This window comes from Diabrotica undecimpunctata, chromosome 7 (genome assembly GCF_040954645.1).
Source record: "Diabrotica undecimpunctata isolate CICGRU chromosome 7, icDiaUnde3, whole genome shotgun sequence".
NCBI classification, from domain to species: Eukaryota; Metazoa; Arthropoda; class Insecta; order Coleoptera; family Chrysomelidae; genus Diabrotica; species Diabrotica undecimpunctata.
The window spans coordinates 154,578,219-154,630,588 of NC_092809.1; the positions used below are offsets into that span (position 1 = coordinate 154,578,219).

The 52,370-nt window shown below is 33.0% G+C and overlaps 3 protein-coding genes across 3 annotated transcripts; 2 read left to right on the forward strand and 1 right to left on the reverse strand.

Moving 5' to 3' along the window:
• The first annotated feature begins 18,067 nt into the window (after nt 1-18,067).
• On the forward strand, nt 18,068-21,418 carry Hsc20 (iron-sulfur cluster co-chaperone protein HscB-like protein, mitochondrial). The gene is made up of 3 exons (XM_072539632.1): nt 18,068-18,512; nt 18,826-19,009; nt 21,054-21,418. The coding sequence occupies exons 1-3, from the start codon at nt 18,178-18,180 to the stop codon at nt 21,261-21,263; spliced, it is 729 nt and encodes a 242-aa protein (XP_072395733.1). The 5' UTR covers nt 18,068-18,177; the 3' UTR covers nt 21,264-21,418.
• Nucleotides 21,419-27,806: 6,388 nt separating this feature from the next.
• LOC140446050 (chromobox protein homolog 1-like) lies at nt 27,807-36,173 on the reverse strand. The gene is made up of 4 exons (XM_072538564.1): nt 36,029-36,173; nt 35,512-35,710; nt 33,233-33,438; nt 27,807-31,576 (listed from the first exon to the last, which is right to left on the reverse strand). The coding sequence occupies exons 2-4, from the start codon at nt 35,634-35,636 to the stop codon at nt 31,422-31,424; spliced, it is 486 nt and encodes a 161-aa protein (XP_072394665.1). The 5' UTR covers nt 35,637-35,710; nt 36,029-36,173; the 3' UTR covers nt 27,807-31,421.
• A 1,955-nt stretch (nt 36,174-38,128) lies between these two features.
• Nucleotides 38,129-51,451, forward strand: LOC140446051 (chromobox protein homolog 3-like). The gene is made up of 3 exons (XM_072538565.1): nt 38,129-38,287; nt 43,418-43,784; nt 51,150-51,451. Exons 2-3 carry the CDS (start codon nt 43,424-43,426, stop codon nt 51,305-51,307), a joined length of 519 nt encoding a protein of 172 aa, XP_072394666.1. The 5' UTR covers nt 38,129-38,287; nt 43,418-43,423; the 3' UTR covers nt 51,308-51,451.
• The last annotated feature ends 919 nt before the right edge of the window (nt 51,452-52,370 follow it).

Genomic DNA, 52,370 nt, shown 5'->3' on the forward strand with positions numbered 1-52,370 from the left:
TTAATCAAAATAATATAAGAAAAATATACATTACATACATACAAAGTTGATTATCTAATATTTTAAAGAATTAATATTGATATATTTCTAAACATTTTTATTGATACATTTTTTTATCGATACATTTTACTAATATAAACTCATGGACAAAAATATCAAATATTTTGAAATTTTTCAATTCTTTTTCTGTAGTCACTATTATTTCAAAATAATTTTAGATTACTGATTTTACTCATATAGTAGGCTGATATACTCAATTGGTTTAAACTATTTTGACGTTTATTCAGCGTTTAGTGACATTCGTGCATTTTATTATAAAAAACCTTCACGTAAAGGAAAAAAAGGTAAAAAATCATAGTAATTCGGTTATTTTTAGTGTAATCTATTAAGTTTCATTAAATATTGTTTTGATTCAAGTAAATTTAAAACAAATATGCCACCAATTCGAAACTGCGATGAAGCCCAAGCAGCACAGATTGTAATTTTGTACGAAGAAGGATATACACAAAAAATAATCGCACTGCTTGTCAGAAGAAGTCAATCTACAGTTTCGAATATTTTAAAAAAGTACCATGAGACAGGCAATTTTGTACGAAGGCCTGGTCAAGGACGTCCAAGGTGCACAACCGCACTTGATGACCATTTTTTGGTTCTTAATTCTACAAGAAATCGCTTATTGACATCGATGAACCTCAGAAATGAGCTACTAAATGTCAGAAAAGTTAATGTGAGCTCAAAAACAGTTAGACCACGATTAAAAGAAGCAGACTTAAAGCCTAGACGTCCTGCAAAAGTTCCACGTCTTTTCCAAAATCATAAAGCTCGTCGTTTGGAATTTGCAAGAAGACATATTCATTCGAATATCGACAACTGGAAAAATGTTCTTTTCACTGATGAGACCAGAATCCTATTATATAAGCCAGATGATCGAAACCACGTCTACCATTCTAGTTGGAGAACGATTCGCCACCTGCAATCTTACCCAGACCGTTAGTTTTGGAGGTGGTGGCATAATGCTTTGGGGAGGTATTAGTTGGGAGAGACGAATGACTGATGAGACTTACGTTCAAAATATTCTGCAAGATCATGTTTTGCCATATGTTGGTTACATTGGATATGACAGATTCATGTTAATGCACGATAATGCTCGACCACATGCTGCTGCCATAGTAAGTAAATATTTTGATGAGATCCAAATTCAAAGATTGGATTGGCCACCATTTAGTCCGGATTTAAATCCAATAGAGCATATATGGGATCAGCTAAAACGCCGCATCCGACAAAGAAATCCAGTTCCAAATACGATAGAGCAGCTTCGGCTTGCTGCACAGGATAAATGGAATGCTATTTCCCAAGGGTATGCCCAAAATTTACTTGCAAGCATGCCTAGAAGGATGCAAGCAGTAATAAAAGCTAGAGGCGGGAATACTCGTTACTGAACATGCACTTGTTTCAATAAAAAAGACTTGTTTAAGCAAGCAAAAGTTAGCATTTAAGTTTAGAGTAAAAAAATCTTATTTACCTAGCATTAAGCATTATTGTTTTTTCGCAATTTTCTCCGCATAAAAATTTAAAATTGTTCATTAAACATTCTTAAAATAAACTCTTTTCCACAATAAACGACTTGATTGACCAGAATTTATTTCAAAAAAAAAATTGAAAAAATATTCGATATTTTTGTCCATGAGTGTATTTATTTTGATATATTTTATTGGTAAAATTTTTATCTTGGTATATACTAATTTATTATCTTATCTACTGATTTATTATCCATACATTTTTTTTATATCTCTCTATATTTCTATTCCATCTCATTCTTATTTAAAAATCCCCCACAAAATGCCCGAGACACGTTCACAAACTCAACAAGATATCGAACCTTATAAGCTTTCAGAAATATTTTCACTTAACCCTGAATTTGAAGGAGATCCAATTTCTCTTTCTACATTCTTAGATGCATGCTACTGTGCTATTATAATGGCCACAGGCGTTCTATTAACGATTCAAATAAAAAATAAACTTAGAGATAAAGCAGCTTAACTTATAAATTTTAGAAAACCCTATTCTCATCCAGAAATAAAACAATTATTAAATCTTCATTTCGGAGACAGTAGAGACCTGACCTCCTTAATACAACACTTACAACGACTAAAAAAATTATCTAACGAATCACCTCTAACATTCTTTAACCGATTACAAGTTTTGAATGCAAAAATGCATGCCTCCATCCAAAAATCAAGTTTGTCGCAAGATCAAAAAGCTGCCCAATGTGAATTAATTAACACCATGGCTCTAAACACACTGTTAACCGGTTTAGAATCTCGTTTAGGACAGGGCCAGCAACCCTCCTGATCTCATTGAAGCCAGCAATAGTATTCGACACGAACTTCAATTATCGTATTTCGAAACACAGAAATCAAATATTAAACCAATCATCTCCAAACCCTCTCAACTAATGAGAAGGCCCTCGTCCCAATTTTTAAAATGTACAAATTATGCTCGCATTGGTCATTTAAATACCGAATGCCGCTCTTCACGTTTCGAACAAACAAACCAAACCTTTTCTAGACCACCCGGTTATCAAAACCAATATAATGGTGGACCAAGAAACTATCAAAACAATCAAAACTATAATAGGAATCAATATTCCATCAATTAACCGAATTTATACCCACAAAGAAATGCTTTTTCATCCCAAAATCAAAATCGTCCATCTGTTATTTAAAGAAATCCAAATTTTCAAAGGGCACATGTTTTAAATGAATCATCATCATCATCCAGCCCCATTTTCACATCCATTGTTGGATATAGGCCTCCTCCAAACGTCTCCAGTTCTCTCTATCTCTAGCTGCTGCAATCCAGTTTGTTTCTATTCTGCTTAGGTCGTCGGTCCATCGGGTGGGTGGTCTGCCTCGACTTCGCTTGTCGGCTCTTGGTCTCCACTCCAATAATCTCTTCGTCCATCTTCCGTCTTCCATTCTAGCAACATGTCCAGCCCACCTCCACTTTTGTTTATTGATTCGCAGTATAATATCGTCTACGCCAGTTCGTCGGCGTATCTCCTCATTTCTCACGCGATCTTTCAAGGTCAGGCCCAGCATTGATCTCTCCATTCGCCTTTGTGTTACCCTCAGTTTTTCGGCAGTAGCTTTCGTTAAAGTTAGGGTCTCTGCTCCGTAGGTCAAGACTGGTAAGATGCATTGGTTAAATGCCTTCCTTTTCAGGTGAATTGGGGTATTTGTTTTAAAAATGTCTCTCATCCTTCCATATGCCGCCCATCCCAACGTGATTCGTCTATTTAGCTCGCAGGTTTGGTTGTCTCTGGTTATTCTGATTTCATGACCCAAGTATGTGTATTTATCGATTCATTCTACCTTGTTGTTATTGATCTGTATCTCTTCGCTGGGAACCATATTGGTCATCATTTTGGTTTTCTCGAAATTTATCTCCTTTAAATGAATACCCTGACGAAACACAGGAAAATTATTATACAGACCACAATTACTATACAAACAGATGATTACACAGATAATTATGATACAGATTATTATACAGAAAATAATCTGCAGACCCATTTTTATAATAACCATGCCAATAATACACCCAATACACAAAATGATCAGGATTTTCTTTCACTTTGCAATCAAAACCATCCTCCGAATTCAACGGATATTACAGAAATACAAGAACAAATCCAAACACTTAACGTGGACAACTTCCACCCAAATCTCAATTTTCCCGAACAGACATTCCTGTAAGCCCCTTTCATACAGTGGCTTTTAAAAATTTATATTACATTAATGATGCTACTAATTCTTTTAAACTTCTAATTGACACGAGTGCTGGAATTACTGTTTTTAAAGAAAATACAGCACGAAACTATCATAATAGATTTCACGAGAAAGTTACTATTCAATGCATAACCGACGAAAAATTATTAATTACAGAATCTGTCCTTATTCCCTTTACTAAAGATAATCCTCACAAAGTTGTCATTTTTAATCTAGACATTGATTTCGATTGCATAGACTTCCTGGATCATTATGAATGTGTAATAGATCTAAAATCCCGACACTTACGTATAAATTTTAAAACCCTTACCCTTCACAAAGTAGGACAAGAGACAAATACACCCGTGAAAGACAAATCACACTCCTTACTGAAACAATACAAGTAGAACCTGAAAATAAAATTAAGTTAGATCCCACAACCAAACCAAATATAAAAGCCCAAAAAACCATGAGTAGGGAATGTACCACCTTCCAAAAAACCCAAGACCAAGACAAAAATCTGGAAAGGCCGGAGAGAAAACAAATAAAAGGAAAAACAAACAGAATAACGATTGATAGCCGGACCGAACAAATATGCAGACTAAAATGCAACTTATCAAATACAGATGCCATATTATCAGCGGAAGAAATAGAAAACGTAACATAAATGTAGCCAAAAAACAAAGTTGTACTAGTGAGGCCAGGATATCTAAAGAACTCGAAAAAAAGGAACATGTCAAAATTCATTCCAAAACAGGAAACAAACAAAACTTTAATATAAAAGACTTAATATAGGTAAGCGGAAAGTAGTCACAAAAAAGAAATGGCCAAAAATGAAGTGTGAATGCCAAGATAATCTTATTGAAGGCACAAAGAAGCTTGGACAATCGTATAAACTATGATAACAACTTTATAGTAAATATGATATCAAATTAAACATAGATTGATGATTTCGAGGATCTCTTCAAAAATTAAAAGGAAAAGTTGCTATAAAGTAGAAGTCCAAGTCCATCCATCCAATGGCACTACAGCCCAAATCGGGTCTTGGCCTCCTTCAACAGGCTTCTCCAATCATTTCAATTTACCGCTGTTCTTTTCCATGAACGCATTCCCAGGCAGTTCCTGGTATCCTCATCGACTTCGTCTTCCTATCTCTTTTTAGGTCTTTTTCCCTGCATTCTTGCATTTAGTAATTTTCTGGGGATTCTATTCTGATGCATGCGGACCACGTGTCCTGCCCACCGTAATCTCTGCAGTTTAGTGTATTGTGCTAGAGTTGGTTCGCTATATTGCTCGTATATTTCTCTATTATACCTAATTCGCCAGTTGTTGTTTTTACTTATTGGGCCCAGTATCCTACGTAATATTTTTCTTTCAAACACATCTAATGCATTGGCAGATTTCTGTGTCACCACCCATGTTTCACAACCATAACTTACTATGGGCCTGATTATTGTTTTATAGACCCGGAGTTTTGTTTTCCGGTGTACGTCTCGCGATTTTAATATGTGGCCCGTCGCGAAATAGGCTTTATTTGCCAGCATAAGCCTTTTATTTATTTCCGGTTCTTCTTGAACTTTTGAATTGCTTGCGACCAGATCCATTCCTAGGTATGTGAATCTATTCGCATGTTCTATATCGTCAATAAAGTGTTGTTGCGCCGGTCTATTTGATCTGGTTTGTATGAGTAGTTTTGTTTTAGTGTAAGTCCAAGTGGGCGAAGAAATTAATGGATTTAAATTAATGTTTCTGTAAATAAAAATGACAGCCTACTGTCACACCTGTTTAAAATACTCACCAAAGTCATAACTACTCGACTAACAAGGAAATTAGACGAATACCAACCATATGAACAGGCAGGTTTTAGAAAAGGCTATTCAACTTCCGATCACCTGTTAACCACAAAAATATTAATAGAAAAATGTAACGAATACAAGTCTCCAGTTTTCCTAGCATTTGTAGACTACGAAAAAGCTTTCGATACCATAGAACACACGGCCGTAATAAACGCAATGCAAAATTGTAGAATAGACAGCAGATATATTAACTTAATAAAAGAAACTATGATCAAAGCTACAGCTACATACTACCTAAATGAAAATGAACACACGAACCCTGTACCATTAAACAGGGGAGTCAAACAGGGAGACACTTTATCACCCAAACTGTTCACCTTAGTTTTGGAGGACGTTTTTAAAAACCTATATTGGAAATATAAGGGAATAAACATCAATGGCCGCTACCTCAGTAATCTACGATTTGCAGATGACATAATCCTGATAGCTACTGACCTACAAGAAATGCAAACCATGCTTTTAGAACTACATACCGAATCTTCTAAAATAGGACTGAAAATGAATTTAAACAAAACAAAAGTCATGCACTCCGAAGACACCGTGACAATAATAAACGATAAAGTTATAGAAAAAGTTGAAGAATATATATACTTAGGACAAAAAATAATACTAAATAGGGAAATTCAAACTGAAGAAATAAAAAGAAGAAGAAAGTTAGCTTGGGCAGCATTCGGTAAACTGAACTATATACTCAGAAATCAACAAATTCAATTACATCTTAGATCTAAAGTTTTTGATGCATGCATTATTCCGATATTAACTTATGCGGCACAAACATGGACAATCACAAAAAAGAATATGAATATACTTAGAGTCACTCAACACGCGATGGAAAGAGCAATGCTAGGTATATCACTTAAGGACAAGAAAACAAACACATGGATAAGACAGAAAACCAAAGTCACCGATGTGGTGCAAAAATCATTAAAGTTGAAATGGGAATACGCTGGACATGTAGCTAGGAGCGATCTAAACAAATGGCACAGATCAATTTTAACCTGGAGACCATACCAACACAAAATACCCAGAGGCAGACCTCCTATGAGATGGACAGATGATCTGAAAAGGACTGCCAGGAAAAATTGGCTACAAGTAGCGTACAATAAAAAACAATGGAAAGGAAGACTTGAAGAGGCTTATGTTCAGATGTGGACGTGAATGGCTAGATGAAGAAGAAGAAGAAATAAAAATATTTACAGAAACTGCTTGAAATGCTTTAAGGCTATACTTAAAACGGCGAAGAAATTTCAGAAAAATGGAAACTCGTTGTCTCTATTACCTATATACTATCACTAGTTACAGTGAGAAACTATTGCAATTATGAACTAAAATAAAATATATAAAAACAGTAATATATCTCGACTTGCTATATTTCGTTTTATGCAAATATTTAGTTACACGATTCATTTTTTTTAAACCTCTCGATTGTTTGTCTACTTCGCCCACACGATACACGGTTTACGTCAGAGTTTGACGTGTTTATAACTGAATTGTTTTATCTACCCAAGTTTGATTCATGGAATTCAAGTTATCTAAATTTAATTGATTAGTTTGTGCTAAAAAAAATAAACACATTTTTAGAATGTTAACTTAAAATTATAAAAAACTAAGGAAAACTAAAGATTTGTAAGTTACAAAGAAGTTAGATTTATTGGAATCAACAGTAAAAGCTGTTACATAATATAAACCCGCGTTGACATGGGTAGTGAATCACGAACAAGAGCCACACTCGTGGTGACATGAATTGTAATAATTTCACGACTGTGGTTATGCCTTATTCGTGCAGATAGCTTACACGATAAATATTTGCTTCAGAGTCGAATATACAGTGCTTGGTGGCACAAGCATGTCAAGTTATGTGTGGTGTGATAGCAGACAGGATTTCACAAAATTTAGCAAGAAAAGGAAGAGAAGACGATAGTTTACATTTGCTTAGAATGTCGGAACATCATTTTCAATATACATTGGAACTTACTAGCCCCAAAATTTAAAAAAAAAATCTACTAATATGAGAGAAGGTCTATCGGCCAAACTGAAATTGCAAAGAACATTTCGATATTTTGCTTATGGAGCCGCTTTAAAAGTTTAGAATATATTATTTAGAGTCTCCAAATCATCCAATTTTGATTGGGTTTCTCTTATTTTTACGTGCGATTTGAGAAAACCGTCCATTATTTTGAACCATCCAACTTTAGGGGGATAAACAAAATCAGAAAAACACCCGGACTTCATGCTCTGCCATATGACATGACATCGTCTGTAAATATAATGCAACGAAGTCTTAAAAATGAAACAATATTTAATTCCTAAAAAAATATTTTACACAACAAAAATGTCCCATGATTCACCATCTCACACATACTACTGTGGATTAGTTGGTGAGTAATATATGGGTTAGATAGTGAACTAAAAATATGGACGGCATTGTATTTTCTTAGTTTAAATAAGAATTTTCCACACATATCACAATTCTTTCCGTAACTCGTACAGTCTTCGTGTAACCAACGCTGTCACCGAGCACACTTTATCCAGTCAACAACTTTTTTAGTACATTTATATTATTGACCACATCCAATACAGTAGTCATTATTGTCTTCTTTAACTCATCATTCTTTAACATGAACATCGTCATCCATCCAGTTCTGGTTCACTTTCCCCATATGGGCCCATATTCTTGAATTTCAGGGAGTAGAAATTGCAAGAGAAAGTGACGTAAAAGTAAGCATGCCTCCCTAAAACCGAAAATGCTGTATTCTTGAAAAAATTCTCTTAATATGTGAGAGAAATGTCACTCCCCAAGAGAGTAACAATTTCTACTGATAGTAGGTAAGAAAAAATTGGAAATAGGAGCGAAATTAACAATACATAACCTTTCAAAAACCGAGGGAAGTGTTTTGTTTTTTAAAAAGCGAAAGTTTATATACGATGGTTATCAATAATATGCTCTACTCGAATTATATTATGTTCAATAATGTTTTGGAGGCAGTTGAAGATCTTCAAATTGGCCGGGATATCCTCCAACCAACGGACCCATTTCTTTTGTCAGATCGAAAATTTTTACAAATTTTTAGGCTGCACAAGGGTATTGTAAATGATGTTGAGGAGTTGTTATCACCATTTATGTTGCCACAATCCAGAGCATCTGACTTTCTATAACCACAAAGGTAAGTAAATAAGCAGTTAGTAGCTATGGCTGGAATCCATTAATTTATCAGAAATTTATAATCTTTCTACAATAACACTATCTTTCTCTTTATTGGTTTCGAAAGAGAGATAATCATGTTGTTAAACCATATGCAACAAGTGACTATTTTTAATTCCTTTATCTTTTAGGTTTTAGCTGCATTAAGATTGTATGCCAGTAAAAACCATTAGGAAATAACTGGCACTAACCACTACATTTCAATAACTCAGGCATAAATAAGTAGAGCTATAGTAGAAGTGACCAATGCTTTAAACAGGCCTGAGATTTTAAAATAGAAAGAGAAATTTCCCAGAACACAACAAAAAAGAGAAGCTCTTCGTACAAGGTGATTAACGATTATTTTTCCTATGAAATCTCGACAAGCCCTCTAAACAGTTTTCGATTTTAATTGTTTTGATTTTATAGCTTCTTTGACCTGTATGGTTTTCCTGGAATTTTGGCAATTATTGATGGTACACATGTGGCAATAGTGGCCCCAAAGGATCCAAACCATCCAGAACACATACATATATATTAATAGGAAAAACTACCACTCCTTAAATGTGCAACTGGTAAATTTATCATTAATTATATAAAGTAATTAGTGTGTAAATTTATGAAATACTAAAAACCATGACTATAAATTAGGCATCCTCTCCTAAATACAGGATATCTATAAATATTCTGAAGCATATTTAATATATTTCAGGTTTGTGATCATGACTTAAGAATTCTGAATGTCAATTCAAGATTTCCTGGATCATCCCATGATAAATTCATATGGGTACAATCTCCTGTGTCAACATGTATGGAGCAGTGTTATCGCAAATTCCCGCTAATGTATTTTTTTTTGTTCAGGTAAGGAATAATAAGTATGATACAAGAATGACATACTATTAGCGATAATCTACAAACCCTTTGTGAGTCTTGGTCTGCTTAACAATGTTTTTCCATTCTGCCCTGTCGGATACTTTCCTTCGCCACTGCCTGATGTTCATGGATTTAAGATCCATCTCTACGTCGTCTATCCATCTTTTACGGGGCCATCCTCTTGTTCTGTTTTCTTGGAACTTCCATCTCGGGACTACTTTTACAGCTCGATTATATGGCATTCTTTCTAGGTGACCAAGCCAGTTTAATATTTGTGACTTAACAAATCTAACAATATCTGCGCTCTGCATTAGTTCATCCAGCTCGTGGTTCATTTTAATTCTCCACGAACCATCGCTGCATTGGGCTGATCCAAATATCTCCCTTAGTATTTTGCGCTTAAATATTCTCAGTTAATCTTCATCAGAGGTTGAGAGGGTCCACGTTTCACATCCATATGTGACCACTGGTCTAATTACTGTTTTGTAGATTCTAAACTTAGACTCACGATTCAGTAACTTACTTTTCATTAAGTCTTTGTATGCATAAAAGCACTTATTACCGCTAAGAATCCGTGCTTGTATTTCTTGACTGATGTTGTTGTTGTCATTTATTATTAAGCCTAGATATGGAAAAGTGGAGACATATTCGTAGGTACGGTTATCTACCTTCAGATTCTCATGTTGATTCGATTTTATGCACTCCATATATTTTATTTTGCTTTCATTTATATATAGACCAAACGTAGCAGCTTCTCGTTTCAGTTCTATAACTTTTTCGCTGAATACCCTTTTGTTGCGGCTTATTATGGCAACATCATCCGCATATGCGCATATTTGCATTGATCTTATATTAATACAGCCGTTTATATCCAGTTTTCTAACAACAGCTTCTAAAGTTAGATTAAAAACTGTTGTTGATAAGGCATCACCTTATCTAACTCCATTTTCAATATCAAAGGCCTGCATCATATCTCCATCTATTCTCATCTTAGCTTTGGAACCCTCCAGAGTCATTCGTATAAGTTTAACCAACTTATTGGGTATCCCTAACATAGATAGTTGCTTTAACATCTTTTGTCGATCTTCTCCATCAAACGCCTGTTTGAAATCGATATACAAGTTGTAAATAGGTATGTTATATTCAACACATTTTTCATGTATACCTCTTAACATATGTATTTGGTATATAGTTGACCTCTTTGGTCTGAAACCACATTGGTATTCGCCAATCATCTCCTCCGAAAACAATTCCAGGCGTTTGTCTCCCTCTTTGTACATAGGAAGTATGATTCCTACTTTCCAATCTTCTGGGATGGCTTCTAGTGTCCATATGCGGCCGATTAGTGTATGGATACGCCTCCATACCGCATGTCCACCATTCTTTATCAGTTCTGCAGTTATTCCATCTGTGCCAGGTGCTTTGTTATTTTTTAGATGTTTTATGACGTTTATCGTTTCTTCCAATGTTGCTTGCTCAACTATTTGTATTAGAAACTAAGATATGATTTTTTGAAATTGCCAACTTTTGGCTTGATTTCGCCTTTAAATTGCTCGTAACTGCAAGAGGTTGCAAAAAATGATTATTTTTGTTAAATTTACCTATAAAAAGTGTTTGCAATACCTATTTTCAACTCGTTTTTTATTTTGCAATAAATTGTTAATAAATGCCATTCGTCCAAAAGAAGATATTTAATTTTTTTGTTTTAAATGATATAAAGAATCATTACACTTACTTGGTTTGTATCAGTAGTCTTTTATTGGGGGGTTATTTGTCTTTTTTATGCATCTAAATTGGAGGGGAGGCGCTCGCCTAATATAATTTTTTATATTTTACTGAATTTTATTTGATTTTATTTCCTTTTACTAGTAATTCAAAAATTTCATCAATTATCCAAGTTTGTTTTGCTTTTAGATCAGCATCTTTTTGCCAACATTTTTGATAACATGTCCATGCTCCATATATTGTCATAATAAAATGCTAATTATAGACTATTGACCAATTTTTCTACTATACTTTCAATCTCGTAAGGGTTGAAATTCTTAGTTTTATTCTTGGGTATTAAATTCTCCAGTTTTCTCGAAATTTTAGTCTTAGAAGGTTCTACGAGATACCTTTGTCAACCCTTTTCCATCCACTCCTGAATGTAGGTCTCTCCCAATTGCTTCAATCTTTCTCTATCTTGCGCCAATCTAATCCACTGTTTGCCTGCCATTGCTCTTATGTCATCTACCCATCTTTTTTGAGGTCTTCCCATGCTTCTTGTTGTCATCCTTGGTCCCCATTCTAGAATTCTCCGTGTCCACCTGTTGTCATTATATCGGGCTAAGTGACCTGCCCAGTGCCATTTCACTTTTGTAATTTCTTCCACAATATCTCTAATCTTCGTTCTACGCATTATCTCGGTGTTTCTAATCTTGTCTCTCAGTGATATTCCAAGCATGATTCGTTCCATTGCTCTGTGCGTTGTTTCTAATTTTTTAGCAGATTTTTTTGGTAAGGGCTACTGTCTCCAAGCCGTAGGTACAAACTGGTAGTTTACAGGAATGGAGGTGTTTTTCAAGATATATGCTAGTTTACCGAAAGCGCCCAATGCCAGTTGTGTTCTTTTAATTCCAGCATCTTGATTTGGTTTTCTTAGTTTGATGACATGACCTAGATATACATACTGTTCAACATTTTCTATGGTATGCCGCTATATACCGCTCCTGAAACTGCATTTAATTGTTGTAATATATAATTTAGTTATTAGATATTATCGGCTATTAAAACTATGTCATCTGCAAATCTCAAGTGTATTAATATCTAGAGAATTACTAAGAATAATCAAAGAGAGGAAAATGCAATACTTGGGTCACGTGTTGAGAGGCGAAAGATATTAATTATTTCAAGTTATACTGGAAGGAAAAGTACAGGGCAAAACATCAGTAGTAAGACGCCAGAACTCGTGGCTGAAAGACCTGAGGAGATGGTTCTACCGCTCATCCGCAGAAATATTTCGCGCAGCAGTTTCCAAGACTACAATTGCCATTTGGATCGCCAACCTTCGAAAGGAGACGGCGCAATGAGAAGAAGATTAATATCTAGTTTTTGTTAAAGTTTACTTGGCTACAATTAATCTTAAAAGAATAATATTTAGTGAGGCTTTTTCCATGATTTTCTTCATACCATAAAACTACTCCAGTTATATTTATGAATTCCTAATAATTAAATAGCTCATAATTATTTTCTTGGTGTTAAATTTTGGTACTGGTAGTAACTAACCGGTACCATTTACAAGGCTTATAACTGTATGCTCCCTAAATGAGCAATTTTTGATTTAGCACTCACAGCTTAATCCACTTGAACTCAACTTTTTTTGAGAGATACTTCTCGTTCTTCTTTTTCGTTTGGGAGATAAAGTTTCTGGCAAAAGAACAGTTGCAGCAGAGTTACCTATGCATGTTTTGATTGACTAGCTATAAAATTCGATCACACACGGTGTAATGAAAAATAAAATTATAAAAAATAATTGCATGAAAGTTTTAATACTTCTACCTACATGTTGAAATGAATAATACGAAAACTGGATTTCAGTACTGGTGATAGTGTTGTACCTATTACACGAGTCGTAGGTGCTAAAGGAAATTTTTCTCATGAATTATAATCTGGAAGAATTAGGACAACGACTTGTTGAATTATGGAACGAATTCAATCAATAAGATAAAAAAACTTATCTCAAAAATCTATTACCTATTATGGAAATAACTAGATATTACCTAGAAAATTGAGAAAATTGTAGGTACTTATTAGATAATATATCTACATACTTAAAAATTAAAAAAAATAAAATATCTTGCCTTATATACAATATACCTATAGCACATTCCACCTTTGCGCTTGCTTAAATCCTTCAAACATTTCTAGTGGATAGAAGTTACCTCACAATCTTGCGCAGTAAAGACCTTTTAATAATACCTTTCACGTCTTATTATTTAATCGATATTGAACTACCAAAAAACATATGATTATAGGGTATTGTAGAATGAAAGCCTATTTATTTCTTAGTCTACATTAATATTAATACCCTCTGCATTATTATTTAATCCAATATGTACCTAGTAGGTATATTTGTATCTACCAATCTATTACAATAATTTATAATTATTAAGTATCGTCAGATATTTAAAATAGCGATGTCCCCACTATATATTTATCTATATTCCTAAATAAAGTACCTACATTACAAATCAGAGGCACAAAGGACTTATCAACTCAGTAAAAAATCTCATTTTTGTTTATTGATTCACTAGCTTTTAAATATAAAGTAATAATATAGGATAATAAATGCAAGTCTATAATATAAAATACAAAGTATATATAGATTTTTAAACAAAAAATTAATAATATAATTTTATGGATTTTCATCTTTCATTATATTATCGTCTTTCTGTTATTTTGTGATTCTGACCTACAAAAATTTTTAATATATTCCAATCTGCGCCATCTCTTATCTGATGGTTGAACTTCAATAGACGCGAATGTTTATTTCACGTTTTACCGCGAGATGTAAGCACTAGTGATGTAACGAATATCTGCTTAGTTTTGCATAATATTCGCATTCGCGATATTTGTGGGAATGTTTTGCGAATATAAATATGTATAAGAAAAAAAACTAATTTGAAGATTAGGTTAATAAAATAAAAATCCATTCTCTTCTCAGTTTTTTTATTAAGAAAACTCACTTTATTTTACAAACTTAGAAAACTATAAAATTAGAAAACAAAAAATAAATGATGCAGTGTAAACAAACAAAAACAAATTATTCTCTGAAACCATGGACGTATAAACACAGATCGTCCATGTCTGAAACTTTTATTATTAAAGTTTTTAATTTTAGACAATCATCTTGAAAAAGTCTAAGAATTATTAAACTATAAATTAAAAATAGTCTATGTCTTTTTATGTAAAGAGTTTAAACAAACAAACATTATAACATTATAGGTGAAACAAATAAGGGGGCAAAAAAATGTAAACAATGTTTGAAATTTCACTTGTTTCCCAAGATATTTACACGGAATTTTGTGAAAAAGGTTTTTTTAAAGTTTAAAGTAAGATAATCTCCTGACCGATTACTTATACTTATACGCGTGTATTTTAAAATCATAATTAGATAAGACATAGTTTTTCTAATAAGTAGATAGGTATATGTATATTGGTTAATCTCTAGGTTTAGAGGAGAAGGAGGTACCTAATATGGAACCCCATTTTGATTTTCCTACGCAATTTTTTTAGTTTTTTGTGGATGGACAAAAATTAAACATCAATTCGTTGTGTGATGATTAATTGATTACATTTATTATTGAAATTAACATCCTGAAAACAGTTTCAAAATGAAATACAACATTCGGAAAAAGTGATGATAATATGGACCTCCTGAAAGTTGATCCACATTATCATCTAAAACATACAGATTCATATTAAGGTCAAAAATTAAAGGTATAGGGTTCTAAAACTAATAATACATATAACTATCCACAAAAATCACGAACGTAATTGTCTTTTTCGCAGTCTGCACAATCACAATGGACCCACATTTCGCACTGAACCCATAGTTCACCTTTTATGTCCTCCAAAAAATTTTCCTTCGCAGAAAATACAAATTTCATCATCTTTTGCATTGGGTACTCTTCCCAAACAATTGTCTGGACCACCACATGAGTTAAAAACAACGCTGTCGCACCCTTCTTCAGACGATTCTGATTCTTCTTTTGCTTTTGATTTTATCTTTTTTGTTAAAAGAAGTGCTAGATGTAGGAATTTGCTTTTGGTGAAGATGAGAATTTAATGAAGAATGAATTTAATAAGAACACTTTTTAAATAAAAATGTGGATATAACTGAGCGGCAGCAAGAAAAAAGTGGTGCAATTGGTGGACCTCACTTGCCTCCACATTCTTTCCACGTTGTTCGTGTGGGTACCCGTTTCAGGATCGACAAATTGCTTAGAATAGTTCACGGTTTGGTTTTAAAATCCTTCATAAGACAAACAGTTATAAGCTTTCCAGCAATCACTATATGTATATAGTTGTCTCGGAAGAATCCATTCCTGAATTATTCTCAACAAAGTGTCAGTATCTCTGGTTTCTACGGGCACTAAGAAACATTTTTTTAGTTCCGTTCGAATCCATCAAAAACCCACTGGCCAGGATACAAGGTACCTCTGTTTTATTTTCCCTTGTAAAACTTTGCTTGGTCCACTTCGACAATATTTCCTTTGTCGCCCAGTTACTCTGAGTTTTTTATAGCAAAACCTAGAGAAACTTCTCGGCAGAAGGAATACCAGTCAATCACAATCCTAGATGAAATTTTCTACTCACACCGAATGAAGTCTTGACTAGGAGGAACCATATTGATAATCATAACTACGAAAAGAAATATCTTTTCTATAGGTAATGGAGTCTCTTCGAAAAATGTTCAGTTGTTTTATCTTGCTAATTATTTTGTAGCATCTAAAGGTTCCTTGCACATCCACTTTAAGTTCTGCTTCACATCGGCCCACAGTTTTTTTCTTCATCATGCCGTGATTGTACATAAATATAGATTGTATATAGAGAATAAATATACATAAAAGTATAGACTGCAAAGTGAATAAAAAGTAAAATATAATCTACTGTTCAAATTTTAGACTAATGCAACTAGCCTTACTATTGTAAGTAAGAACCGTAAAATGCATTAAAACAATAAACAAATTAATAGTTTAAATTAAATTAAAGATAAAAAAATTAATTACTACATTAAGCTAAACTAAATATTGTTCTGAAACACAAATTAAGAACTCCACAAATTGGTCCTTATGTTTCATATGCTCCCTCTATATGACTTCGTGGAGGTATGATGGAAACAAACCTGTGGAAGGTTCACATTGTCAACGGAGCTTCTTCTTGGCACGCATGCAAACACTTTCTATGGCTTGTGTATGACTGTATGAGCTCTGTTATCATCTAGATTTACGAAGTGATTCTGATGAATAACGGTTCAGTGCTCATACACTTCTCCACCCAGGAGACCAATGTTCCTAGATGCTCCCCATTCATTAGTAACAATTATTGTACCTGGTAGAAATGTTCTAAAAAGAATATTATTGTATTCTATGACTAAATATTTGTAATATTAACATACCTTGATATAATGGGCAACAAAGTCTCTTTATTTCGTACTGGAACCTGTGTAAGGAACATTTTTTTAGTATTCCATTCTATTGTCCCAAAAATCCATTGCCCTTTCTTGTAAACACCTCTATGGTACTTGTGGAACTAGGGTGAGTGGTTCACCATTCTCATTAAAGCCTCCTAGTGCCACAGGATGCTGCTCCAAATATCTGCCACAAACTTCATGGCAGAAATTACACTAGTCAGCAACAGTAACACTGGTGGTACCTAATAGGGCTTCCCTGCGGATAAGTTTCTGTGGGAAGTCATTTGCAAATCCATATATCATAATTATCAGTTTCGAAAGGGCCAGATGACTTCCCGCAAAGAATGATCCATCACGTAAGGATTTTGATGGTAAGCATTCCTTCACCCTGCAGCCACTGCGTTTTACAAATGTTTTGGTTATATTGCATGTTTTCAATGTGTTGCACACTATACTATTTTTAATTAAATAATGTTGAAATGAGCACCACACTAGTGCTATAACATCATATATATTATTAAATGCAGTAAGAAGTCCAATGGTCCAATATTCCATAACTCCTCCTCATCTGATTCTGATTAATAGTTAATTGGCTCCCCGGCCACCCCGGCAGAACAATAAAAGTAGCCATGACAATTATTTTGTTATCACAGACTTCCGCTGCACTTAGAAAGCACTAACCCAACATATATCTTTATGTATTCTTTTGATATGACGATTTCGTAGATTCCATAATTTTTTGCTAAAACAAAGTCTTGGGTAATTGAATATGGTGTTTTAACTAACAGATTTTTTATGTGTCCTTAGGCTTGGTGCTGGAATAAACCCGCCAAACCATAGACATTATGTTTATGATATCTATGCTTTAAACAAACAAACCAAAACAAACAAATACATAACCTCAAAATGTTCTCTGTCAAAATCAGATGAAGATGACAACCAATTACAACAAATGTATGATGTATTTTTTAGTGTACTCTATTATTAGCCCCGGTTTTAACATCCTATCTAGATATAATAATTATGTTGTGTTGTGACTCGGTATTGTTACTATATAACACGGCATTTTGGCTACACACACACACTACACATTTTATTCAGGATGAGCTATTCGGCTCTGGCGTCTGGCGTCGCCCGATTATAATGTAGGTTAAACATCACGGTTACAAATGAGAAGAAGAATTTATAAAACACAAAACATCAAGTTTTATTTCTATATTATTTATCTATGTGTTTGGTTATGTAAAATTTTAAACAATATTTTTATAAATACCTAAAATACTTAAGTGAATTAGTATTTACAAGTAGATAAAAATAAGTAAAATGAAGCGAACGCCATTGATAATTTCACATATGCAACGATTCTTTTATAACACATCAACTCATTCAATTGTAACAAAAAATCAAAATGTTAATGTTTCATTTTTAGGAACCTCTAGCTCACAGATATCTTTAAATTATTGCTGGAAATGTGGAGCAGAGCGAAAGGGGTCTAACATATTTTGTGAAAAATGTAACGTTATACAAGTACCAAAAGAGAAGAGTAATTATTTTAAGGTGCTGGAAATTCAAGAGACCTTTAATGTTGATCAAAAGCTTTTAAAGGAGAAATTTAGGAGTTTTCAAAGTTATATACATCCAGATAAGTTTAGTAATAGGTAATTATAACTTTTTGTTTATGCTGAAAAGCTTATAGTAATGTCTTATGACTTTGACTGTAAGATTCTCGAACAACATTTTAATTAAGTAGTTCTATTCATTTATTTTAGTTTGTATTATATTTACTATTTTCTGCAAATGCAGTGGGCTTCTCTAATTTCATAAGTGTATCTTTTGGCTCATGTCAATATTATTCACCTTTATAGACTGATTATTTATTTTATTAGACTAGGCAGTTTTTCAATGATATCACGGTTTCTATTAACTTTTTACTTTTTCTGCAATATAATATAATTTTTTTATATTTTATAGTACTAGTGAAGAGCAACACATTTCAGAAGAATATTCCTCTTTGATCAACAAGGCCTTTAGTAATCTTCTATCACCTTTAAAAAGAGCTGAACACTTATTACATTTGAGAGGAGAAAGCATTGCAGAGGGCCAAACTATTGATGAACCTGAATTCTTAATGAAAATAATGGAATTAAATGAAGAGGTAACATTGATCTTAATTTATAAATACCAGTATACTCGCGCCATCAGTGCAAAACTGTTGAAGTAAATTTTTAGGCAAAGCCTCAAAACTTACTCATAAAATTTTGACCAAGGTTGAAAAAGTAATGTGGTTAAATATTTATATAAAAGTAGAGGGAATAGTGCACATCATTATTGCACTCCTCTGCTTATAGGTATCTCTTTAGATTTTTGTTTTTCTACTGATATTATGTCATTCTCATATTGATATAAATTTGTAATGATTCTCACATCCTGTTCATCTATTTCTGTGTTCCGTAATATTTTTGCCAGTCTTTTGTCTTGTATTTTGACAAAGGCTTTCTCAAAGTCATCTAGACATATAAATATGTCACAGTTGACATCTCGAAACCATTCTATGAGTATTTGTATAGTAAATAATACCTCCCTAGTGTCCAAGCCTTTTCTAAATTCCAGTTGGTTTCTTGTTATTCTATCGTCTAGTTTTTTGTAGACACGTTCATGTATCACTCGCAAGAAAACTTTTAAAACATGGTTCATCAAGCTGATCATTCTATATTCTTCACATTAGCCATTCTTTTGAAGTTTCCCCGGTATAGTAAATTTCATTGAATAATTCTACTAGTATATCCATGTAGTTATTTGTTAGTGCCCTCAATATTTCTGTAGGTATTTTATCCGCTCCCACGGCTTTATCATGTTTTATATGTTTTAGTCCCTTTGGTAGTTGTAGGCCCCTAGCTCTTGGTTCTATTGTCTCCATTATTTCGTCTTCAATATTTCGCCTCAAATAGCTCTTTTATATATTCTACTACTACTACTAGTCGGTTTATAACGTTTTCCGACTTCCAATAGCCACTAGTACGGTTGTTCCATAGGTCTTCTTCAATGGCCCTCTCTCTCAGTTCTTTATTTATTCCTTCTCTCCAACTTTTTCTTGTTGCCTCGTTTTCTCTTTCCTTCTGGTTGCCATTTTAATATTTCTTTTGGTATTCGTTGTTTATCCATTCTTTGTATGTGTCTGAACCAGATTGTTTTGTTGTTAAGGCATACGTGACTGTTCGTTTGATTCCCATTATTTCTCTAATGCATTCGTTGGTAATCCTTTCTCTTCTAGATCTTCCTGCAGCTCTTCTCCAAAAATCCATTTCTGTTGCTTTCAGCGTTGCCAGTGTTCTTTCTTTCAGTGGCCATACCTCACAGCTGTACAAAGTGATACTTTTTACTATAGTCTCATATATCCTCTTTTTATTTTATTTGCTGATGGATTGGTCCCATAAAATGCTGTTTAACATTGTGATGGCTTTTCTCCCTGACATATTTTTCTCTCTTATGGCTTTGTCTAATGTTCCATCTTGTGAAATAGTGATACCTAGATGTTTGTAGTCACAGCAGTGCTTTATTGTGGTGTTATAATCTAATATGAGATCTTTTTGTTCTACTCCAATGCACAGGTATTCAGTTTTCTTTTTTATATATTCTCTTTTATATATTCTTCCTATCTATTTATTTTCTCTGCACTTTCAATTATTATTTTGTTATTTTTGTCCATTATGTTTTCAATATCTATTTTTTTTGTATATGCCAGCTGTTTCTTTCATGTTCCTGTGCACGCTAAAGTTGTCATGTTGTTTTCCTAAACTTTTTATTTCTGCACATTTTTCTGATAGCCGCAATTCCTTTGTTCCTTTGATTTTTTGTTTGATTGTTTTCTTTAAGTTTTTGTATTGTTGTCCTTTTTTATTCTTGTATTTCCTCCTTTCCGATATGACTTTATTTCTTGTGTTATACATTGTTTGCTTTTAGGGGATCTATCGCCCTCCAGCTGTTGTATGATGTTCTCTAAGATGATGGGTAGTCCTTCTCTTTCTACATCTGTTGGCAGAGATCATCTTCTCTTATTCTTCTTAGATTAATTCTAGGTGTTTTTGTGGCTGTTTTTAATATCTTTAGTTTTCAGATAAATACTTTTATTTATCTGAAATTTTGTTTATAGGACATTTTATTTTATTCATTTATTTTTTAAACTTATATAATTGTTTTAGATTGAAGAAGCTGAACACAATGTAGACAAATTGAAACAACTAGATGTACAAAATAAAAAACAACTGGATAAATTAATTAAAGACATTGATGAACACTTTAAAAATGGAAACTTAGAAGAAGCAAAGAAAACTATTATTAAATTTAAGTATTTTTCTAGTATTAATAGCAGAATTAATTCAATATTTAGAGAAGCTGGAGTGGTTGATTGATATTAGACAAAATTATTTGTTTTTAAATTAATTATAGGTGATATTAAAGTTTTATTGTGGATTATTTGCCGAAAGCAATGGAGAATTTATAAATTTTTCACAGAGTGTACTATTTACTGTTAACAATAAAAAATAAACTTGAAGAAAGTTGATTAGTTGATTATTGACAAAATTAAAATAGAAACTAGACCCCAATAATATCTCTTCCACAAAGGAGATAGGTAAACAACTATCTCAGGCAGCAACTATCTCATCTCATGTCCAATTTCTTTATTTTACAGTGGAATCTTAATGGGTTTTATACCCATTTAGAGCAATTGCAACTTTTGTCGTTTCTGTCACAATGAAAAAGAAACGGCAGAACATATACTATGCAACTGCGTAGCACTGTTCTTCAAACGACTAAAATTCATAGGAGAGGTCAGTCTGGCGTCCTCTGACATAGGAAACAAGTCACCTAGGAAGCTAATCAACTTCATCAGAAGTATTGGCATTCTAGAGTTTAACTAGATTAAGGTATGCACAAAAGATCTCTATAGGTTGAAGTGCGGTGAGGCCGCATGGCCTTAATGACCTCACATAATCTAATCTAACCCTGCGCGGTTGATGTGCTTTTGTGTTAAAAAAAAACTTGAAGAAAGCTAGGTTGCTTTATTAGACTAAAACTTTATTGACTGCTTTTTGTATTTTAACAAGTATTTGTGATATGAAAGGTTGAAAGTTATTATCTTAATAGTAGACATATTCAGAAAAACAGTGTTTGTACCAATATGAGCAAATTAGCATTGTATTTAATTATAATTCTTTAATTTAAAATGTTACCTATACTTAAAAATTTTGGTTAAGTAATTATAACTATGAACGGAATCAAAACCATAATAGCTGTAAACATTTTCTAAGCTATTTTAGTCTCCCGAGTGACCATGGATTAACTAACTCATGAGTAGCAACACCATCAACTCTTCACATTAGCAGAGTTCGTCACTGATATTATCCGGCATTCAAGATACCCTTGACAGAGTGAGGAGGTTTAAACTCCCGGCAGTGCTAACCGGCAAACTGGGCAAGACATCATCTAAAGCTTTATTGCACACCTATAAAACATTCATTAGACCCATCATCAAATACAATTCATGCATCACGCCTCTCTGAAGACCTACGAAATCAATGCCATCATGGCTACCGAAAGAAAAATCCTCAGATTCTGCATGAGGCGGAGCAGGCTATACCCATCAGCACACATACATAAAGAAAAGTTCCGTTTTCTCCAGCTAAACTTCTCCACAACACTGGACATGAACTCCCTGATGAGTATTTTGAAATTTTAGAATCAACCCCCATCAAAGGTTTTCTCTGTCGAACCCACTAATCATCAGTTGCCTAATATTACTTCGTCACGAGTTCCTTCTTCGCTTGAAAATATAATCATTACTCCTGAAAAAGTTAAACATCATCTTCAAAGCCTAAAAAATAATTCGTCTCCTGGTCTCGACTTAATATCTTCTTTATTTTTAAAGAAATGTTCTGAAGCTTTAGCTTACCCACTATATGTGATTAGGTCCTTAACATTCACCACACATATTTTGCCTCCTATATGGAAAACCGCATCTGTAATATCGATTTTTAAAAAAGGGAACATATTGAATCCTAATAACTATCGTCCTATCAGCTTCTTCTTCTTCTTCTCAAAGTGCCTATCCGTTCCGGATGTTGGCGATCATCACGGCTATCTTTACTTTATTTATTGCAGCGCGGAACAGTTCAGTGGTAGTCGTGTTATACCACTTTCGTAAATTTTAAAGCCAGGAAATGCGTCTTCTTCCCGGTCCTCTCTTATCATTTACTTTCCCTTGGAGAATCAGCTGGAGAAGGCCGTAACGTTCTTGATTTCTCATTACATGTCCTAGATATTCCAACTTTTTAGTTTTGACGGTCATGAGAATTTCACATTCTTTCCCCATTCTACGCAGGACCTCCACATTAGTAACTCTGTCAACCCAGGATATACGTAAGATGCGCCTATAACACCACATTTCGAAAGCTTCGAGCCGATTCATAGATGCAACAGTCAGTGTCCATGCTTCCATTCCGTAGAGCAGAACTGTGAATATGTAGCAGTTCAATAGACGGCATTTTGTTTTTAATGATATGTCTCGACTGTTGAAAATGGTTCTCATTCTAACGAATGCTGCTTTTGCTTTTATTATTCGCTGTTTAATTTCTGTTGAGTGGTCCCATTGGCTATTTAAATTGGTGCCTAGAGACTCTTTCGATATTCTGTTGGTTGATTGTAAGTTGAGCGTTTAGTATGGATTTTTTACTAATTGTCATAAATTTGGTTTTCTTTATGTTAAGCTATGCCTATTAGCTTAACACCTGTAATATCTAATGGAATCTATTATTGCCGAGACAATTTCTGATTTTCTGCAAAATGAACTGGTTATACCAGAACAGCAGCATGGTTTTGTCAAAGGACGTTCTACAATGACAAATCTTCTCTGGTGTGTCAATGAATGGTCAAGAGCATTAGACAGAAAAGCCCCGGTAGATATTATTTACCTCATTTTTTGCTTTGCTAAAGCTTTTGATCGAGTTCCAAAGCGAAGACTATTACATAAATTGGAACACATTGGTATCCGTGAGATGGATCGACGCGAATTTAACAGATAGAAAGTTTTGTGTTAAGAGCTGGGGACTCTTTCTCAGTTGAGAGAACGGTTTTAAGTGGGGTATCGCAAGGATCAGTTTTGGGCCCACTTCTATTCATACCATACTCAAGTGATCTACAATTTCACATTAAATGCAGCAAAGCTTTCTATGCAGATGACACGAAGCTATTTTCCGATCCCCCCTTGATAGCATCTCAGAATGGTGCTCTACTTGGATGCTGCCTCTTAATGTGGACAAATGTGTAGTTCTTCACATGGGTAAAAATAATCCGTGTCTTCCTTACTCTATTAATGGGCGCGCGTTAAAAACAGTGAAATCACATAATGATCTAGGTGTTATAATTAATAACAATCTAAGTTGGTCGGAACATATTTTGCATATTTCTAAAAAAGCTAACAGTAAATTATATCTAGTAAATAAAACGTTTGCGAAGGTGTCATTTATGAGCTCAGTTCATCTGTATAAACTGTACATTCGTCCAGTTCTGGAATATTGCGGAACCGTTTGGTGTCCGGTATTAGTGCGCGATCGTAATATTCTCGAAAACGTACAGCGGCAGTGCACTAGGATGTCTTTTGGTCGCTCAAGACCTACGTATACAGAAAGACTGAATGGCCAAGCTCACTACATTTGAACAACGTCGACTTCGAGGCGATTTAATTGTTACGTTTCGGATAGTAAAATACGACTTTGGAAATGTGGGGGATATGTTTATACTAGATAATGACAATCGTCTTCGTGGCCACAAACTTAAGTTTAAAAAGGAAACTTTTTTAACAACAACTACACAATTTTTTCTCTGTAATCAAGTGTTCTCGATATGGAATAGCCTTCCGGCTGAGATCATAGATGCTCCATCTGTCAATATTTTCAAAAATAAACTGGATGACCATCTGCTCCATAGTTGAACGTTTAATTTGTACTAAACACTTGCCTTTAGTTTTTTTTTTTGAACCTATTCTCTATCCTTGGATTGTTGGATGTAGGTCTCCCCCAGTTCTCTCCATCTTTCCTTATCTTGAGCTGTTCTCTGCCATGTGGGACCTCCTTGTTTCCTGATGTCATCTTTCCACCTCATCTGTGGTCTGCCTCTTGATCTCTTTGCATTTTATGGACGCCACTTTCCGATGCCATTTTCCATCGTCCGTCTTGGAGACGTTCATTGTATCCAGCCCATTTCCATTTCAGTTTTGCTGCTTGTTCTATCGCGTCTACTGTCTTCGTTCTGGTTCTGATCCACTGGTTACGTTTTCTATCTTTAAGTGATATACCCAACATTTGTCTCTCCATCGCTCTTTGTGTCTTCCTTATCCTATCCAAATTGGCCTGTGTAAATGTCCATGTCTGTGCTCCGTAGGTGAGCACCGGTGTTATACAGGACTTGCTTCGTAAGTGTAGAGGGGTTGTTTGATTTTTTAGAACGTAAGAAAGTTTGCCGAACGCTGCCCATCCCATTCTTACTCGTCTCGATATTTCGGCTGTTTGATTTTCTCTGTTAGCTCTGATTGATTGTCCTAGATAGATACTCATTTACCTGTTCTATTTTTTCTGTTTGTATTTTTATTGCCTCTTGGTCTTCCGTGTTTGTCATTACTTTTGTTTTGTTGAAGTTAATTTTTAGGCCTTTTTGCAGTGATTTTTCATGAAGTTCATTCAGCATTAATTCTAGTTCTTGTCGTTCCGAGGAGATCAGGAGTATATCATCCGCATATCTAAGGTGATTTAGGTACTTTCCGTTAATACATATTCCTCTGTTTTCCCAATCTGTTGATTTTATTATATCTTCGAGGGTCAAGGTAAACAGTTTAGGTGAAATTATATCGCCTTGTCGGACTCCTCGTTTAACTTTTATATTATCCGTTATTAATTTGTCGTCCAGAATTACGGTCATGATTGCGTTTTGGTAAATATCATGTATCAATTGTCGGTATCTTGAATCTATGCTACTATTGACCAGAGCTTCTTCCACCGCCCAGTGTTCAATGCTGTCGAAAGCCTTTTCATAGTCTACGAATGCTAAGTACAGCGGAAGGTTGTATTCATTGGTTTTCTCAATTAAGATTTTAAGCGCATGTAGACGGTCGATTTCTTTAGTTAGTGAGTGCTTAATATGTAACTATTGTAATGTAACCATTTAATTGCACATAATATAACATTGTATTCACATGGGCATATGAATTATGAAACATTTGTCTTAGTTTTGTTTATAAGCAGTTATATAAACCAGAGAGTAAGAAGGGACATGTTTGTAAGGGAAAACGATGGGGACAGCTGAAGAAAGGTAAATAAATATAAATACGTATTATTTGTTATGAACATTTATTAACAGAATTCTGTATCAAATACGATTCGATTAAACATTAGAGAAATATGGTGCGTATTCTTATACACTACCAATTTCATTAGAACATTTTACAAAAATTATTTTGAATTTTATACAAAAGTGTGTATACTTATTATTAAATATACAAAGTATCAGATATTTTTCTGTACAAAATCTGAGCAATAGGTCTTAAACGTAAAAAATATAATAGATTTAATTATTGCAATTTTATGACGTACTTAAAAGTGATTAACCATGAATAATAAAATATAATTATCGAACTTAAATTTAGATGTTATGGCTGTTAGGTAATGTTAGAATGTATAATATAGAAAGATACAACATAAAAATTCATACCGACGTAATATTTTATTATTAATAACTCAACTAAACTTACTGCCGCAGACTTCTTTCATAGAAAAAAGAAAAATATTTATGAATGTTAGTGTATATTTATTTTCATTCAAAACTTTCCATTTATAAATACTAATCTATAAACAACTATAAAATTTCAGAAATAAACATTTGTTTTAATTAATGCAATTTTATTTGGTTAATAAACTGCATGTGAATAAATGTTTGTTTACAAAATTAATATTAGCTATAAGTACATAAAATTAGGTATTACATGCCATATTTTATGATCCTTTTAGAATAATTACAAAATGATGCCCATCCACCATTTTGAATTATGATCTTGAGCCGTCATAAAAACTATCAACAAGTACCATAATGCAGATATCTAGAAAGGACCCCGCCACTTTTCTTATGTGAAAGTGGTTTCAGTTAAATTGGCTGAAACTTTGCAGAGAGGAAACTTTGGTCATGCCGATCAAAACTTCTCATAAATGTCAATACTATTTACTATTTGTATTGTTTAATTTATTTTTCAAGTTATAATAAATATATCCTTCATTAGTTTCTTTCACTTCAATACATATACACATAAACGATAATAGCCAATATGTTTGTTTATGTACTCGCTTATTTGAAACTACTGTTAAACAATCAACTAGTTGAATAATTGAACTAGTTTTTCAACTAGTTACTTGTTTAGGAAAAACGGTTGTTTCGTTAACGATAAAAACGTCAACGAACAACCTCTAATGTATTCTCGTTACCACGTATTAAAATTAAAGTGTCCTTTCTTTGACGACGCGACGTTGCCAAATAATTTTGTATGAAGCTTTTTTATTGTGGCGTCGTAATGTAGTTTATTATTTTTATTGGTAATAAGGCACAATGTGACTTTAAAATAAGCTTATTTTGATGTTTAGATTTCCAGTTCAGAAATCGTACTTAAAATACGATACATTAATAAATTTTATTTATATAAAACGATTTCCGAAGTGGAAATCAAAATGTTAAATTACATTTATTGTAAAGTAAAATTGTGGCATATTCCTAATAAAAAACAGTAAGCTGACATTTAAATCAATTCGCCCAAATTTGATTATCTTAGAACATTGTTCAAATGCTAAAAAGACGACAGGTCAAATAAAACCAATAAGTTTGGCAACGTTGAACTTTCCCTCTTTTACTGTTTCCACTAATGCATTTTCGACGATATAAAGGCTGGACCTAATATACCTCTCTCTTTTTAAACAGGTGTTTCTCACTCCATCTCACGTAAGGTCCATACCGACCATAAACTTTTACCTACACAGTATAATAAATAAGAAACAAAAAAATGTTGAAAATGCTTTACTTTTTAGCATTCTGTAGACGGTAATAGTATCTTAATTCTTCTTTATTACAGCAGCCACATATTAACATTTTACCATACATTCTATCATCACCTTGGAGCAGGAAACATCTAAATTTAAGCTATTTACGAGAATATTCTTTTCATTCATAGTTAATAACCTATACATGATAATTGTCACCCTAAACATATAAAACTATTCTATTCCGTCCAGCAGGAATCGCTGCCCAGTTTATAAAATATAAAAATAAACAAAAGATTGATTATGTGAAACGGTAAAAATGCTTTTAAAACATTTACATATACAGTAAAAACATTTTTTTCTCTATACCATTTATATAACACTTGGTCTTAAAAGATGGTTTATACAATAGTGAATTTGTGGTTGAACTGTGGTGAAAGTGAACCGCTCAAATCTATGGATATACCACAGAACATAAATGTCGCACAACCTTCGCCGATGATTCGATTATATCGTGACGTAGTCGTAACTGACAGTAGTTCATACGAACCAAAACTGTCTCCTACTCTGTTGACAGACGGCAATGGTAAATACACTAAAAAAAAAACAAATTCAAAAGCAAATAAACAAAACTTGGTGTGATGGCTCAGTTACGGAAATAGGTTTGAAGATTGATGCTGAAATTGATAAAGTCTCACTAGACGAGCATGACAGCTACACTGAGGTTGTGAAGAGAAAGACAAAACTATAGAAATCTAGACGAAATATTGGCACCGCAGAAATAGCTCATGATGATAGTGGTAGTGGTTTTAAGGGAGAGGAAAGTAAAGTTTGGTTATACATATACAGTATTAGGAGGACATCGACAGAAGAAGATATTCGTACATTTTTACGAGACAAACGCGGAATGGAAGAGAAATCTATTATGGTTAAAGAGCTACCCAGCCAAGAAAACATGCTAAAGCGATTTGTGGTATCGGCTCCCCTCAACAAGAAGGATATGATAAATCGGATTTCTGGCCCGTTGGAGTTTGTGTAAAAAAATTCCATATGAATCGATATCAAGAATATTTAGGCAATGGAGGTGGAAATTTTTGATGAAGATATAACAGAAATCTCTTAAATCTAAATTTGCCAAGTGAGTAACACATGTGCAACTATTTGATGACCTGTTATGAAGTATGTATAAACTGTGTGATAGTTTTTGGACAATATTTAAATGCTAAATGTTTCTATTGGTTATGGTTTTTAATTGATTGTTACAGAACATGCAAAAAAATATATTGTATATATTTTTCTCTCTCTTGCTTAAGATGAGGTACTGATTTCTTGAAATCAGCACCAACTGATCTTCAGCATTTTTTCTTTCTTATTGTATTTTATGCATATATAAATTATATATTTTGTGTATTGTATGAATTTGAAGGAAAAATAAAGACCTTTATTATTATTAAAATGTAAACGTTTAAAATCAAATGGTACGTTCGTTGGAATAGTCGGTATACGCGGGATCATGACATTCTCTCTTTTATATTTTTCCTTGATGGTTGCCTCAATGACATGATTCATTAGTCTTTTCACAGTCAGTATCGTTCCATTGCACAGACAGGGTTGATTAATGTTACGCAGTATAATGACAACTAATCCTATTTTTAATTGTAAATTGTTAGGTATGAGTCCAGGCAATTCCAATGACTTCAAAAACTGTGTAGGATAGTTAACTAACTCATCCTGATTGATGACTGTGTCATAATTTGAACGGAAACAACTTTCCTGGAAGAAAACTCAGAATGGTCGTATTCAGATCATGGACATCTGTATTTTTTGACACCAATATTGTTCGTCAAATTATAGTTTTTGAACTCGTGAGCTATGTCCGAAAACACGCTGAATCACCTCCACCCAGCAAATTAATTTAAATAATAAATTTACTTGAAAATTACACTGGGAAGGTAAAATGATAATTGGAAACAATAATAATGGTCGAATACTGTGTAGAGTTTTCGGAGTGAGAGAGACAGGAGACCGGCTTCGTTCTCATCCCTACTTCGTGCTGTTTACTGGGTGAGAAGTGACACTGGTGGATGCCTGGCGGGAATAATTGATCAATTATCGACCAGGCTTAAAATGATTAAGTTAATAATGTGGCTATTAAAACATAGGGGTTAGTGATAGAAGGGTGAAAAATAAGACTTGTATTGTTTAATGCCACATCATAAAAAAATAAAAATAAAACATTGTGTCCAAAAAATAAAAAAAAAATTACTTAGATTATGATTCTCAGACTTCCCGAAAATACATATGCAACTTCATAAAAATAGGTTAAGCCGTTTCGTGACTCGAAACTCTGTGACTGAAACATGTGTTTAAGCAGAGTACAGCTAGTTGGCTTTACGTTTACCACCATATCATTCCGGAACCTAACTCTATTGAAAATATATGGGCCATTTTAAAATATAAAATGGTGACATAGAAAAAAGAAACACTACTTTTAAATTAGCACGTTATGTTCAAAAGATAACAAACACCAGGTAATTGAAATCACGCCTCACGCCAGAGATATGGGCAAATACTTGCAGTCATATTATTAAAGTTGAAGAAGAGTATTTCAGCAAAGAATTCATTATGGATGAAGCACATAAATTTAGAAGATGATAGTGACTCTGAAACATACTGTCTAATAGCGACGACGACGACAACAACGACCTATAAACGCAAATCTATTTTGCAGTTTCAGTTGAGTTACATCAGTAGGTTGTGGGTAAGCGAAGTATGTGGACGTTTCAACCATGCACAGTGAAGAAATTCCAAGCGCAGCATTGTACGAATTTTGAATTCAAATTTTTCTATCATACATTGATTTGTTATTTATTTTCAATCTAAGATATTTTTCAGTACTTTAAACACTTATTTATAATCAAAATCTGTGCAATGTAAAATTCAGTATGAAATTAAAATGGTCAGTGTTTTTGATTCATTTTTTTCGAGCATGCGTATTTCCAAGGTTCATGAAGTTTTGCAACAAGTCTCACAAAGATTTTTGTTTAAGGAATTAACAATGCATATTAATGTACTGCTTACAAAACATAATTTGTATAAAAGCTGAAATAGTTTTGGTGTTCCCGAAAAACGAATAAAATAAAAAAGCGAAAATATATCCGATGGCAGTGGAATTTGTTTATTGTAAATTTTAGAGTGAACAATACCTGTTTATTTGCTTATGCCATTTGATTAGAAACATGGCGCCCCGATGACTAACTAATCATAGATGACTAAAGTAAGTGTAATTTGTGTTCTTGTAAATTTTATGGTCCCAATATAATAAAAAACTTTCATAATCCGAGAGTTTATGTATATTATAAATATAATAATATTTTCTGTTCAATAATCCCACCTTAAGATTAAGTTTCATCTTATCAAAAATATAAGACCAATTAAACAAGTAGAAAACTGAGAAACGACTAAGTTACTATGCCTAAAATTAAGAATAAACATTTTTTAATTTCGGTAATCTTCTGATGGTGGGGCAGACCAAGTTAGTCTCTCTTCATAAAACTTAATTACTACCTGGGGACATTTCACGTTGGCTTGCTTCGCTGGTACGAGATCGGCCTCGTCAGTACCGACCCATTTCATCAAAAACATCAGTGAACCTAAACAAAAATAGGCATTAATAAAGAGGTAATTAGAAAAATGATTAAAACAGTATAGATTTACATCCAAAAAACATAACAAGAACAGAACAAAATTTAATTGAGGAAAAAACAAGAGCACAAGCAAGATATATTATGAAGAACAGCAGAACACAGTCTTGGAACGAATTTGTATCAAGTATATACAGTTCAATGTCGCCTTCTCTTGTCTGGAAAAACATCTGTAAAATTTCAGGTAAAAACAATTCATGGGAGGAGAGAGAGAGAATTTGAGACAAGAGAGGGATAAACACCAGCAGCTCGCAGACGATGTTTACAAGGCAAAACAGGTGGATAAGGAAGTTACATCTTCAGACACTAAAAAAAGAGCATACACTTTTGATCTTTACCAGTGCCTTCCAACCCTCTTTTTAACTGTGAACAATGTCTTTTATAAGCGACAAATGTAGACATTTAACCTTACCGTTCACAAATTAGCAACAAATGAAGTTACATGTTTCATGTGGGACGAATCAACTGCTGGAAGAGGTGACAATCAGATAGCTTCTTGTATTTACCGCCTTTTATCGGAACATCATATGTATGGAAGAGCTAACTTTCTATTCAGATACTTGCGGAGGCGAAATAAGAACCAGAAAGTCGCTTTCATGTTCACTTTCGCTTTTACAAAACTACCAAATCTCAAAGTTATAAATCACAAGTTTTTGGTCAGTGAGCATACTCACATGGAGTGTAATATGGATCATGCTCTTATAGAGAAAGAAACGAAGAGAACACACATTAAGATCAATCACCCTAATGACTGGTATCAGCTGGTAAGATCTTGCAAAAGGAAGAAACTATTAAAAGTAGTGATAATGAAACAAGAAGAATTCTTGGATTTCAGCAGTCTAGGAAAAGGAGCATTAATTGTTAAAAAAGTTAAAACCAATGGAGAAAAGTTTCTGTGGCAGCCAGTGCAGTGGTTCCAATATAATAGTAATATTGGAATAGTGAAATATAAACATAGTTTAGAGATGTATTCAATCCTTTTAAATTTGTTAATTTCCGAAGAAAAGGAAAACACATTGTACCAAGCACATTGCCCCATATCACAGACAAGCTTCTGCCAATTAATAAGGCGAAAAAGAAAGACCTACTTAATCTTTTGCTGCTTATCGATGATGTTTTTCATAATTTTTACCAAAATTTGGCCACTACAGATATGCAAGACTTGGAACTCGATTTGGAAGAGTTTGATGCAGATAATCAGTAGTTTTTTAGTTTCCTTTCCCAATTAAAGTTGATGTTGCGTGTTATACAGAAATAAAGTATAAAAAACTGTTTAATTTTTCCTGGAAATCCTGGAATTTATGTACAGTAAGTACAATAAGTCGGTAACTCAATAAGAACACAGAAATTTGGCATAAATAAGTGTGTAAGTTAGATTTTTTTAAATGTAAGTGATATACTCACAGCTCATAATTATGTACGTCATTTGTTGCATGATTACCCACCAATTTCTATGAAAACGAAATTAAACTTAAATTTTTTATGCTTCAAAACTATTAAAATGTTTAAAATGGCCATAATGAAAAGTTTATATTTTTGATTTATTGACTTATTCACAGATGGTACAGAAATTATGTATATAATATTATATTCCTTAATATTTACCTGAAGTATCAGTAGCACCAATTATCTTTTCAGGTTCTAGACCTCTGTCAAATCCATGGGCTTTTTTATCATCTTTCCCTCGTTTTTCATCCACTTTTTTCTTATTTTTACTCTTCTCTTTCTCCTTATTCATTTCATATTCTTTAATGAGACTAGGGCAGTCCAAATGTCCTTCAGGTTCCCAAGTATTATCTTTATGATCATAACTGTAAATTTATAATTAATTGTATATCATATAAGAGACTTAAATCACATTAAATATTTTGCAAATAATTATATTACAATAAGCCATTAATAGTAACAGGTTGAATATATGTATTATAACACAGTACCTGTATGCATGCTAGAACAAGTGTTCGATGATTCACCAACAGGGAAAAACTAAAGAGCAGACAAAGAGGAAAAGGAATAGAGGGACAGAGAGTAACCAGGGGGGAGTTAACAGAAAAAAAGTAAGGAAAATTTTGTTTGGCTTATTGACCAATATTCAATGGGAAAGTGGTAGGTTGCTCGAGCCTTGACACACACTGCTCGATTTTTGTTATGGTCATATATAATGCATAGAACCTTTATGAGTAATAGATGGAAGACAGAAACAAAATGAAAATACTTGTGTGACTTATACAGGGCTTCCAAAAATTCTCACCATATACTTGCAACTTTTAAGTAAACCAAATAAATATAGCAAATATATATACTCGGTTAGGAGAGAGATAGCACATGCTCCATCATTCAATTTATATGAATTAAATCAAAATGTTTAAGTCAGGCATTGTCAATGTTATTAGGATATAACTTTGTATTGGAAATTAAGATACTGCTAGCAAATGGATAAAATATTGTCAGGATGTTTTAGGTCAAACAGAATTACAAAACAATTTTGCTTTTACCAAAAGTCACTTTTTGTTTTGTGAGTGAAACAATAAAAGATTTGAAAAACAGTAAATGCCATTAGTTGACGTAATCCAAAAAATCAAAGGTTTTGAAAAAAATATGAAAGGTAACCCTGGAAAAATTGGTCAGATTGAAGAGAGAACACATTGTAGATATAAATATGGATCCGGTAGTAGTGGTGAAGAAGTATTCACCATAACCAGTAGGGACTGTTGGTTGTTAACTGTGAAGTCATATTAATTGGACTACACTGTATTTAGTTATTTCATGCTTTAAACAAAAATTATTTATTTTCCTTTATCTAAGCTGTCAATAAAAATTAGGTTAAAGCATTTTTGTTTCAGTTATCTATTTTTTTTTTATTGCTATATTTTATTTTTCAATTTATAATAGGTACTTACTAGTTTTTAAGCTAAGCTTAGAAATTATTATATTATTTAGGCTAATTTTCATAAAAAAATGGTTTGTCAAAATTTATATGCTTTTTTGTATAATAAAACCTTTTTTTTTTTCATAAAATCATTATGCTTTTGAAGCACTTTTTCTGCGTTTCTTTATGCTTTTAAAGCCAAATTCTAATAATAATACATGTGCCCCATATATGGGGGTTCTCTTCTTTCAGGTTAGGTTAGCTATCTAATTTTCTAGCAAAATTTTCCAAATTAACTTAGATAGATAGAGTAAATAGATAGAGTTTTGCTCTTCTTAGGTTGATTCTTAATTTCCCTCCTAATCTTACGATTATCACTATCACATTTACTTAAAAGATGGTACTTAGCTACAATTCTTATGACTTTAGAGAGAAAAAATTAAGTCACTGTCAGTGCTTATATTTAAGATATAGCAGATTAGAATCACTGCCACATTAGTTGGCAGGTATCCCTGTGGGTAATTATACTGCAGTGGGTTTATTGATTTTATACCCTTTAAGAATTTTACCAAGATTCCCATGAGCATTTGCACATCTGTGACTTAGTTCAGGAGTGCAATAGACCTTAATAATTGCCTCTATTTTCCATTGTTGAACCATAGATTATCCCATAATAAATTAATATACTTAGTATAAAGACTTGGAATGGTTCTCAAAATTTTCTATAAAGATATATACAGCTCCATGGAATAGTGACATTTATTAAAATTATTTCCTTATTTTGTTTAGTTCAATTCATAATAATGACAAGATGCTTGCAGGGTGTCATTGAAGAAAACTAAAAATACATTACAATTTTCAGAGAAATAACTAGAAAAACAAAAATACCAGAACAACTGAAATAGTAGATACAATCAACTTTTGTTATCTATCTATTTGATGTAAATGTTATAAACTTTAACAAACTTTCTGCTGTTAAAACATTCTATTTCTGTTTCAGAAATAAATTTCTTACCCAATCCATTTTAACAGATATTCTTTAACCCCTCGCTCATTAATTCTGCTGTCTATAATTTTTTCAACAGTATATTCCTCTATAGGTTCATCAGGGTCTGGGGAAGTTTTTCTGCTTTTGCTCATTTTTGGGTTGCAAGTGTGTAGCTAGTCTAACCTTAAGTGCAAAAATGCCGAAATCTTGGAATGTCTGTAAAAAACTATGAATATTTCGTTTAAAGCAGCAGAAAACCTCATGCACGTGAGATAATATCAACCACTTTTTCTACAAAAATATCTACACAAATAAACTGTTGACATGCTATCAACAAAGCGCGCGAGTTTCTAATAAACAAAATGGAGACATGCTTTTTTACCACATGTCAATTCAATTCACAACAAAATTAAAAAGAATATATCCTATAATATAGCTCTATATTAATATGAGTAAGCGAGATATAATATATTAAGTGCTTCAAACACCTCATATTGAGGGTTTTTTAATTTATGAAACATTTTTGTAAAACTGATTTTTTTACCATTTTCAATGTATCCAACCTTCGGCTATCCGCTAATTGCTATCTTGTTCTGTATACCATTTATTATTCAGAATTGAACGAATACTAACGTATTATTAAATAGATCATACCATTTAATTCGAAACAATAGTAGAATGAAAATGTGTTTTCATAATAACATGTTTTTCAAATTAATAGAAAATCAAAAATCAGTAAAATTCGAGATATTTTGTAATTTTGTAAATCCAATCCACATGTGTCATGTGTCACAAATGAATCCTACAGTGTTGCATGATTTAGGAAATATGAAATTCGCTTAAATTCGTGTTCTCGATCATCCTACAAAAATTTGTATCCCTATATTGAAGTGTATTGAAGTGAATACTCTAATCGCTAGTTTAGTTTATAGTCAGTTGTACTCTATAAAATGAGTAAAATATTAGGAATACTTTAATAAATAACAAAATCCTTAATATAGTTCGTCCCAAACCCTTCTTTCAGTGCGTCATAGTTGATTGAATTCTCTCTAACACATTAAGCTAGAAGTGACAGAAAAAAACGTGAGTCTGGGAATATTATACATAGAACTTACAAAATTATTTATCGTAAAGTTAATTCTACTTACGGATGTATAATTGGTTGGAGTTTAGAATACGCTAAATAGATATCCAATCAATGATGCCCATAAATATAATTTGACGCAGAAGGTCTCGATTTTGACAGTACTTTCACAACGTCAACTGATAAAATAATTGTTATTCCAGGTTAAGCTGGATTTATAGTTTGACGGACTGTAGACGTAGACGCACTGCAGACGTAACAAACGGACTGTAAATATTATTTCAATTTATAAATGGACGTAGTGGAATTTTTGCGCATGAGTAAAACAGTGGCAAGAATTGGTGACCATGAATAAGTGACATTAACCAACATTCAATATAAATATAACCTATAAATTATAGGAATCATAATAAACCAAGGATGTGTGTTTATACTATTACCAAAGAATATAGACGCGTCTATATTCTTTGCTATTACTATTGTTTATTCTAATATTTATCCGTTTTGCGTGTTACAATGGATTGTGAAATATACGAAGGTATGCTCCTTGGCGCTGTAGGATTGCTGTTGTGTGCAGTAGCATTGCAAAAAACTCAAAGGACAATAATAAGGCGACCAAGACGATATAACACAAGACCCATAAACCGTAACAGAAAAATAGAGAATGCGTATAATTATTTTTTAAAGATTTTAGTTATTTAATTATTTTATAAACAACAAACATATATGTAAACAACTTTACAAAACCAAAATGGAAGGCGAAGGCGGGCCCGGGCCAGACAGTTCGCTTTGGTTGACAATTGACAACACAAAATTATTTCTTTTGATTGGCCAGACGCAAGTAACGCACTGTAAAAGATGAAAGTTCACCAACTCTTCCGTTACAGTGCGTTTCGCTTACGTCCCGTCATGCGTTTACGTTCATTTATAAATAGGAGTAGACAAAAGTCTATGTTGATCTTTTTCCAGTGCGTCTGCGTCTACAGTCCGTCAAACTATAAATCCAGCTTTAGTATTATCAGACATTTTACAGTGAAAATTTAATTTTGTATTTCTGAAGCAAGACAAAAAGTGTCTACCCTCGAAGTAAACTGGGTAAATTGTCTAGAACATAGCCCAAAAAAAGAAGAAGAAGAAGAAGAAGAATTTTGTATTTATTGTCATAAAAATATTTTAAATATGCCGAGATACCTATATCGAGAAAGAACAAAGACTAATATTAAAATTATTAAATTATTTTCAATTAGAAAAAGAGGGATTACGATCCTGCAACTGTCAAATTTAACTAACATTCTTAAAATCCTATATTATGTCAATATTAGTGACGCACTGAAAGAAGGGTTTGGGACAGACTGTATATACAATTTTGGTTATTTATTTCTTACATGCCTTTTTGGGCAAACGTTTAAATTATTTTATTGTAAAATAAATTTATTATATGAATTCATTAACGATATTAAAATAAATGATGTAAATAATATTAAAGTAATACATTCTAAAATATGCCTAATTATACAGCCATCAACTTCCTATTCAACCGGCAACAGCTAAAAAATTGACATATTGTTTGGTCCTTGTGATTGGTAGTGTTTGCTTCTGCAAATCTTGTTCATTGTCAATCCAAAATACAAAAAATAGTGGCGTCTATTAGGAAATACGTTTTATTATATTATAGAGTGTTTTTGTTCAAGCTTAGTATCTCTAAATAGAAATAATAAGGTATGTAAATAATATATTTTGCGGCAAATTGGTTTTTAACCTAAAATAGGACTAAGTATATAACATTTACAACTACTGTTTTATTTTCTTCCATACAATTGTTTATGATCACACAACTTGCTGTTAACATGTAAATATGTACACATATTAACAATGTCTAGCAAATGTTCTTAACTCAGGTTAAAAAATGTACTTTATTTTAGAAAATAACTACTTATTGTTAATGTTTTATTTTGATACATATTTATCCTCACTGTACATACTTAATTTGTAACTCATAATTCTGAATTCAACAAGACAAATTTAGAGCTATATCAAAAGCTCGAGGTACTAAACAGTAAGCAGGTACTCTAAGTAGAGTTTATAATATATTTATAAGGTTTACTAGAATGTCTTAATATTACTACTCACAAGCAAATCTTAATATGTAGCAAAATAGTGTAATAGTGATATAATAGAGCACAAATGAGATTCTAAACAAATGAATACATATTAGTACATGGATTGCATACCGTTTTAGATGTATATAACTAGTATATAGTATATCGGAAAATTTCAGCAATCTTATCATATGAACAAGTACTTTCCGTTCATGAGAATCAAGAAACAAGTTACACATGTTAGATCACATTAGGCATATTAAAATTTTGATAATTTTTTTTTAAATTTACATTGCAGTTTACTTGTTAGTTATAAAATAAAACTGGATATCTCTATTTTGAATCATATAGCAATACATATTCCCTTAGATTACGCTGAGTTAAAGATGTTTCTTCCAAATGGAGGTACCCCAGTTAAGTTTAGTATCCAAAACAAATTTCCAATTATTTAACCATGTTATTACCTCCCAGTGGAGTCTTGTTTATCTAATCTGGTGGTGTGTCACCAGACTTGTAGAGGTGTACTTATTAGTTCTTTTAGACGAACTATTTCACAAAAATGAACTAGATCAGTGAACTAGTTCGCGAAAGAACTATTTGTAGGACCGAAATCGAAATCCAACCCTAACATAACTGGTTGCCAGATGTCTCGTCTTATCATCACACAAGCTCGGCGCCGACCGCGAGTTTTCTTCGGTTTTCAGTCAGTCTTTCACTCTTTCACTACCGTACAAGTATTTCGGATTCGGAACTATTTCTTTCGATCGTATGTTTAGGTTTAAATGTTTTAAATTTATTTCTCAAATGTTTTGCAAATAACATTTTTTTTATTTGCAAAAAATTATTAAGATTTGTTTTTTATTAACCGTTTTAAATATAAATATGGTTCACATATGATTTATTTTTATATTTACGTATATTTGAACTCATAGGTATCTATATTAGGTTATTTCTAAAAGAAACTTACAAAAAAAATCAGTGAATTTTCTAGGAACATTAAATAACACATATTCATTCTCACTTTTACATAAAATTATATTTTATGTAGATGCATCAATCATTTTAACCACAACTTAAAATTGTTATTTTAAAATTACAATACGAGAAACAACACAGCATGTCAACGTTCAAGCCAATGCATGGGCATAAGATCCAAACCATTATAATATTAAGATAAGACTGTTTATGTTATTGTCACATTCATAAGAATTATGATCTGTTATCTGAGGCTAATCGACACTTCTTTTTTTAAACTAGTCAAGTCCATCCCATTCTCAAAATAATAAATATATGATCTCATTCATTCATTATTTTCTTCTTTAAAAGTTGAGACACAATTTATAATGCAAATCGTTCGCAGTGAACTAGTTCTATGAAAATTAATGAACTAGTTCAATTAGTTCAGTTGAAAGAATCGTTCATTAGAACTATTTCGATGGTGAACTACACATCTCTACTGACTTGAACTTGCCACAGTTTAAGTCGGCTCCCTAGTTTAAGCAGGTGATTTTGAAATACCTGAGATGCTTTTGTTGCATTGTTGATGGTTTGGAGATCTGATGCATATATTAAGAGCGTAAGCGCAAAATTTCGGGCCTATGATTTTTAAATGCATTAATTTTTTTCGAATCCTGAGAAAACTAACAAATATTTTTGAAAAATTTAAACACAGAAGGAAAGACTACATTATTACCGATTGCCGAAAGTCCCTTAGAATAAACAAAAAGTTTTTTTGAATGAGATATTTGAAATTCAAAATCACACTAAACTTTCTCTTTTTTTCACCCCTGTAACTTACTAAAATAAACATAGAAGTTTTCAGAGACTTTCGGCCCTCGGTAATAATGTATTTTTTCATTCATAAATATTTATTAGTTTTCTCAGGATTCGAAAAAAAAAGAATGCATTTAAAAAGCATTGGCCTGAAATTTTGCGCCTACGCTCTTAATCCATATTTAACTGGTAATTCTAATGAGAAAAATATTTTCAAAAACATGTTTTTGGCAATAAATTAGTGTCATTAAAACAAAAATGAAAAAAAAGTTAAGTTTTTTATTTTTTTTATATATTTTTTTTTTTAATTAAAAGACACACAGACAAAGCAATTGAACACAAACAACCGATACTAAATTAAATATATCCTATAACAACAATAAGTTAAGCACTGAGAACTGAGATTGCAAAAACTGTTCGTATGTTTTAAATGACATTTCGTTACTTCAATACAAAAGAGCCACAAATCAAAATCACCGTTTTTACAAGGGAGGTATGCAAAGTTTTGACTTTTATTTTTGGTTCATTTCCCTTTTATTTTATATCATTTATATGCAAGTTAAATATTGTTAGAAAGGTAAATTTAAATGTATTTTCCTGAAAGTTATATTAGCAGATGTGTCTCTTTTGTATAAAAAATATTTGTAATGTCATGGTAAGTATTTAAAATAAAAGGACATATACCAAAGAAACAAACATTTTAATCAATGTTTTTGTCATTAATTTATGTAGATATTAGTACAATTATTACAAAAAAAGGACAATGTCGGGCTATAAAAATAACAAAAGATAAGTCTAAAACTAAATAAGTATGGGTTTCGGAAATATAATAAAAGTCTATATCTTAAATTAAAAGTCTATATCTATACTTATACTTGAATATCAGTCTTAAAGATTGGAAAAAAATCCTTCATAATACTTTGGTATGATATATTTGTTTATCAGGTTAAGGATACCCTGTTTCTTTGGTTGTGCAATTTTCATCTTCTGAGAATATAGTCTCTTTGGTGTAATATCAGAATTACTAGAATTTTGTTGCCTTTTGTTTAATGTCATCACAGATTTGAACGCTTCATCTTGATAAGAAATCTTTTATGAAAATGTATTAATTTTTTTTGTTTTTCAATGTGAATTATCTTTATTTCACACCATTTCAACCTATCTCCATCTTCATTAGTTGTGTAGTTTCCACTAGCAAGTTGTTTGAGATCAAAGAAACTTTCATGGATCAGTTCTTTCACTGAATAAGATGGCCCTTTTTTCTTTGCAGTTTTTATTAATGTTGATCAGGCACATAAATTGGAGAAGACTTCAAAGCTCTGGACACATTTCTTTGAATTGTAAAAAGAATGAATCATATAACGATACTTTAGTACAATTGCCGTCATATTGGAGTAAATAAATTGTCTTTGTATTTTAAATCGGCAGTTTTCCAAAACTCACTGTTTTGTAAAACATTGTAACTTGCACTTATCAGCACAAACCAGTCCCATTTATTTTTCTTCAATCTTCCTCTTAGATTTTGACAAGGATGTATATGCCTTACCACTATTTCTTAATAACTTTTGCGACCTTTTTTTTCATTGTTTTTATTTTCAGATGTACTGACACTACTTGATAAGATAATGTTAAAGACCTCAGTGTTGGTAGGCAGTATATCAACATTGGGTGGCTGAACATCTATCGATATAGACTGGATCTTTATCAAAGATCAAGAACAAAGGTACATTCTACAGTCAATTTATTAGGATGTACAATTTTTTTGATTTTGTTATTAGAAATTAGAATATGAATGTTTTGAAGGGTCTTGGTTAACTGCCTTAAATTAACATTATTTTCATCAGAATCAGTGTCACTCTTTAGTGAATCGTCCTTTGTTTTAAAGTCGGGAACCTTAACACAGTCGTCTGAAGAGAAATCAGCCCTGGAGCTGCTTGAAAACGAAGACGAGCAGCTTGAAGACGAAGTAGATGCAGAGTCGCTGCATTCAAGTAAATGATTCAAGTAAAATGGTTTGCTATTTCTATTATGAACTAATTTGCGGAGTAGCAAAATATATATTCAGACAATGTCCAAATAAAAGTCAAAACAAAATGCGGTAGGCGGTACGCTATCAATTAAAATTGGAAATAAACATGTTGTGTAATATGATATTCAAACTTGTGAATTATATTAAAATAAGATGGTATATTATCACAATGAATACAAGAAAATGAAAAAAACTGCATTTTACTTTATAATAAACATTTAACTGTCATAAAAAATGCAAAACAGTTGCATCCCAATATATGGCCATTTTTCATTTTAAATAATATAGCAGCTCCGAGAATATCATAAGCAAAATGAACATATTCCGTAATACATCCTTTTTGATTAAGAAATAAAAATATATATGCGAATATTTTGTATAAAATGTATTTCATTGCACATCTCAGAATGTGTACACAACTCGAAAACGATAACAACGACTAGGGTTTTTGAAATTTGGCTTTTTAACAAAAAAGAAACGTGCGTTCATTTCGACTGTCAGGACGCAACTAACAAATTGGCGGTTTTGTCCATATTTGTTCTCTCAAATATAAAATGCAAAAAGGGCGCTAGTGTCACTTCGATATTAAACAACGTAAAATATGTGGGGGTTTCAGTGGTATATGAAAATATACCTACTTAACGTTAGATTTTTTGAATAAACGCTATTTTCGATTTTTTGATTTGTGACCCTTTTGTATTGAAGTAGCGATTTATTTATTTATGTTATTAATGACATTTTAAATATACTTAGTAATTATTCAGTTTAGTATGCTATTCTATACTAAATACTAAATAAAAATAAACATAATTTAATTAGCTTTTTAATTAATATTACTGTCCCTGTGGCTAAGAATGGCACATTAAAAACATTGTGCTATGGCTATTCATTATGATGAAATTCAGATAATAAAGTATTTGTTAAACAATAAAGTGTGCTATGTTTTAGGTAATCATGAGTAAAAGAAACAGTCCTGTTCCCGAAGAAGAACCTGCAGCACCTGAAGAATATGTTGTTGAAAAAATTCTTGATAGTCGTATTAATGATCATGGCATTAAAGAGTATTTCTTAAAATGGATTGGGTATGAAGAAAAAGACAACACCTGGGAACCAGAAGGTAATTTAGATTGTCCTGGACTCATTGAAGCTTTTGAAAAGGAGAAGGCTAAGAAAGATAAAGAAAATGAGAGAAAACGCAGACCGAGCACTCTAACAGAACAAAGAGCAGTGAAGAAAAAAACTGACGACAAAAAATCATTAGGATTTGATAGAGGATTAGAACCAGAAAAGATAATTGGTGCTACTGATAGTCCGGGTAATACTATTTATTATTTTGTATTATTATATCAAATGACTATTTTGTAAAAATGCAGTAGTTATGGCTTATTGTAGTCAACAAGCTTTTCAATTTCTGTCATATTAGCATATTTCCAATTCCTTCATGATTTAAATTTTCATTGTTTCTCCAAGAAAGGTACTGGTTTTACTCAACTAAAACCTTAAAAGCTCAGATGGTTAGAATGTACGGCAAACCAAAGCTGTGTTGAATAATATCCAAAAGGGTCCTCTGCAGTAAAGTTTACCAATATAAGAGAGACATGTTAAAAACAGAAAAGAAAAGAAAGTGATCTGATATGAATAGAAAAAAAAGTTTATCATGTCCTATTACAGTAAAATAAATCAATGAGATCATAACAAATAGTTATACACTGTAGTTAAACACTGCCTGATCAATTAAGTGGACCAGATGGGTTCTTGAGTATCAAGAGAACATTTGTTTTGAAAAGATATACACACGTTAAGTGATACATAATCATTCTGGCTTTAAAACCATGCCTACTCAACAATTTCTCTACAGTTGTCCCTATCAATGGCCTTCCTCCGCTAAGAATATATTCCCATATTTCTCATGCCCTCATCGATGCTATCAAGGAACCTTGTTCTGGATTTTCCTATTCTTCTCTGACCAATGGTTATATCAAAGAGCGTTTTTTTTAGCTGATTCATCTTGTTCCATCCGCTTTACATGACCTATCTAACTCAGACGACCTATCTTAATATATTTTACCATATCTGGTTCCTGGTATATTCAAGTTCGAAGTTTTATCATCTTCTCCACACTCTATTGTCATTCACAAAGTGACTGCTAAATCTGTAGCCTTAATATTTTAAAAATTTATTCATTTTAGTAATTCAACCTTAATTTCACTACATTTCTTTGAAAATTTCATTATTTTCTTCAACTGCAAGTTGCAAAATGCTGTAATTTTATAATTCCGGAACAACTTATGTAGTGTAACAGTGTAAGCAGGAAAAAGAATATTACACTTGTTTAAACATGTTATTTGATTCATCTGAAGGGATGAAAAATATTATTAAATTAGCACAATCCAGAAAAACTCTTAAGATACACAAGGAAACTATATTCCTGTAGCTGGCTGTATGTATCACAAAAAATTAAATTAAAAATTCCTTTATATACACATCGGTTTAGAACGTCTTTCGACGTTGTCCGATACCTAAACACCATCTCTTCCTATCTTCGCAGTTGTTTGTTGTTAAATTTCTTTCGCCCATGGACTTGTTTACGCCGTGTTGCCATTCTAATCTGGGTCTTCCTCTTTTCCGTCGACCTATCGGTTGCCATTCTATTACTTTTTTGGGGAGTCTTGTTGCTGGCATCCGTTGAACATGCCCATACCACCTTAATTGTTTCTTCTCTATATCTTGAGTTATATTTCCTTCTATTCCCATACGTTGTTTTATTACATCATTTCTGATTCGGTCTCGTCTGGAAATACCTAAAGATCTTCTCATTGCATCCATCTCTACTGCTTCTATTCACTTTTTGTTCTTTTCACTAATTCTCCATGTTTCAGCGCCATAAAGAAGAGTAGTTTTAATCATGGTCTCATATATATTAAATTTCCTTCCTTTCGTTATCTCTTTACTCCACAGTATACCATTGAGACATCCTAAGACTTTCTTTGCTTGAGTGATTCATTTTTCTATTTCCCGTGTATCAGTTCCTGTATTGTCAAAGGCAACACCCAAGTAGTCATAGCTCTGACAGCAGGAAATATGTTGTCCGTTTTCGAGGTCTATGTTATCTGACTCGTTTCCAATACAAAGATATTTGGTTTTTGTTGTATTGACATTCATTCCCCAGTCGTGATATTCTTCTATCAGTTTTCTTAGCATGTACTGCATGTCTTCCCTGTCGGTCGCTAGCACTACCTGGTCATCAGCAAACTGGAGTGTATATATACATTCATTGTTAAGCTCTATACCCATCCTATGTACCTTTCTTTTCCATCTTTCCAATGCCGCTGCAACATATATCTTGAATAAGGTTGGTGAGATACAGCATCCCTGTCGCAAGCCTTTTGTAACCAGGAATTCTTCCGTTGGATATTTTCCTGTTTTTATCTGTGCCTTAGAGTCTCTATATAGTTCTTGTACAGCATTTATCAATGTGTGGTTGATGTTAGATCTTTTCAACGTTGTCCACAGTTTTGTTAAGGGGATGTTGTCATATGCTTTTTGCAGGTCTACAAAAGTAATATGAGTTTCTAGATTCTTAGCCGATCTTTTTTCTATTATTTGTTTAAGACAAAATACGTTATCGGTGCACGATCTTCCTGCACGGAACCCGCTTTGTTCTTCCTCTTCATTGTGCTTATATTCTTCCTCGATCATATTTCTCAAAATTCGTCCATACAGTCTGCTCAGGGTGCTGGTTACCGATATGCCTCTATAATTATTACAATTCCTTTTGTCCCCCTTTTTGTGTATTGAGGACATGTATGCCGTTCTCCATTGTTCTGGTACTGGGTGTCCATTTAGACACTGATTGATCACATAAGTTAATATTTCAAATAGTTTATGAGTTCCATTCTTAAGCATTTCAGCATAGATTCCCTCAGGTCCAGCGGATTTACCATTCTTTAGGGTCATTACAGCCTTCCTTACTGTTTCGATGTCTACCCTCGCTTCCTCTCCTTGTATATGTACTGACTGTGTTGGGGAGTTCGCTAGCTATTCTTGTCTTGTCTCTGTCAGCAAGCTTTCATAGTGATCTTTCCATTGTCTTGGTTTTATGGTGTGTATGTGTGCTTTGTCTTTTCCTGTATTTTTTACTGATTGTATAAAATTCCATACCTCTGTACATTGCTTCCCTCCGATGTATGTATTGATTTCTTGACATTTCTGATCCCATGTTTTATTCTTTTCTTGTTTTATCATTTTTCGTAGTTGTCTATCGGCTTCTTTGTAAGCTTGATGGTCTTCAGTATTTTTTGTATTTAGCCATTTTATATGCTGTTCTTTTTTCTGTTTTACCATATATTCGATTTCTTCGTTCCACCATATTTTGTTACTAATTTTGTTTTGCTGTGTCCCGAGTGTCTCCTTTATTCCTAAAATTCCTTTATAAAAGGTATAAATATTAAAAACCCTATCGGGCTACAGCACAGAACGTTTTCGGAACTATCGATTGTTTGAATGATGGTTATACCTTTTATAAAGGCATTTTTAAATAAATTTTTCTTAAGATACGATTCCGACAATGACTCCAAACGGCAGTCTGCAGTTGCAGTCGAACAGCAGTTGCTGTCATATTGATTCCAAAGTCATTTTACTGCAAGAAGATGACTACGATTTGTTATTATATTATTGCGTTCGGAAAAATCCTACACAACCATTTTACTTAAGAGCGTAGGCGCAAAATTTCGGGCCAATGCTTTTTAAATTCATTCATTTTTTTCAAATCCTGAGAATGAAAGATTGCATTATTACCAAGGGCCGAAAGTCCCTGAAAACTTCTATAATGTTTATTTTAATAAGTTACAGGGGTGAAAAAGAAGAAAAAATTAAGTGTGATTTTTAATTTCAAATATCTCATTCAAAAAAAACTTTTTGTTTATTCTAAGGGACTTTCGGCCCTCGGTCATAATGTTATCTTTCATTCTGCGTTTAAATTTTTCAAAAATATTTATTAGTTTTCTCAGGATTCGAAAAAAATGAATGCATTTAAAAAGCTTTGGCCCGAAATTTTGCGCCTACGCTCTTGTCACCTCGGGGGGAACAAATAAGGGTCTAACCACCTTCGGTCGGTGTCTCCGGGTGCTCTGTAGAGGGCTTCGAATATACTGTCGAGAGCTCCTCTACTTAAGTCCATTTTCGGGTTATGGACTTGGAAAATATTTATCTTCGGTGTCTTGCCTTGAAAAAGGCAAGATATTTCTTACATGACAATTTCTTCGTCGAAATAAAAACACCAAGTTAAGTTGAAACAATTCTCAGCCACAGAGTATGGAAAATAAATGCAGGAAGCAGAGCCCCGAGACCACTAAGCTCTCGGAGAGCCCGTGAGGGACTGACCTGGCTGACCTGAAAATCGCCAATATTTATATGCGCTGTTCGAGCGATAAATAGGGATTTCCAGGTCAAGAGCCAATGGGAAAATTCGAGGCGGGGCGATGCGCATCGAAATGCGTACTAGTCCACAGACTATGGCATTCGATGACACTCTTAACTATACTGGAAGAAGGCTCTTATAAAACATTGATCAAAAGATTTTATTCACTTTTTGGGCGATCTCCTTCCAAACATTTTCTTTGATGTGGATTTTTATAATTCGCATTTTTGGGTAATTGATTAAATAACAAAAACACTGAGTTGTTCAAATAAACTGTACTAACTGAAGCAGGAAAATTCACTTACATCCGTTTTTGTTCTGAGATATGGCCTTACAAAATTCACTGTTGTGGCATACCCATTAAGGTACCAAATTTACTGCAAGGACAGTCTTTAGATGACTATCGCGAGTTACCAATTAATGTTATACTCGGAGATGATTGTGTAAACAAACAGCTATGGAGACAGAAGGGTTATAAATTTGGGACTCGAATAATTACAATCTCGCTATAGGTAATTATTGAAATAGGAAATATAGAGGTACATCAGTACAAATTATACCATATTGTTTGGGACACAATGGTAACGGGCATTAGCAGACGGGAAAATGTTCAATTCAACAACCGCAAAGTACGTTTTAGGAAGCTAGGAACTGCTGAAACAATATTTATTAGCCACCCTCATTCGAAGAATGATACAATAACTTAGTGCAGTAGCTAGAGAATCGCTATTTGCCACAAACATATTCATACAAAGATGCATGGATGTCAATCAATCAGTATACCTGTGCTTATTCGATTACAACAAAGCTTTTGATATAGTTAGACACAGTCGACTTATCCAATTACTTAAAAAGAAAAACTTGGACAACGAAGGGCTTACGAAGGCTTCTTGATCTTCTGCCACATGGAATAATTGTCTTGTATTTGATGTCTGAGTTCATTCACGAATGTTTTTAACCAAAAAACCTGTTTTCTTCCTACTCCCATACGGCCTTCTATTTTGCCTTTAAGGATCAGTTGTTGTATTCTATGCCGATTTCCCCTCACTAGATAAGACATTTCTTGTGTTTACCAGTCTTTAGCCATTCTGTATCTTGCTTGACCCTCCTTAGTACTCCCTCATGAGTTTTTCTTGTTGTCCAAGGTATCTTCAGCATCCGTCTATGAATCCACATTTCCAATACTTCAATTCTGTTCATACTTGATACTTATAGTGTTCACACTTTTGCTTCATACACAAATAGAGACCAAATATAGCACTTAACCATTATTTGTCTTGGTTCTAAACAGATGATTATTGCAAAGAAATGCCTTCATTTTCATAAACGTAGTTTTAGTAATTGCTATTCTTCGTTTTATTTCTATGTCTGGATCCTACTGGTCCGTTATGACAGTTCCCAAATATATAATTTTGTGAACTTTTTCAACTTGGACTTCATTTAATTGAAACTCTGCATCTGGATGTGGGTTACCACTAAAAATTTGGTTTTGTTTGAATTTATTTTAATGCCCATTTCCTCTCCTACTTCGTGAACGCGATTAACCAGAATTTGGAAACCTTCAATATTTTCTGACAGAATTACTGTATCTTCTGCGTATCTAATTACAAGTAGTTCCCCGTTGATTTTGATTCCATCTCAAGTGTCTTTTTAAATAGCTGGTCCTACTAAACATTGAACAATGTTGGGGACAAAATGCAACCTTGTCTGATTCCTCGTGGTATGGAGATTTCGTCGGTGAAACTGTCTCCAATTTTTACGATAGCAGTTTGATTCCAGTACAGGTTTTTAATGATCCGAATATCTTTACCATCTATTCCTATATTTTTTAGCTTCTGCATTAATTTTACATGCTTTACTTTATCGAATGCCCTTTCGAAGTCCACGAAGTATGCAAATACATCTTCAAAAAGTGCCTCCCTAGTTCCCATAGCATTTCTAAAACCAAATTGCCTATCTTCGAGACCTTCGCATTTGAGTCTAATTCTGTTGTGGAGTATTCTTTGAGAAATCGTAAGAGTGTGGCTCATTAGGCTAATTAGTCGATATTCTAAGCATTTTCTAGGATTTTGTTTTTTAGGTATTGTAACAAAGATGGCCTAGAACCAGAAAATCACTCCAGTGTTATATATTACATTAAAAAGTTTTACTAGCATTTTTATGTTATCTTCATCTATTAGCTTCAGCAACTCAGTTGGTGTATCATCTGGACCACAAGCTATCCTAATTTTAGCATTTTTTGAAGCGTGTTCTACCTCTGATTTTATAATTTTTGGGCCGTCAATTTTGGTAGGATTCGGTAATATTATTTCTGTCAAACTGTGCAAAACAACTCTGATATATACAGTTGCCATTCTCTTCTTATTTCGTTCTCATTTACAATAATTTTGTTATTATTGTCAACTAGTACAGAGGAAACTCGTTTTTTAAATATGTTGCTTATATCTTTTACTTTTTTTGTGGACGTTAAAAAAAGTCGTGCCTAGATATCACATCCTCAATTTTTTCGATGTCGTTCCATCAATTTTAAGATATCTTCTGTTATCCAGAGAGGATGTATCGGTTGAGTAATTTGAGTGTGTGGTTTAGATGTGGCTCCATTGAACTATTAAGAGCAGTAACATCAAGATACGTATTTTTGTGATGATCACCGACCTTCTTAGAGGAGATGGCCCATGAAGAACAAGGGGAATTGTCGTCAGGTTTGGTGATGTTGAGGTGGAAGTATGAGAACGAGCAATAATAGCAGCAACAATGACAGAATGTCAATTGACAGCAAAACTGTACCTACAATTTGACGAAATAAAAAAAAAAATAGTATTGATACCAAATTAAGAATCTAAAAGACAACTACGAGACCAATTTTGACATATAATGCAGAAACTAGATCTGAAACATTAAAGACCAAAAGACAAACAAAAGGAATTAATATAATTGTAGATTAGCTGAAAAGATACCTAAACAGAGAAAAAAGCGAAATTACTGCATAATACATACAACCAAGTTCAATGATAATAAGGAGGCAGAATATAAGAAGGAAGAGTTAATTATTACATATTACATCAGAAGGAGAAGGACTGCTGACCTAAGCAAGTAGAGGGCAGGGGTATGAAGATAATATACAACTTGCTTAAAATCAAGAAGGAAGATTTAAAATTTTATTATTCTCCCTTATTTGGTCGAGTTTTTTTAGTTTCAAATTGTTCTATTTATTATTACCTTATTGTCAGTATTAATATATTTTGTTTTTAACATTTTTAGGACAATTAATGTTCCTAATCAAATGGAATGGAACCGATGAAGCAGATCTTGTACCCGCTAAACAGGCTAATGTAAGGTGTCCGCAGGTTGTCATAAAATTTTACGAAGAAAGGCTTAAATGGCACGCGCCCTCGCTAGAAGATTCAAAAGGCGAGTAGATGTAATATTTAGACTAAATTTTAGGATTAATTCATCAAATCGTGACAAGTTGTAATTCTAATCGCGAACATTAATAGTTTATACTTATTGAATAATGGTTTTTAACATTCTGTAAAAATAAAATAAAGAAGTGAATAAGTTAACCTTTTTGTTTTTTAAAATGCAATTATATGTTTTATATTTCAGGCGTCTAAATGCAAAACCCGACAAGTGACATGTTTTACGATTTTAAGATTTATACGTCATTCTACTCGTAATCTAAAGGGCTACCAGTTGCTGTATAGTTTCAATATAAAAGTCCAAATCTTACATGAAATATTCAGCATACAAAACAGCTGTAGATGCAAAACGCGACATGTCTACAGCCGACTTCGGTGCAAACACCGACATGTGCACCTCAACCAATAAGAATAGCATTGAATGTACCACGTGGCTAACGGGCATGTCAGACTAACTTGCGATTTGAGAGTAAAATACAATGTTGTTTACGTTGTAATAACCTATGCGATTGCAACGTAATTGTCTAGTTTTTCATGTTTAACAATAAGTATTATGGTAACAAGAAAAATGCCTTATAGAGAATATATTAAACTATCCGAAGTTAACAAATCTCGGAGAAAAGTTAAATCAGCACCCAAACGCGAAATTTTTAGAACTAAATAGGTAAGTTTGAATTTTGTGGAGTCTCTGAAGTGCTGTGAAAATCATTACTGTCGTTCCAAAACATTCCACATTTACCAGCAGAACTAACCATACGAAAACTTTGGAAAATGTTTAACCTTTTCACTGCGGCTAGTTATAAAAGTAGTATGGTTTCTGGTACGGCTGTTTCATGCCCGTGCTGATCAACACGGTTGCCGCAGTCAGTCGATGAAGTACTATGGCGTATAAATACGGTTCACGCAATGTATCAACACAGGCTATTCAGGACTGTATTTACAATTGAGTAGAAGTAACAAGTAACTATAAATTTGTTGCTGTTAGATTTTTGAAAAATAAAAAAAATTAAATATACTGAAAAATTATCATTATTTTATTTATTATTAGTAATTGTAGCAACAA

Bases quoted from the DNA above. Each gene is read 5' to 3' on its own strand.
- LOC140446051 (XM_072538565.1), top strand. From the start codon at position 43,424: ATGAGTAAAAGAAACAGTCCTGTTCCCGAAGAAGAACCTGCAGCACCT. The intron at 43,785-51,149 runs GTAATACTATTT...TAACATTTTTAG, and splicing joins TGGTGCTACTGATAGTCCGG to GACAATTAATGTTCCTAATC.
- LOC140446050 (XM_072538564.1), bottom strand. From the start codon at position 35,636: ATGAGCAAAAGCAGAAAAACTTCCCCAGACCCTGATGAACCTATAGAG. The intron at 33,439-35,511 runs GTAAGAAATTTA...ATAAATTTACAG, and splicing joins TATCTGTTAAAATGGATTGG to TTATGATCATAAAGATAATA. The intron at 31,577-33,232 runs GTAAATATTAAG...ATTTTTGTTTAG, and splicing joins TGGTGCTACTGATACTTCAG to GTTCACTGATGTTTTTGATG.
- Hsc20 (XM_072539632.1), top strand. From the start codon at position 18,178: ATGAAGCGAACGCCATTGATAATTTCACATATGCAACGATTCTTTTAT. The intron at 18,513-18,825 runs GTAATTATAACT...TATATTTTATAG, and splicing joins CCAGATAAGTTTAGTAATAG to TACTAGTGAAGAGCAACACA. The intron at 19,010-21,053 runs GTAACATTGATC...TAATTGTTTTAG, and splicing joins TAATGGAATTAAATGAAGAG to ATTGAAGAAGCTGAACACAA.